Below are 60908 nucleotides of genomic sequence, written 5' to 3'. Positions count from 1 at the left end.
CCTTGGCTTCATTGTCTGTTGCCTTACGGGTATGCCAATCTACAATGCAGCGTTTATTGCTCGTTTTGAAAGCCCTCCGCCTAGTGCTTCCTCTGGTTGTGATACATAACTCGGTCTGTGAAATTGTTTGGCTTTGCTGCAACGCTTGCTCATGAGGCAGTGTGTTGTGAAACACTGTTAAAATAGGCATCCCCTTGCATCTTAGAAATCAGAAATCGGGAGTGAAACTGTTTCTCTAGCGGGCAATATACCAGGGCCCTTCGCAAAGCCTGCGTTTATGGGGTGTGGAAGATTTTTTTGACTAGGTGTCAAATATTTGTTCTTGCTCACGAAAACAGTCGTAGACTACGTGTGCGTACTTTGACTTTATTAACGCAGACCATCCAAACGGCCTAATTACCTATGCAAGGAACCCGACTCGTAGTTATCTTGAATGTTTTCCAGATAACTCGCATTCGACATTTCTCCCGAGTACCTGACCATCATGTGGCTTGCTTGTCAGTGGACAGTCCTCAGAACTCATTTGCAAGAACCATCATGTCCGACCAGACTTCTCATCCAAAGAGTTTCGTACCCCCTGCAAGATGGCCACATAGCTAATATGGTATATGCAGAAGACATAAAAACGCTTCTCAATTCCAGGGATCACAAAGACTAAGCTGTTATCAATGGTTCTGAAGCAGCATACGCTATCACTATTTCATGAAGTGTATGCAGACTACGTCCAAAGTTTTCAAAATTGTCTGTGGCAGATAGCACAATTATAATCCTTGATCTAAACTACTCGATGAGGTGGCCATTACTTCCACGAGAAAACGAAACGCCTAATTGAATAATTGACCTAATTACGCTAATTACCTTTTTAATTATTCATTTTACGACACATCTTTCAATCTACGAATTATAGCCGCTGTGACCGCAAGGTGCCACTTGGAACGTTTTCTCAGGACTGAACCAGTTTCGAGATATTCATTTTCAAAGTGTCCGACGAAATGCATGGGCGTTCCAGTTAACTTTCTGCTTCAAAACATAAAGCAGCGTTTCCGTCAAAAAGTACACCACCTGAATGAAATCAAGAATGAACCTGAACAAGGAAGGCTGTTTGCTCAAGCCGCCACAAAAACTGTAAACCCGGTTTGCGCAGCGCTCGACAGAGAATGTTAAAAGCAACAGCGACAACCAGATTTCGATCTGGGCTGCGATGAAAAAAGTGCGAACTTGAAAGAAAGCTGATGAAATTAGGCATCGTGGCTGCAGAAGTGGATGCCATGTTGTGTAGCCGTGCCTATGATAAAACAATGCAATAGACAGAACAGAGACCTAAGAGAAATACGGGCGCTAACTTCCAGCTAAATATGCGTTGCGAAACCCTAGCTAACATATTTTGTTACTATAACAAAAGGCACCACTATCGCACTACGTGACAAGCACTTACACTAGGCGTCTGCTCGCAGACGAAATTTGCGACGTGGCGCTCTGACACTTTCCTACAGTGCAACAAGATGGCTACCATCCATTCTTCTTTAATATAAATCTCTGGGAGCTGGAAAACAAACTGACCCATTAGAGCAGACCTCTTCCTTGCTGTTACCTTGCGTCACCTTGCGCCAGCCCGTAGCGCACCCAGGATCTCTGCCGGGGGGGGGTTGACAGTTTGCCAATACCTTCTAAACAGCAATAATTTCGATTTCTTCACGGGAAATTGTCAAAAAAAAACGCGCTTTTTGCGAGTGTGCAGACGATTGCGCGTCTTTCATCTTAGTTGCAGTACTCAAATGCGTAAGGAAAGAAAAGGGGTTAAACAAAAGGGGGGGTTAAGTCGGCCTCAGGGGGGGGGGGGGGGGATTACAACCCCCGAATCCCCCCGTCGGTGCGCCACCGGCGCCAGCAGTAGGGAAACAACAAAGGAGAATCTGGGGCCAATATAATGTTCACTTTTGAAGCCTGATGGGAATCGTGTACTTTCTTCAGCCACACTCCATTTTATGTAGCAAATTAGTTGATTTAGGTCACGAGTTATGAACAGCCGTATCATATGGGCGGCTTGCAAACAACGGCCTCCGCGTCTGCGCCGCTCTGCAAGCTATGCCGCACGCTTGCCTCATGGCTGACCACAGCAAACCGTCCCTGCAGCATGCCCACGTGAGTTGATACCCACCATGGAAGTTCGTGCGCAGGTTCTTAGAATTTGCGACACAAGTAAATAACAACTCGTAGACGAGAGTTATGGATGTTTTTTTATTTCCGTTTATGTTGATTAAGCATGCTTTTTTGCTTGGAACGTGCTTATTTGTATGTTCCAGGTGACTAATACGCGCCGTTAGCCTTAGGTTTGCACTGCGTTATCGATGGGAATTACTTATCCTTTTTTTTGCTTATATTTGGGTTCTATTCTGTTGTGTTCGTTCGAACATGTGGCTGCTGACAGACACTGGTAGTTCACTTTAAATCACACACAGGAAGACTGGGATCCGATGGGTTATTTTGTGCCTTTAATTCGCTCCTTCCCTTCGCTCTATACTATGTAGATTACGCAGCATTGTAATTTTTTATGGAAACCATTGGCATAAATATTGTACTGGTTGCTACCTATATGGTATTGTTCGCACTAGTGTTTTCAGCTTTCTGCATACCTGTTTTGCCAACAACCTTTGGGAAACCTCAAGCTGGTGTCACTGCTGTCAGGACCTTCTTAGGCGTCATTGTTTCTGAAATCACTTCTTGTAGTTTCCTCTTGCTGTACAGCTGGCACTGCAGCATCTTTTCCTTGGCTAGGAACATCGCTGCTGCCATCATGCGTGATCAGCTCAGGCTGCGCACCAGGGACTGATGGCTGCTCTTTGACCGAACCGTTCTTCTCCGTGTCTTCTGTCACTGAGCGGTGCATGACTGTTTGGCTAGACTGGTCTTGTCGCAATGGGCTGGAGGCATTTCGAACTGCCTTTAGCAGTTTGCTACGCACCGCGCTATCTGAGCTCTTGTCCATATCAGGCTTCTGGATGGGTATTCTAATCTGCTGCACCAAGGAATTGAAGATGGACAAGTCGCTGGCGTGCACAAATCCTCTTAAAACACTGATCGTTTGTGGCGAAAAAGTCGCACCTTCGGCGGCTTCCGTGCCCGACAAGTTTGCCCACTTCATCACTATTACGTCCCTCCAGACGATCTCGTGCTCTGTATTCTTGGCCAGTGTGAGCAGTTTCAGAAAGAACACCTCTTTTACGCACTTCTCCTTTTTAATAGTATTGTTAGTGTCTTTCAGCTTGTTGATGATCGCATCCACTTCCTTAGCCATTGCTTCGGTGTTGTTCGCGTTCTTGGAGCTGAGAAGCGGAAGGTCTTTGGTGCACTCGCTAGAGGTACCTTTGGCATCGTTGAGAGAAATGAGATTTAGAAGCATTGCATCCCAAAGCTCTTTGGAGTAGACGTCTCCTAAAACTTTGGCTGACACGTGGTTCTTGCTCAGAAAATCTTTTTGCATTGCGAGGGATTCAGGTGTTACGTCCACGTTTAGTTTCTTTGAGAGGAGGCCTTCTACATCTTTGTCGTACGAAGTATTCAGACTGAGAATGCTGAGTTTCATAATTATCAGTTCGCCCAGCTGCATCACGTACAAGTCGACCATTGCCTTGAGTGACCGCGCGCTGGCCAGCCGACTCTGCACTACTCGGCTCATGTTCCGCGCAGCCCCGATGGGCAACCTTCGCCGCTCCATTTCATTCCACTTGTTGTAATCACCCGAACCGTTGAAGGCGATCAGGTCGTAGATTATCATCGAGTTCATGGTGTCCTGGAACGTGCTCCCGGGCATAGGCTCTGGTAGCTTCCGCACGAAGTCCTTCATTTCTTCTTCGGTGATGTGACTACTGTTGCTGAATAGTTTAAAACCTATTGTGAGCAGCTTCCATCCGAACTCCGACTGCGTGGTGCCTAGGCGCACCGTTTCCGCGAAGAGAACAAGTCGATTTGAGTAGTTGCCGAATGCTTTTCGGTTTGCGATGAGCTCGTTCATTTCTGCCTGCTCCATCTCAGACTGCTCCATAGTGGGAGTCATGCTTCGGGTTGGCCGTGTTTTATGTGTCATGTTTGGCTGCTTGGCCGCCATGCCTCCGCCTCGATAGGGCCGATGCCACTTGCGCCGGTTTGGGAAAGACTTCCAACTGCTGGCACCCTGATAACGTCTTCGTCCTATAAGCCAGCATCGTCCATGTTCTTGCCACTATGAGCATAATCACCACTCATCTTATTCCACTCACCGTGCTGTTCCGTACCTCCAAATCCGTATTTGCGGCGGCGATGGTCGTAACGAGAACTCGATGCGCCCGCGGAGTTTTGATGACCAACCCTAACGCTACTGCCAGCTTCGCGATTTGATTGCTGCGCCGGTGTGTAAATGTCGCTTCCACTTTGGGGAATAGCAGATACGTATTCATCCTCAGCTGGCTCTCTATTGCTCCAAGCCATTGTTCCCGACAATTTATTGCTTTCTTTCGATTTGCTTTTAGTACCATACCCATTGTTTTCCCTAATCACAAATTGCGGTTGAGGGTCTTCGTACCACTCCGGTGGGATCAACCTGCCACCAAAAGGTATCGGCTTGGATTCTACCTCACTCGGGTGGGTGTGCTCATGTTTCGCCCTTGAGAGCTCATACGGAGGATCCAAGTCGGTTCCCCAACCTTCCTGCAAGACATGCCTGTCTCGCGCTAGTGGCTTCATGCCTGTCTGTACCCGTAGGAGCCCATACGGGGGATCCAAGTCGGTCCCCCAACCTTCCTCCAAAATATGCCTCTCTCGCGCTAGTGGCCTAATGCCTGTCTGTACCCGCAGGGCCCTATACGGGGGATCCAAGTCGGGCCCCCAACCATTTTCCTTTCGCCCTGGTTTGTTCGTGCCTGTCTGTGTGGTAACGAGCAACCGGCTTCCCTTCTCGAATTCTGCCCACTTTTTCGCAGAAGGCCACTCGGTGAGCTCTAGCATCTCGTGCAGGAGCAATATGTCTTTCACAGCTTGCACGCTAACGTCTTTCTCTGCTGGCTCTCGGAGCGTTGCGTTGAGTTTGGCAGAAGCGTTTGCGTGCTTGCCCAAATCCGTGGTGTTCATCACTTGTTCCCACCGAGTCCTTCGCCAAACAGTGAGGTTCTTGAACGTGAACACGTCCATAGTTTCCTCCATAAACGGAGGCTCATCGTTTCCGCCAAATTTTCCAGATTCTCGTTTCTTTGGCCAAAAGGTGTCTCTGACGGTATCCTGCACATATTAACAAAAGAATCAGTACATTAGTAAACATTAAGAAGAACATCTCTTTCGTGTTATTTTACTTTATGAGATATCCTCAGGAGACCGTCAGTGTTTACCAAGTTCGGCGTCTGTGCTAACAAAGTGCGTCAGTTCTCCGATACTGAAAATGAAGAACATTTTTTATGCGAACATGAGGCTCCACTTGCGAAGAGAAATAAAGCTTGATGTATCCAGAACCTCCGGACACGTTAACAATTTTATATAGTCTCTTCGTTAAATTGAGAAATATGATGTATTTAACTTTCTACGCATTTTTGTTGTTTGCAAGTAACTGCTACGAGTATGGTTGTGAACAGCTAAACATCCTAAACGTACAATTTCGCCTACCATCATTATTAATTTATTTAACATTTTATAGTTGTGGAGTGGCCCGGCAGATACCGTACTTGTCGCAAAGGTTTTAAATTGATGATAGCCAAGTGAGTAAATCCAGGATATTGAACACGCAATGTGAAGTCATCTTGGACTTCATGAATTGTGAGGTATTGACATGCTCCCGCAATGATAGCGTTTGCCCTTTAAACCTTTACACAACATCTTGAAAACTTTTAAGCGCAGAGAAAGACAGTGCACGAAGTAACAACAGGTGTACTGTGTTTTTTTTTGCGCTTAAAATATTTCGGAGACGCAAATCAACCAACTAGCTCGATTGACCAGTTTGTTTTACAGATTACTTTTTATAAAATTGCAAACTACGCTATCAAACATTGCAGTACAAGAAGATTAGTCATAACTATATTGCCAAATGCCAATTGAAGTGTAATGCATGGCGCAGGCCTCGAACAGAAAGTTTCCGTTAACCTAACCTTCATCATACCATTATGACAAAATCCTTATACGTTACCTAACCCATTTGATGTGAAAGAAACTGCTTAATTGATGGCTACTGAATTTTACAAAGTTATTTAATTCCTCTGCCAAAGTATATTTAGGCTTTTTGATAATGTTTAAGTGCGCACGCACTACGTTTCGATGTGGAAACACACCTGAAAATAAAGTTAAATATAATTACATTTTGCAAAAAATGTTGCTGTCACTACCTTTGTGGTTTAAGGCACAAAAGTAATGCTGGCAACCTACCAGGAAACATACAAGGAAATACCTTTTTATAATACTACTTTCTTTATGGAAAACACAGGGAAGGCGTTAGTTAGATGGAAATTCAAGACGATGAGCAAAATGAGAACAAGGTGAAAGCGAGATGTTTTTATTGGACTATATAAGAATCTGTTATTGTGAATGTTTAATGATTCTCTCGGATACTTTCCCAAAAAGAAAGACTAAAAAAATTTCATCGGACATGCCCCCCGTACAGATGGTAAACAGCGGAGCTGAAATTTCCGGCCCCGGTATCAGCCACACGTGATTTCTTTCGTTCCTTATTTCTTTCTTTCTTGTCCCTGGCTCATACCCGCATATCCCTGTTATAATTATGTGGCACACGTGATTTTATTATCATTAATCATGACGTAATTAACATGTATGTGAGGTTAGTCATGTCATGAACTATGATTCTTGTTAGTCATACATTCGTATCCTTCCCTGCTAATTTTGATATATACCAAGTAAACGAGACGCGAGTTTTCGATAGGTTTTCGATAGGTTTATTTCTGCCGGAGGGTCTGTGTGGTCGGTCCATGAGTGTTACAGCCTAGGCATATACAGCTTCGCTGTTAAAACTGGACCCAGATAGCTCAGTAAAACACGTTGCCAGGGAGGTTCCGTGCACCTCGCGGAGTTTCCTTCGGTAGATTCCGCTCTATAGATTGATAATTATAAAACATGCCGAATTGTGATTTACGCTCGCAGATTGCATGTTATGAGATTGTTGTTGCACGCTAATGTGGTGGTTACTCATGCAGCGCGAAGCAATTTGCAATATCGTCAAAACCTAGATCACCACTGTCATTTTCGCAAAAAGATATCAAAGTAAAGACAATGAAATGTGTGACTAACGCAGCAGCCATATCCGCCCAATCCAAGTCTATTCTTGATATATTTAAAACATTCCAGCCACTTCAGCTCAAAGGAAACGTGCGTAACAAGTAAGCATGGGTGACGCCGACAGTTGTACGACAATGAGCGAAAGCGCACAGCTCGACAAAGCATTCACTTTGACGCCCATGTAAGGAGGAGCTGTAGAAAAATACTAATAAACGTGCGCAGGCGGGCATTGCGAAAGAAGAGTTTGGAACGAAGATTAGGTCTCTGTCTCGTTTCTTCGCGTCTCGTTGGTTTTCTGCATTTTGGTGGCGAAAACCTCTGTGCGGACGTTTCCTTCATCACATGTCTCGAAGGACCATTTACTCCACCGCTTCGCGCTGCGGGCGGCGAGGACTGACTCGATAACGCATCGTTCGTGAATGGCGTGGATACCAGACCTATACCTCATAAGCTAATGGGATGGATCGCACAAGACCAAGCGGTTAGCTCGACAGAGCACAGAATACGGATATTCTGCAAGAAGCCCGGTTGCTACTTACAGATCCTACCGTGTACAAGCCCAAGCCTTCAGGTAATTTTGACCGTCTATCTGCTAGCAACACCGAGATATCGAAGCTTAATGATGCGCTCGAAGAGCACATTGCAAACGATAAGCTCAATACAGAATACGTAACTGCTCCAGTGAATAATGATAAAACTATCAGCGTGCTTGCCGAGATTCGCTGCAAGATGGCCGCCTAGGGACCCGTGAACAGTACAGCGGAGACTTCTCGTCAGAATCCAACCCCGACAGTTCCTGAGGCTATGCCCAGAATTGGCCCAAGGCTTCTGAATCTTGATATGCCAATATTTAAAGGCGAAATTCACCCATGGACAGCTGTCTGGGAGCAGTTTGAGCTGACTGCTTATGTCAACAAAGCTATATGAACAACTACGAAGTTTTTTTTTCTATTTACGGCATTATCTTGCTGGGAAAGCGGAAGCGGCAATTGCGGGTTGGATGACTTCCGAAGGCTGTTACGCAGACACCGTATAACTTCTCAAAGAACGTTTCGGCGATCGTGAACGGATCGAGCAGCACCACCTGTCCGTGCTTCGAAATCGACCTCATGTCAAATCGGGAAGCGACGTACCAGGCCTTAGACAACTTTAGGAGGCCGTGCAACTAAATATCCGCTGTCGGACCATACTAAACGTGCGCGCTCTGAGTTTCTCTGCAATGCTGATTGATATTCTACACAAGGCATTGCCATACGAGATCGTTCTAGCATATACGCGATGAAAGCCTAGCCACATTTTAAGACGACCTGGGTCCGATACGAATGTCTCGGAGACAGCACTGGCAGCTGCAACATTGGAAGCGGAGTTAAAAGAGCTGCTCGTGTTCACACGTATTGATTAGAAAGAAGAGAACAGTGCAGCCCATCGTCACTTCGATTTGTCGATGACCGAGCTGAAAGAACTCGAAGCAGCCGCATCGCTTCTTTACTGCCCAGTGCGTCATACAGCTGGAGTGAGTGTTTTAACTCTCGCTCAAAGACGCACGGCACACGCGCCTGCGACACCAACCTCTCTCTTGTTTCCAAAAAATAGAAGCTCGCTAAAGATAACCGCTCTTATGGATGTACATCAGGAGCTCACCAGGCACAATCTTGCCACGTCAAACTCACTTGCTCAGCTTGTCACGGAAGACATGCCTCGAATATGTGTGACCCTAACTACAGAAATAAAGACACTACAGTGGTAACTTCGTGACCAATGCAGGCTTCGGTAACACAGCAGGGTTAGTCTCGTAGAGATCAGTAATGCTATGCGACAGAGATTCCACAAACGTTTGCGCAAAAACGGCCACAGATATGTACCTGCAAACTTTTTGCGCTTTTGTCGTTAAAAAAAGCAGGTACAAATACATCAGAGGGATTCTGGATGGAGGCAGCCAGAGATCATTCATCACAGATCTCACTGTAAAACTGCATCTGCAGGTACTGGGAGAAACCAGAATTTCATTCGACATGTTTGGCAACGCATCCCAAAGATCTGCTGAAATACGAAAGTTTGGTGAAGCACCACTGCGTAGCCAACACTGTTGCAACATCCATTTCGCTCAAGCAGTTGTGGTTCCAATTCTCTGTAACGACATTGCAGCGCCGACAGCTGATAATTTCATCCAGAAGTTGCGAAGTTCCAGCTGCGGCCGCTTCTACCTGGATCAGACAGGCTGTTTTGTTAAGCTCAGCTTAACAGAGCATAAAAGGTCGTTAACCGGAGCAACGCCGTCTAATCGTTCTTTGCACTGTGGAGATTGTAAATGCACACCAAAATTTGATGAATGCGCTGTTTTACACATGCATAAGAACGAAGACACGCGTCTAATGTTCGAGGCCTCGCATATCAGTCGAATGCGTGAGCCAGCCTCCGGTTAACTTGCATAAAGAGGAAATTAAAGGCTTAAACAGTTGGCTCTAGCGTAGGCCCGCACGTGTGCCTGATTGACAGGCGACGCTACTATACTTGAGCATTTGCCGTTAAGTTCTGTGTCTACTTTCTTTTCCGCCACAGTGCGCGGTTCAGTTGACAGTCGGCGTTTGTGTTGTCTGGTTGTCTTCTCTTGGGTCCGTGTCTTCACGCCTCAGCTTCTTTCACTATGAATCCCTACTAACTATCTCAACTTACTGCAGTTCTAAAAAACATCGTAATCGTATATGCTCCTGCATTCCTTGTCGTTTGACAAAACCTGCGTTGATAGTCTTTGGCGAGCTGTCAGGACTTTTCAGTGAACAAATGGCATATACAATTGCTTCATCTGCACGCCTGTTCTATCATGTCAAAGCGCTTTGTTTCTTTCTTTTATCACGAATAAAAATATAATTTTTGGGAACGTCGCGCTGTGTTTTCAAACGTTTTCTTATTTTTTCATTATCTAGAAAATATTAATAGCAAAAGAAGCACGGAAACAACCCTTCAGGAGGGTTTCAATTTGTTTGCGAAAATATTTTTGTGAGCCACAAGAATGCTTAAAACGCTTAAAAATCTATATTTGCCCTCTATATGAAACGGCAGAGCCTTCGCATAAAAGAGTAACAAAAATAATTGCCCTCATATAGGCTAGGCAGGTGTTCGCGTTCCCAAACAATACGAAAGCAAGCGTCACCCTTAAGCGCTGATCTTAACGAAGCCTACTTAGTAATAAAAGAAAACGCCCACAATTAAATTTTTTGTGTTCATTTGGAGGGGGGAGGTTATACATGTCACAGGAGACAATAATATATGCGGTAACAAGATGAAAAATATTGTCTACGTTGGCTACTGTTTCGGATGCGGATTTTGTCTAATTCGCTGATGGTATGTCTATTGCTGAAAAAAAAAGCATGCCTAGCTTCTGGCTGGCACTGGCACAAATCATTTGCTTTGCATATGGCATCGGGCAGCATTGGAAGGACACCAGAGAACAAGGATGAAAGTCGCATCTGTGCGTGTAGCCCTGCTGCCGAGCTAGCAGTTTCGTTTTCTAGTACATTTGTCAAGATGGCGGATCGCACTTTGGTGCCTGTTGATAGATGGCGCTTGACATTTTGAATATCCACTGTGGCTTGACATTGCTACTTGTGACAGTGCTTTGTAAATGTAGTTATCAAAGTACACGTGTTACATCCGAAGGGAAACGATATTTAGCCAACCACCCATAGTAATTGGCCTGACTGCGCTCCTGCAGTTGTTTCTAATTGTGAAAAATATACGTCACCTCTTTAATTTTGGAACATAGTTGCGAGCGTTTGCATCAAACTCTGCGTATGTTATACCATACCCTGTACCAAATTTCAACCGAATGCATTTACATTTGTCCCGGTGGCGAGTGTTTGAGTTTGTTATACGCAGTTCAACGCGGTATGGTTTGATGCAATCGTTTGATGCAGTTTATCATTGCAATCGGCCACACGCACAGAAATAGGAGGAGCTTTATTGCGAGTCAAAAGCCAATGAACTTCATTTGGACAACTTTTAAATACCCTCATTCATTATTTATATCAAGTGATTCAATATCACAAAAATTAAAAAGGAAAAGGAAAGCAACAAGTCAAACTCGGTCATCAAAAACAAGTTTACACTTCGGCAAACTCCGCCTATTTGACATGTAAAGAAAACACAATTGGTCTAATTGAGGCTGCTCTCAGAAGGATAACTAATTTTAGAGTATGACTTTAAGCTCAAAACCCTCGCAACCATTGTAAAAATTTCACATTAGATGTCTAATCAGTTGTTATCAGTTGTTAATCAGTTGTTATGTCTAATCAGTTGCAAATGATACATCTTCCCGAACTGCGTTGCCGGCTTTTGATGCATAGTTCTAGATTTGTTGACATTGTGCATCACATTCCTATAAACATTTACGGGAATTCTTTTGAAACAACTTTGGTCCACAAATTAAGCTTATCTTTCCTAAAGTCCGCAGAATTTAGCTTTTTTTGAAAGCGGAGCTTTCTTAACCTCTTCCTTCGACTTTTCTACAGCTGCTCCTGCTGCTGCTGCTGTCGCTGTCTGGCCCGCCGCATCGAGAGATCATTCAGACAGTGTAGATAAATGGCGAGAGTACGGCAGAGAGGAAAGGGCATGCGAGAAACACGTTTAGACCTTTCGTTCGTGTCCCTACAATACCATCTTTAAAGCTGTGACTATCCGTGACCTACTGCAAAAGCATTGCAGAAACTGGAGTGATTACTTTTGAGCTACCGTGCGACGGTTACGATGGGAGGTAGATAAAATGCTATAGAGGAGGCAGGGAAAGGAGGCAGGGAATGGACAAAAAGTGAGTAATAATAGTCGATAGGGAAACAGCGCAAAAAAAAAAGCACGACAAGAAGACAAGAAGGGAGACACAGACCAGCACTGTAATAATAGCCTGAGCACTCTTGTCTCGCAGCTCGCATACAAGCTGAAGGGGCAGGAGTAGGAAAAGACGACGTAAGAAGGTAAGGAAAGGCCGCTCCTATAAAGACTTGGGGACATATAAGTTTGAGTTACGGTACGGTTTGTTTCCGCTATTTCTGAAAAAACAAACACCACGCAAATTTTCCAAGCCGACAACTCACGCAGGACATGCAGGCGGAAAGCCGCATTTAGGCACCATATCGCCTTGGCGACATTACGGAAGTGGCCGCACGTCAAATTAACATTTCTTTGCCCACCGCGGTAGCTTTGCGGCTATGGCCTTGCTCGAGGTAGCGGGTTTGATCCCTACAGTGGCAGCTGCATTTCGACAGGGGAGAAGGACACAAATGCTCGTTTACTTAGATTTAGGTGCCCGTTCAAGAACCCCAGGGGTTGAAAGTTAATCTGGAGTCCGCTCCTACGGAAACCTCATAATCCGATTGTGGTTTTGGCCGCGTACAGCCCAGTATTTCAAATAAAGTTTAACACTGCCGCCACGATGCAATGTGCCGTGTGAGGTAATGAGGATGCTAACCTTCTCGGAGGTTATGAATAATGGCTCGCAACAACGCGTCAAGCAGAACGACTCTCGCTGTGTGTTCTATACTACGCAGGGAAACAGCAGTAGTGCACGCACTGGAACGTTTAGCATCAACTTACCACTGTCGCATTAGCACTAAATGCTAAAGAAATTAAACTTTTGCCCTCAAAATCAGCGCTAATTATCGTCAATGAAAGAGAATCGCTAAGAAAGCTTCATCTATGTCGAAATTCACATAGTGCATGGGATCCGCATGATTTTTTTTCTAAATGCAACCAATTTCGTTCATATTGTTTAATCTGCTGCCTATTGAGACTATTTAAGCGTTTCACATATAGTTGAAATAGGAAGTAGAAGTTGGCCCCGATGTAAAGGTTCCATTTTACAACGCATGTTAAATTAAAGAGCTATGTCTAGCCGACCCCTCTGGCGATTTCTTGTGGCAAAGTTACATTTACTTGTCTGTTGTTCAAGATGACAGGTGCGTCTCACTATTGGTCTTTTGTTAGTTTGCTCTACCCTTTTCATCGATAGGTTTGCATTTTGAGAACACGCTCAGTAGTTTTCACACGTAAGCGCCGGCCGTAATATGGTCATCACATGATATATCCTTCCGCAATCGGCCGGCGTTCCTTTTACGCAGCTCTCGTGCTCCGTATGTTTTTTGTTTCGTATGCATGACACCACTTTCGAGTTTTTCTAAAGAAATCTAAAAAAAGGTGATTACTTTTGAATTGAAGGACAACCACCTACGCGATGCGAAAAACCTTACAATATAACCATCTAGAAATTCGCGTGTTATTCAACTTTGTTAGATTCTTTCGAATTGTTGAGCTAAATATTAAGCTTTGCAGCGCTGCTACTATCGGCATAGCTAAGAGCGGGCTAGCGTACGGATGAGTAACAATACGGCCTTGAGCTCTAAATACCGACCGCCCTATGGTCAAGGACAAATGGTACGCCGCGTACTGGTCCACCTCCATCTCTTCACTGATAAATGTGGCCGAGATCACCTGCAATGGTGACCTCCACAACAAATGTAATTATGTTGGCCGGATTCTTTTTACCTTTGAATCGTGACAAGTGTACAAAGAATATCTCGTATAGTATGTCGCAGCATGCCTGACTCTAAGGACAGCCATTATTAACTGTTTTTGTTGCATAAGTAGAAAATACACACAAACATCGTCAACCAAGGCACTAAAGCTTAACACGGTTCCACGTTTGCTTACCTAAGAAAAATGTGTTGATAGTCCCTGTGTTATCAGAAGAGAATTTTTAAATACCACCTCTTCCGCAATCACAAAGTAGGCGCTTCTTTCGCTGTTCATGATTTTATCTTTAAAACTAATTATTTGCTTGCGTTAACGCTGCAATAGTTATTCAGTGCGCTAGAAATTACTACATCTATGGATGCAGGCGGGTAGTTATGCATTATTGCTTGCATCATTATTTTTTCTCTAACAAGGGTAAATTTAGGCGATCAAATATGGGCGAACTAAGTGATTCCTAAGCGGGAAGGCAAAGTTTCCCCAAGAGGATTTATCTTCGCCGCGACTTCGCGGAGTGTCCTTGTCGAAATGCTTTTGGCTCCAGCTGGAAACTTTGCTTCTTTGACCACAGTCAAAAACATTGTGTCTCCGTGATCCACCGAACCCGTTCTCTTCTTTCAATATTACTCTACTCATAGTTACGTACCTTCCAAGATCGGAGGGCTCGGCGTCTTCTGTGTACTTTCTTCTTCGGCAGCGCTTTCCGCCTCCTTTTCCGTACTTCCTGGAGACTTCTGGCAACTGCCGTCACTTTTCCCGCCGTCAGGTCCGTGCGCACGCACATTTCCGTGCCACCCGCTTCGAAGCAGAAGACAAAATCTTGCACGCCTGGAGGTCTTCTGTTGAGAAGGCTCCCGGAGCCGGGAGAACCAGCCGGCATTGCTTGCAGAATGCGGGTGTTTGTCGGCATGGGAAAAAGGATCGCCTGTCGCGGTGGTTTTCTTGCGGCGTAAACGTGTGGCCTTTCTCGCACTTCTGATCTCAGTCGGGCTCCGTTGTTCCTGATTTTATTCAGCGATGCGAGAGGTGGTTTGAACTGTCCATTTGAGCGCACCGGAATGATGTAGGTGGCGTTGCGTGTAGATAGGAGGATGATGGGAGTTCCTGCGATCAGAAAGAAATAACGTGGCTGTAAGCGTTACACTGAATAGAAAAAAAGTGTGCAGTTCACGCAGCTCACAGTGACAAGGTTAAGCAATATATGAAAGATAAATTCAAAATTGTGGCCATTGGGCATGATGTCCAGTTCTGTCTTCTGCTGTAACATGGCAATTGTATATACAATCAAGGGTGTAGCAGAATTCTGCCGGGACAGGGTTTTTCTTGAAAGACTTGATTATTTCTATCAATTGCTAGGTGATAGTATTTTAACTTCTCGGCTATCGGTATTGATATTTAGCAATCCCATATGATGTTTGTGTTCCTGTGTATACTTGCGGTTTTATGGGAGACGCAAACCACACGCCGCTTAATTCTTGCCGCTTTGCCGTGTGCCATGTGATAAAAAAATTTCGCTCGCGGTCCTAGGCTGTACGAACGTCTGCATGTCCGACTAGTGCAATGCACTGCGAACTTTGCACAACGGACTGCTGTCTTAAGATAAATGTTGACCTAATTAGTATATTTCTTTATCCATTGTTATTTAAATATAACTTTAATTAGTGAGCTAATTAGTCAACTAATAAATTAGTTACTCCCATGGCCATCAGACTATACAGAGATTAGTGGGAAATTACATGTAATGGTGTGAACTGCACATTTTTGTGCCGGAGATACATACGTAAAGAGTACTAAGAATAGTTTGCGATTGCCGTGCCTATTGGATAGATTGCAGTATTTACTGTTCTCAGGGTGGAAAATATGGAATGCACGTAAACCATTTACGAATGTATCTTTCTACCAACATGGCGGCTCCCCAACGTAGACAGCCCAGCCCGCTTCCCACCCTCCGAATTTGGTACCGAAATTACTAATCCTATAGATCCCGCTCGGCCAACCTGCCCGAATATCTAAAACAAACAATCCTGACATAATCTCTTTACAGGAAACTAACACCAAGAAAATAAACTCCCCGGCTACAACACTATGGCACACACCGCCTGCACCACAAATCCACAGAGCCTATAACTGGCCAACCTCTACAGCCCGCCGCGGGAGCAGCTACTCCACTACGACCACTTCTTCCGGTAGCTTCGCAAGAGCGTTACCGGTAAGCGGCTAGTTGTAGTAGGGCACTTTAACGCCCGACACGCGGCCTGGGTCCAATACCACCGAGAAAGGGGCAGGGGTTCACGATGCCGCACAGCAGCATGGTCTGATGCTATAGAATGACCTGCTCCAAACCACCCGAGTGGGCAACAGCGTGTCGAGGGACACCAATCCTGATCTCACGTTCACTGGATATGTGCGAAAGGCCAAGTGGACCAGACTCCCGGACACGCTAGAGAGCGATTACGACATAATTCAAATCGAGGTTGAACAGTCTGACCGCGCACTGTAGACATGAAAGGAGAGACTCACTGACTGGAACGCGTATAGGAATGAGCTTGACAACGTTTCGGACATCGAAGACATTGAAGCTTGACTAAATGGTAGCATAGGTGCGGCTGATGGGCACACTGGGCACACCAGGACGATTCAACTAGACGAGGACAATGCGGTGGTCGATAATCACGTACTGCACTTACGGGAAGCTCGGCGATCGCTCCTCAGACAATTTCTCCGCAAACCATGACACCCCCCCTGTGGCCGAGGTAACACCCCCCACGCATCCAGCACCACCAGTCTAACGTGTACCTTCAGTGCTCTGTTCACACTTTCATTACAATTTAGGAGGTGGCTTGAGGTCGCATTTCCAGATTAACAAAAACACTCTATGATTATCTGGTATTTATCCATTCCCTCTTATATTCAAGGAGGGCCAACCGCGTGTTTGATGGCGTTGCGTTGAATTCCACTGAAGCAGCTCTAGGCAGGAAATCGATGCCATTTTCACCTTTAAGGGCGAAAATTGCCCCCCCCCCCCTCCTCCTGGCACAGATCCTGGGTGCGCTACTGTGGTCAGTGAACAAAGTGTGTAATACCTGTAGAGGTAATTCTCAAATTTGTGCAAAATTATTCCAAGAAATATCTGACCAAATCTGTGATAAAAGGAAGCCGTCGGGATGCCGTCTTCATGACTATTTCAGCCTGTAGTTTGACCAAAATGAGAGAATGGTCTTAGCAGTGACAGTACTTTGCTATATTGAATGCGCATCTTTTGCTGGCCATTGACCGCAAAAATGAGCGCATCACTGAATTATAACTACATATCAGTGAGTTGTAATTATTGACCAGATAATTTCTTTCAGTGTCCTCTGGAATCGAAGCAATCAGCTCATTGCACTCACTTGCCGCAATGTGGTCAGATTACGTTACTGAATTCAATTTCACGTGAATGCTAGTGGGTTGCGCTAGATGACTGAAGTGACGTACAGGATAGCCCCAGTGTCTCCTTCGACGCTAAGCTCATCACCTTCTATGTTGTCGTGAACTTTTCAAAGCTGAAACCGTACTATTATCCTCTTAATGATGACCTTTATAGCCCCCGGCGTGGTACTTTTGCCACCGAGGTAATCCTGCCGGACAGGTTGCAGGCGACGGCAGACACTTCTCTGCGTAGCGCAGAAGACGAAAAATTTAAGAGGCAGCGCGACACCATCCCACGCAGCACAGCGTATCTTGTGCACACATAGATTGTAAGCAGTTTCGCCATTGTGCTTGCTTCCCGTAACATGTTCAAGCATGTGTCCGTAAATGTATGAGACCTACTTTATAGTGCCTACTGAACAAAGAACGCTTATAAACAAGATTTCCCGAAAAAGAGAACACCGGTGCTCACTACAGATTCGAGACGGCCGATGCTCAATGAAGTAGCCTTTCATGCACTTATTTATAGTATAATACATTGATCGCATACTTACTGTTTACGTCACGAACTAAAATTAACAAAAACGCAACGTATTAAACAAAATTACATATTCCCCTATGTTTGTGTAAACGTTCGGACGATCAGCAATGTCAGCAGAAAATAGATTTAGGAAAAAGATCGTAACACAAACATCAAGAGCAGCACCTACATTTTGGACTCGCTACGTTCCTAGTGCAACTACGATCCAGAGAGGGGTCATGACTGAAAATGATCTGTCCTTGAATCTACTTTTTTGCTATGAAATATACCTTCTTCATGTATATATTCGTTTTGCACTCCTCTATATTTTGAGAATTATCTATACCCATTTTGCAGCACCTTCGTCTCTCTTAAGTTTCTCTTGCGGTCATCACATTAGATTTGACACTCATAGATCCTTTCAAAATTTGGAGACCAATCCGAGAACTCATTACATATTGTCATATAAAAATATTTGCTTTTTGTTGGAAATTAAAATTATTTGTTCGATATTATTCTTTCGTAAATAAGAGGAATGTTTCATAATGATTATGTTAAACAACGTTACAGTTGTCAAGATAATGTTTTATATTGAAGTTGTTAAACAATGTTATAGTTGTCAAGATAAGACAATCTCTTTCCGCGCTCCGGAGTCCTTAAAAGAGCACCTAATTCTTCTTTCGCGTACTTTCACCGTATATAAATTAGTGATTGGTAAAGATGGTCAGTATCGGAATCTGCGGCAAGTTATTTCTGAACAGCGAGATATTGATATTGGCGTCGGCGTTTATTGCGGATAAACATTATTGGTGGGTCTAGGAGCAACGAAGCTTTGCTCGAAAAATCGGCAGTTTGCAATCGCTATGCACTAGCCCATTTGCATTCAGGGAAGAACACAATATATGTAGGAAGCGCACAACAGAACAAGGCGTCTAACGCCTTTACTAGACGAACCCTATCTGCCTGCCGTGACGTGCTCGCGTGAACGCCATGTACTACCCATTCTTCTTGTCTTCTTTCTCTTATGCTTGCTAACTCTACCAGCCTCCTTAGCCTGTTGGAAAAGGGTACAAGCCATTTAATACGTTTTTGGTGAATTAGAGGCAAACACATTCTCAATGAAAAAATACTAAAGGTACTACAGACAAGTAACGCGGTCCTGAGCTCAATTTTGGGAAGCCTAAATGTTCACGAGAGTAGCTTACCAGGATGGGGCATTTTAGCACCTCCGCCACTTCCAAATGCCGACAGAAGCGAGAGCAAATACACCAAGACGACGTTTGTAATTTGTCCCATTTTTGGATCACAACACGAGAATTGTAAATGACCTGCAACAAATTAGAGAAAGCGTTCGTGACGACTTCGCAAATCGAAGAACCGAAGAATTTACGAAAGTCACAGTGCTTATGTTCTATAGTATACCTAAATGTGCCAACAGTAACGTTTGAAACACTTCTTGCAATGCTGTTGTTTCAAAGCGCGAATGGCGCAATATATGTAAGCCATTTGATACTGTTTTTGGTGAATTAGAGCCAAACTAAGCGGCGAACATTTAAATTACATTTAGGTCGCGCCAAATACTGTTTCCAAGCGAAGCATCTCTTCCATCTTCCTCCGGCTTCGCGGGGGCCGGCTGCTGTTCTTCTGAGTATATGAGCCTTTGGGTACGTCCTCGCTGTTGGCTAGCACCACTTTGACACAGTAGGTATAGAAACTCTAAATGTAATTCGACATGTGTGTGTAACTTTCTCTGCATGCACCCTACGTCAAGTCTGCATACGCCTTGCATTAACACAGTTTCCTAGAAAAGCGTTGTATATTGCCTTAATCGTCGTGAGACAGCCAACAAACAGCAAACGAGGTGGCGGTCGTGTCATCCGCTGCCGCCGCTACCTCGCTAACTGAAACAACCGTCGCCTCTTGTAGGACAATAACAATGCATTGTACGTGTGTCATGTATAGTATACAGAAGTTATTGACTATAGATTATATTTTGTTGGTTATTTCAGCAACTGTCACCTATGTTCATGACGTCTCTAGAGAAGCTGCAGAATGATGCGTCCTGATGATGCTGTGGCGCAGGCATTGCATTACGTGCTCCTAAAAAGGGGAAGAATGTACTGGCATAACTTCTCTCGACAGACAAGATAAATATACGCTTGGGAGACTGCAACAGTTACTTTGCGAACATTGTTTGATCTAAGCGGCGAACAACGAATAATAAGATTAGATGTCAGCGTAGTCGTGTCTTTTGTTCGTGAGCTTTGCTAGTTGAAAAACTGAAGTGTCTCTTTATACCTGATACTGTGACGGAACGCTTAGGATGTCAGAAATTCAGTTGCTTAAAATAAGTTCTATGGCTGCAATAGGCACAAATAGATTATGGTAACCGTGTCAGTCATGACTGGCGTAGTGTTTTCGTGTTACATGAATGTATAGCCACGCATGTAAATAAAATAATAGAAAACCTCGCAGCAAACGGTTATAAAATTTATACTCCTCATTAAATAAATTATGGTCCTCGCATTTCTTAGCATTCTCCTTTGACGTTCACTTATTGAATGTGTTTTTTTTCCGAGATAAGTACTGGTGGTACTGTGGCGGAATTTTCTGTAAGAAAAATACATGCGATATAATCTGACGTCACAACAGTACTGCGGGAATCTTCATGACTACCTCTTTTATATTGAAGGATAATGCGGGCACGTTCTCAAATTAGATCTTATGTCTCTTTCACTGTCTCTTGGAAAATTTTAGAACTTACGAAGGTATCCTGTTTCAGTCCGAGCACATAATGTCGTCCAGGTGTCTCTAGATTGAAGGAGTCATGTTTGTCACTCCGGGTTAGTTACGGCGATAGCGTGTTGTCCTTTTTCCGCGGAATGCTTTGTCCAGAATTAATAAACAATCGATGGACCTCGAAGTTCCCCTGGAATATGAATCAATCAGCTATACATAAACTATCACGCTCTCCTGTGATGCACAAATGGAATCGAAGCCACGTTTTCATTTGAAAATAAGCACAGTGCTATCATAGCAAACCCAAATTGTGGGCTTTCGCCGTGGCTAATTTTGAGAGAAAAGCCGTAAATAGAGAATTGTTCTTTTCAGGCGCTTCTTTGCTTGTTCTTTGGGCTATTGTGGGAAACGAAGAGTTTGAAGTGTGTTGTATTGTATTTCTGGCATGAAGGGAGTGATAGTACAGCTGCTTCTCTACAATCAGCAGATGTTCCGCTAGCTTGTTAGCGCATCTAAGTACGTAGTATGGCACGCAGATAAATTTCACTTGAAAGCGTCACACGATGACGGGCTCTTATTCGACACGTTAGCATTCATACCGCCTATTAGGCTAGTGATTAGGTGCTGCTCAGATAAAAATGAGAATTGCCTGGATAATCGAAGAATCGGCGAACAATATAAACATCAGACATGTTCCACATTGCAGTTTATCTTTCGTTGTCACTCTTATACTCATGCCAGAATACGAAATGCCTCCTTCGGTTCGCTTTTTAGTCACGAATACCAAAAATATGTTTGTTTTTGGTAGGATGGCGCTCCTGAGAGCCCCTAAGATCCACAGTAAGACCCGAACAATCAACACCATGAACAGCCAGCAGGCATACCTCTAGTAGATCCGATGCAAATGCGAGAACTGGCTTATACAGACTTGTTGTAGCGCGAAATTACGTAGACTCAGATGAGGCACACAGGACGAACGCTCACTCACAGCCCCCTTGATCACAACCAATGAACCTTACCAACTCTCAGAACTAGCTCTATGATTATACAGCTTCGATATCATTTACGTAATAAATTCTCAGATTAGCATGCGTCTACGAAGGTCCCGAAAGCGGAGTTACGACTTAAAATGTCAAAGCCCTTCCACCCTGTGAAGAGGGAAGACCCGCGAAGCTGCGGTCTGGCGAGATTTACTATGTTAGGGTTTAACTATACTGGGGATTTGTTATATTGAATTTGGCTACAAAATAGCAAACCGATCACTTCGCTACGTACTCGAGAAACAGACTTTGGTGTCGGCTCCAAATAGCACAATGGGGTATTTTTAAACACTTAGACGATGGCTACACAATGCCTGGCTTTGAAAAAACTGGCTCGGCGCCCACGGGTGGCGGCGTTCCTAGCGCGTTCTTCACAATTTTCTACGACGTTCTCAGACAAGTGTCGTTGACCAAATCTCCGTATATACAACCAACGCTAACGCGAACACCCCACTCCTCCGTTGACCTACTGTTTTCGTACACCGCCATTGGTTGGCGCGTCTAACGTTCTCCCCCTCCAACGCGATTATTGGACTGCGCGACTTACGTCAACCCCCCTCCCCGTACTCCTTTTCATCTGCACCCTCTCACAGCATTCTCACATGGTTGAGCTCTTCTTTTCCTCTCCTCTCCCGCTAGGTCACGTGGCTTTTCTACACTGCGGACACCATCTCCTGGAACCTAGCCCTTATCAGCTTCGCTGTAAAAATGTGTTAAAATGCACAGTGCCTGCGTCGGGGGGTAAGGGGTATTTTTAGAGTGATGGCGTGTGTTGGTGTGCGCGTGTATGCGGGTATGTTTTTGTGCTTTAATATGTTTTACCATAATGAGTAGTGTTACGTTCGCTACTTCGTGCAATGTGAAGTGAACCGGTGGGATGCCGGTTCTCCTTTAGTTATTTGTTACCTTGTGAGGCATTTCATATAATCTCTTAAAAAGTAGTAAACAGACGTTTCTAATTTAATCCATAATCAACGCACGCATATAGTAAATTTTTAGGGAATCACCCTTATTACGCCCCCTATTAGCTCGAAATATGAATTCGTAGAGAAAGCTAGTTTTCTCAGGACACCACAGAAGAGGGATGTAACGTTTTCGAACGTTTCCTTATGGGCGCACTAACAGCCTAATTGTAAAACGCAGTGCATGGACAACCTATTAGATTCGTCTTGTTAAATGCTTAAGCAGGATAGTGCGAGAAATGTTTCTTAGTCCCCTGGATGCACCCAGGCGTATCGGAGCGTTCTCGCTCGTTATGCCAAACCACCCTTAACGCATACCACTGCGACTAAATTGCTTATCAAGTCACCTACTCCGACAAAAAAATGTCGCTTGCTGTTCACTGTTAGCTACGCTTGCACACAAATAACTCCATATAGAGATGCAAACATAGCCAACCTCCAATAGCATTATCAGCTGGAAGCAGTGACCATTTCTTAACATTCATGGCACGCATACCACGCCGTTGAATGCCTGCGCGTTGAACCCTTCAGTTAATAAGCATGTGAACATATTCTATCTCAGATGCACGAATGCGTAACTTTACATTCACAGCTCAAAAGAATGGTGCGGTGAGCGAATTGGCGCCGTTGAATCTTTGTGTAGCATATGACTTCTGAGCTATAAGGAAAGATTCGGCAGCAGAGCCGCTATAGTTCAAGCGACAATCAGTCAGGAGAGCTTCTCCTGTGGAGCTATGAAACTGAAGTGGTTACACAGAATAAAGTTGGACGCACCATAAAGCTCTTCGAAACCGACTTTGCAGTGGTTAACAGCTTCCGCTGCCTTCCACGCCTGCTCCTCGCGCGCATCGGGCCAGAGCTCACACCGCGGACGTTAGTGCCACTGGACAACTCGGCTAATTGGCTGAATGAGGAAAATAAAGGCGCTCGAACCGCGAAAGCTCCGCGATAGCAAACCAGGGATCGGGGGGGGGGGGGGGGGGGGGGCGCTTAGAGATGATAGCGTTGAGCTGCTAAGCACCATGTCGGGTGCTTCATTCCCGGCCACGGATACCGCATTTCAATGCGAGCTGACTGCAAAATGGGTGGCTTCCATGGCATTGCGTGCACGGTAAAGAATCCCAGCGGGTTGAAACTCCGGCGTGCCTCATTATGAGATTGGGATATTAGCACGTAAGACTCCGGAATTTAACGATGAAATACAAATTAAGGAACCCGTTAGTAACCTTCGTTTTGCCTGAATTTAAACTCCATAGCGATATATATTTTTCTGTCTTCGAGGCAACGTCCTGGGCGTGCCACAAAATATCATTATCTCGCTGAAAAGGGAGAAAAACACAGCACACTGGAAACACGAGCTTTTCAATATATTTATTGTCATTGTCTCGCGATCCTGCGCCAAGATTTTTGTCATAAAATTGATCGATGAATTCGACATATCTCTGAGGGGAATACCGAAGGACGTAAGTATCCACGGATGAGAGAAGAGTTCAGCGGGCGTCGGCAAACCCAACTTGTCCGTAGCCCGAGCCGCTCGTCGGCCACTCGAGCACGGTGTACACGCGCCTCAAGAACACGTGACCAAGATGCCATGTGACGTCTCCCTTTTCGACGGCCTCGATGAAACCACTGTAGCAGCGCTTGCCGTTGGCGGTGTCGCGCTGCGGGAAACACAAGGATAACGAATCGCTGATACACATGAGTCATCTCAAAATATCCAGCTGCCTGTCAGAGTGCGCACACGCTGACCAGAGGAAGCGGATGATTCTGACATGTGGTTATTATTTCTCAAGGTTTTTTTTTTACCGAGTAGTGTAGTATAGTTATTTAGCCTTCTCGTGTTCAAGATTAAACTTTCACCGCCAATACAGAGGCGGCTTCGCAAAGCACGCTCAAGTAGCGGGCACTGTCGTTGCGAAACATGAACAATTGAACTTCTAGAGATGTGCTGGTTAACGTCGTTGTCTTCTACGGAATTATGTAGGGTATACAACAAACGCTACCTGTATATTCTCAATGCAACAATTACAGCCAGTCAAGTGCACCATTCATTTTGGAAAGCGATTACCTTTCTTGTAGCGTTAGGCTTTACGCTTACATTGACAGTCATCGTCAGTTGTTCCAGCAAGAAGTTCCTTGCTTTTTTTTTACTACGCGGCTAGATGCAAATGAGAATGAACCGAGCTTCTATTGAAATATTCCATGGGGTCTGAAGCCGGCTGTAAATGTGTTGCTTTGTTATAGCTATAATGCAAAACGCGTAATAACAAATAAAAAGAAAATAAAAATGGGACACCACAGTCACTTTGTATGGCACTGATGGCAGCAGCAGTTTCTGGGATGACCGTGGATAGTCAAAAGCATCTCCAACACATCAACGGGTCCCTCGCGAGGCTACAAAGCTTATTTTCTTATAAACTGAAAGTTGCGAAGCAGCATTTAGAGAACGTATTGCAGAGCGATGCTTTCAAGCTGGTTTAACATTAGAGCAGATAGCAGAAAACGAAATAGGGTTTCTTTATTTAGTCAGGAGTCAAGCTTCAGTGCCAATATTGACACTTTCCCTCTGCCTCGACTAGAGTTTGTGATAGTCGTTTGTGCTAGACGTTTTCTATAGGTTTGTGCTGTCCTGATTCATTCCCTTGCCTTCTCCCATACCGGAGTTGAGGGACCTCCTTACATTGACGCCAGGAGACCCGCCTATATTTTTTTTCTGTCTTTTTAACTGCACTAAACACTTTTGGTGGTCGTTTTGGGCGTTTTTTACTCACTAATAATACCTAAGTCACGTGGCCTAATGAATGGCTTTGGAACCAATCCGTCGCAGTCCAACAGAGAGGTAGGTGTCTATGCATGTGAAATCTATTACGCTATGGCGTTTTAAGTGCCGAAACCATAATCTGATTATCAGGCACGGCGTAGTAGGGGACTCCGCAATAATTTGGACCACCTGTGGTTCTTTAACGTGCACCTAAATGCGAAACACGGGTGTTTTCGCATTTGGCCCCCATCGAAATGCGGCCGCCGTGGCCGGGATTCGATCACGCGACCTCGTGCTCAGCAGCGCAACACCATAGCCACTGAGCAAGCGCAGCGGATCTGTGAAATATATTCTCACGCATTAAGCAGGGCTCCTTTACTGAGAAGTGTACAAGAGCTTTCAATTGGAATTTGACCGGTTTATGCGTCCTGCAGGGGTTTAGAACTTGGCAGATATGATAGTCATCATATCGTAACGATGATGATATGCGTCAAATGTGATCCACGCTTAACATTGTACGTTATAAATATTCAAATGTGGGGAGATACTTTTTAACATCAACTTAAACAGTTGCTTTAACTCGGCGGTTACTCACTGCACTTAGCTAAACGTCCTAACTTATGTAAAACCTCAAATGCACCCAGCTTATTAAAAAACATCTACGGCAATGAAATGCAAATTTGAGCTCCGGGTTTTTTTCTTTTCAGAAACAAAAAGTACCCTTAATTATGACCTAATTCGCAGTCATCTAACGTACCTCATATCATCTTGGGGTGATACAGACCTTTCTAATTTATCGACGATTCAGCACATGCAGAACTAAGCCTTTTGATTTGAAACCATCAGTGCTTGACGAACCAGCGCTTTTACATTGTTTCGGCAAGATCGGGTGGTAGAAATTGCTACCCCGTGTAAATCACAACTTGTATTTTTTTATACAGCTCTGTCGACCTCTAAATTAAATACGCTATCAGATTCGCCTGTATATGCATTTTTAATAAAACTCGAGCTCACAACGGTAAAGAAACTGCACCATTCTCGGCTCTCTACTTTCTGGAATTACATACCCTTTTTTATTTAGACTCTTTTCGTCTTTACGAGTATTGCAGAAAGTATTCATCTCGTTTTACTTGATACACGTTGACAACTATTCCCAAATATTCTGACTGTATTTTTATTACTATAGATTCGTAAAATACACTTGTGTAACGATTATTGTATATTACTGTATTTGTAACAGCTGGTTCAAGGGATCACTTATGAAATAGTTCTTTTTTTAAATAGTGTTGAAAGCTTTGCTTCTGTACGTGTATTGGGTACGTACTGTACGGATTGGGTGCCGTTCTTTGCAAGTTGTCCAAATTATTTAGAAAGAAAAATAAATCCTTACCTGAACCACATAGTGCTCCGGCTTCAGGACGAAGGTTCGTGTCCCAATGGTGAATTTGATGTCGTTCAACTGTCTGATGCTGTCGCAGTTGAGCATCCACTGCAGAGATGTGCAATATTTGAGTCATATGACAGAATGTAAACCTAACCTTCTTTCGTATTCTCTGACGCACAAGCATTAAACCCAGGATAATATCGTTAATTTAAAGCATCGCCATGAAGCATGTAATCTTGCATTCATTATTGTGTAATGAAGATGTTATGATCTGTTGGCTTGGTATTTAGACCGAATTATTAGAAATACATGTTTTAAGCAACCATAGACATAGCCTACCTAAGGGATATGATATTTCTTAGGTGACCAAATTGGATGGTGGTCCAAAATAGTGACGCCACGCATACCACGAAGACTGTCGACGGTGGTGCTCAATACGTGCTATGCGCAATATGCCTAGCGCTGCCAGTCGCGCGGCAACTTTGCGTGTATTCCCAGGCTTCTTTCACGCTCGCAAAAAAAAAAAAAAAACTTTCGTGTAGCACGTATTGAGCAACAGAAAGTTGCATCGGGAGTTTTTCATGCAGCTCTACAATTTTCTCATCGACACTTTTCTTCTAATTACAATATTTGAGAAGTTGAATAGCTAAGACTTATGTAATTAACCGGAATGCACAAAGCAATCTGAGTATGTCCAAGCGACGGAAAACAACATTACCTTGGTTGGGTCCAGCTACGTGGCTATTGCATATTTTAATGTCTTGGTTCATGATAGTTAGGAGGCAATGTATATTCTAATATATTGGGAACATCACGGCGGCCAGTGGTCCCAGTAGCACATATCGGCCCACATTTTAAAGATACGCTATTTCCGGGATCGGCCCGCGATAAGAGGCTAGAAACATACGGGATAAAGAAAAGTGCTGGTAAATAGCTAAGCAGGAGTGTGTCTTTGAAATATAAGATACACGTAGCCCTAGTCATCCAGTTAACTTATGAGACAGGTGTAATCGAGATCGCTGATTTCTGCGTTTCGGACTTTTTTACTCCTGCACCCTCAATTTCTGTATGAACCGGTTGCGAGTGACACATCTGCAAGTGGCTGTGGAGGTGTGTAAAGAAGTCATTGTGAATAATTCAACGTCAAAAGAGTGCCGATCCAGTACATAACCACGGGATTATGCGTCGTTTCATGGCAGAATGTTCTGGTGTTAATTTCGTTGGTATTTTGCCTAGACATTCGTTGCCCCCCCCCGTATTCCTCCCTTTTTTTTGCTTGAGAAGGTGACGCTGGTTGGAATCGCACAGCTCCTTATTCGGAGTTGCCACGTTCATGCCAGGTTTTCGCAGAATCTTCTTTAGGCAAGTCGTTTTTGAATCGACGAACTTTCGATGCGCAGTATTGTGCAACGAAAAAGGAGAGGCTTGGCTAAACCTTCAGGCTTTAGCACTACATGGCAGGCACCTGCGATTGGTATGTGCTGTGCAAAGGGGACTCATCCAAATCGCATGTGAATTTGTGGTTGGCTTAGGACTACCACCATCATCCGCACTCTCGCTTTCTTCCTTTTCTCTTGCTTCTTTTTTTTTCCTGCGTCCAGAGCAGTAAGCCAAACAAGCTCCCCCGGCCTACCTTTCTGTTTTTCTAAAATAAAAAAAATTAAAAAAAATGTTCGCTCATTCTTGTAGCGGGAATCCCTCGAAGGTGAACGGTGCAGTCAGCAGGGTTTGCAAAAGCCAGACGTGTTCGTTCCGATTGATCCTAGGGACGGCTTCTAGACACTGCTCCGATTTCTCTCCTCGCACTACTGTGTCTGGACACGAGCGAGAGACGACAGACTGTGATATGGCTCTTGGATGTTTTTATTGGCAATTTCTATGCAAGCGATATAACAATGGAAACTGAATAACTCTGCCGAGAGACGAAAATGCATATGTGACTGAAAAAAAATAGAGGCGTATTTGAGAATGGAAATGTAATGCTTTCACCCACAGCGTAAGGATATTCATTACTTTAACAGTTTTCTGAAAGATCGTGCCTAAAATTTCAAAAGTACATTTTCTTACTAGAATCATAGGCGACATGTGACTGAATAAATGATCATTGCAAATCTCGGAGATTTATTCTATATTTGATGCGCCTATTTCACCTCTTTCGTGCATAGCCTAAAAGATGAACATTTTCATAAACAAATTTTTAGAGCTATAAGAACATGAAGCATTTATAGGTAGTATATGAAGCTGCCTTACCTCTCCGCTGTCAACCTTTATGGCTCCGATGTCAGTGTTGATGCGCTGTATTTCGATCGGTGGGCCTCCTATGTAAGGGTCGGCTGGAGCTGGCCTGGCGATGCATCCCGTGAAGCAGTAGTGGCCGTATTGCCCCATTTCGATTCTTTACAGGGTGAGTACAAAGAACCACATGTAAAGATTTTGTAAGCATGGAACAATTGACATTGGCCGCCCTCATTCGGATTAGCGCGGAATGCAAACGCGATAATGTACTTAGGTTCCAGATAAAGCTGAAAATATGAGATATATTACCACAAATGTCATCTCACTGAAAAAACAAAAAACGGAAAGAACCGAGGCTGTTGCTTGCTTGTCTCGAAGTTTGATGTAGAATACTGGGTCTGCCATTATTGATTGCGTGTTAAATTCCTCCCAACCATTGCCGGCGTCGCTTGCAGAAAATAAAATACGGTGCTGTGATGAAGTTCTGAGAAATGACTTGGGCGAAATGAGGGTTACATGTGTCTCAAGCAAAAAGGGGCCGCATACAAATTTGGCCCAAATATTGCGCGGCACTGAATGGAATGTAAATTGAGCTTATTAGCAGGCGTCGAAATTCTGCATCTGCATCAGGTTGCTCGAATATAGATACAGAAAGGGAACTCGAAAGCAACACACTGACAACGGGCTCGTAGATACAAAGCAGTACATTAGCATGAAGAGAAAAGCGGCTAAGCCGACACAGAAAGTCTGCATCGTTGACAACCAAAACCTTTTTTGTGACTCCTCACAAAAAAAAGAAGTGTTTGGCTTATCTCAATATGGGCTAAATACTCTCGTCTAGGGGCTTTCGGCCGAGCACGTGCTTCAAGTTTACAAGGTTATTCTAATGCGAGCATGAAATGACATAGGTAACCTTAAGGGTTTATTCGCGTATGGCCAAACGTAAATCAGGCATACGATAACTTATGCTGTCCTTTATCCTTGCCCTTGCTCAGTAGCGTACAAGCGAGCGAGTGCAAGAACACTTCCACAGTTTTAAATGTGCGATTCTTTCCATAGAGGTATATGTTACAATTGAGGAAGGTAACCACTCACGCATCCAGCTGGAAATTCCAGTACGTGCCGAGGGCCGGGAAAAAGGTCAGTGGCTCCTCGTACCGCTCGCTGTTGGCACCCCCGAATAGCGCCTCCCCGTCAACCGCGTCGTCGCGACTAAAGTACAAGCCAAGCCACGGCTCCGCGAGGAGGTGCTCGCGCACCAGAGTGCCGAAGAAGGAGAGAGGACCCTGTTCAAGTCCTAGAACTGCGTTGGATGGCGTGCCCCAGAAGATGTCCTTCTGACCCGTGTAGTCACCGATACGGAGGAACGGCATCCGTGGCACGGTGACGCCGGCCACTTGCTGGCGGTCCCAGGACGCCGTGCCGTGCACTGTGCCGTTTCCCACCGGCGCGGAGGCGACGTCCATGCCGTCCACGTGGGTGAAAGAACCGCGTGGGTCGTACTTGTTGCGACCACCTGCGCGCATTGCGAGCATAGGTACGGTTCAGTATTCTTTTGGAGTACCTGTAGTCTACTAATTTTATTTCCAAAAAATGCAACAAGATCACTGAAACGAGGAAAAAAGAAGAAGGAACGGCCGTCTGGTTGGACAATGCAACAAATCGTGGCTACAATGTTGCTACACCATCACAGATTGTTGCTGCTGTGCGTGAGTGGCCACCCTCGATAACAGATTGACAGCCCGTGTGAGAGGCGCACGTATGATTATTAAGACTTTAGAACTTTAGAGATGCACTTGATAGCATAGTACCTAATGCATGGTTTTTCGCACTAATGAAATGTGTAGTTTCACTACCCTACTGGTTTTCTTTTCGGACAGCAAATTAACTACTTTATTTGATTAGTGCGTATTGCTTTTTTATCGCACGAAGCTTAAGAAGATAACTTGCTCCGGACCTACTTCAACACTATGTAATTTGTGTGTGTGGGGGTTAGATTTTTATTTGCACAGTGTTATGAGTTTATGTTCCACGACGCACGTGTGCGCATGGCATGCATTTCAGCTTCACTACGGAATATATATTCCCTCTTTCTGCGAAATGTGTGCCAGTGAATGAGACATTACGATGAGGACGAGAGCTTAGGGAATTTATTGTTGCCGCACCAGAACAGAAGTTCTCTCAGCCTGTGCGAAACAAATATCACAGTTTCGCTACGAAGGCAGAGCAGTGAATGTGATAGCAACATGTTAGAATATTTCATGAAGTCAAAGACTCGTACCTGTAGTGGTAATATTAATTGAAGGGAACGTATGCTGACTAAGTAAAACGAACTGTTGTGCTAGGGGTCCTCTGTTTGAATCCTGCAATCGGTAAATTTCATGTATGTTTATTAATTAAATCCAACGTGTTTCTTAGCGACTTTACCACCACCTTTCAGGGTCAGGTATGCTTCAAACCTCTTTCCTTCGCTGATGCCGAAGGTAGCGAACTGCCACGCCAATAAAACTACATCATTTGTAGGTTTAGGATATCTTATCGTTTCGCACTTTTAATATTGAAGTCTGAGAAGATTTAATATAAAAGGCATGTGCTATCGGTGTTTTGTTTTATAACCTTTGTGCGCTGCCATTCCCAAAATTATGAGGAATAAATGTGTCAAGAATGTAAGACCTGAGCTGAGCAACTCTGGAGATAGAATGGTGTGGCGATATAACCCGCGTATACCGCAATGTTATATACCGTACATATTTATTTATTTTAAATAATACTGCGAACACGCAGGATCCAAGCAGAATGAGCACAATGCGCCGAATAATTCACAGAATTGTTTCAGCGAATTCATAACATAATACATAACCTCTTCCTGCTTTTTAATGTTTGTTTTTGTATGAGGTTCGCACACTATGGAAGCGTAATCGAGTTTTGGCCTAATTAAGGATCAGTAAGAGAGCAGATTACCACTCGACTGAACAACTTTAAGCTTATGGTGTAGAAGGCATAGTTTCCGGAAAGTGGAAGAGCAGATGTTGTTTATGTGCATGTTCCAAGATAAGTTACTTGTTATTGTACGTAAATATTTATAGCTGGCTATTTCAGTGAGTGTGATGATTCCTGTTCGTATCTATATTCCAAGAAAACTTCCTTGTGCGTTGTTGTGAGATAGACAAACTTATTGCATTAAGAAGCATTCCCCATCGCTCACACCATTTTCAGACATTACCCAAGTTAGCATTAAGGTCACACTAGTCACTGTTGCATATCATTTCTCTAAATAAAACACCATGGTTGGCAAACAATCGAATGTGTACTTGGGGATCAACCACATTGACAATGTCGTTTATACAGGGTGATTATTTTTATTTCAGTTTTATGTAATATTTAAAAATAGCCTGTTCCAGATAACATAATTCCATCCCTTGAGCGGGATTATTCAGAGAGGTGGACATTACTTGCACGAGAAATCGAAACAGGTATTAAATTGATTACCGAAAATCCAATAATTATCTTTTGAAAAAAAAAACTTTAGGAAGCATGTTGAAATTTACAAATTGTAGCCGGTGAGTTGTCAAGGCGTATCCACTTGAAATTAATTTTCAGAATGACGCCAGTTTGGAGTTATGCGCCATCAAATTTGCCGTAAAAAAGCAAACATTTTTAACAAAACGCTCTTTTATGCATTGAAGTCCAAAAGTAACTCCAACGCTAATGTATTTCGTTCCCCACTGGAGAGCTAATATCTCGAAACTGGTCTCATGCTAGAAATTGATTTCCAGTTGATATGCCTTGCATGCTCACCGGATACAATTCGTAAATTGCAATATCTGCTGTAATGTAATAAATTAAGAAGTTAACTAGTGTGTTTGTTCAATTAGTTAAATATGCAGTTCCATTTCCTGTGCTAGTAATGCTCGTCTCTTCGAATAATCCAGCTCAAGAGAAAAAATTACGCTATCTGCCACAAGAAATTTTTAAAAAATCACATAAAACCTAAAAATGACCACTCTGTGTGAAAAAGAACAAGTCGTGGCCAGAGCACACTCGCTTGCGGAATACCATAGGCAACTGGAAGGCAACCAGAGCATTGTTCTCCGACTTGAACGTATCACTTGCGATTATTCAGATAAGCTGTTATTCAGGAAATTATTTCTATTATGCCTATTAGCCGAAGGGTTATAATAAATTTTTTTGAGGATAACTGTATCTAGGAATACTACATTAATTTCACTGTTAGCATCACGACAAGCTGCAAAGGTATGAACTATAGTAGCCAATTGAGTCGTAGCAGAAAATTATTTTCGAAAGCCACTTTGATGATTCGTTAAAATTGAGTGTTCTCACAAGAACTCTTTCAATTTATGAGCCAGTGTGTGACCGATAAGCTTATAACACGACGATGTTACGGAGATCGGGTGGTAATCTTGTAATATAGACGGTCAGCTTTCTTAAATATCGGCACAACTCGCGCTGGTCTCCAGTCATCTGGCACTTCCGCTGACACCAAAGAGACATGAAAAATAATACCCGAGTATTTTGCTACAGACGCTCTAAAGCAACGAGGAGGTATGTTGGGGATGTACCTAAATATTAACGCATGTATATATTACATATATTCATGCATTTACCAAAATATATACGGAACCTCACGGCGCCACCGATGGTGACGACGACGGCAAAAAATCGCTTGGAGTTTTCATATAATTGCTCGCGAAATAATAGAACAAAAGCAGAAACAGTCTCGCGGTATCAAAAGCAGCGCACGTTTTTTTTTTCTTTCGTACGTCGATTTGGCGAATGCGTTCGCATTTTGGCATTTTTCTGCAATTATTAATGAATAATACGAAATAGCCTTTTCGTGTCTCTGTGAGGTCATTGTTCTTCGGTAGGTAATACGGGGGAGGGGGCAGCGTTGGTGGCGCGTCAGAGGATAACTAGTTCTAATCTAAGTTTCCATTGGTATGGAGTTAATGCCAGTAGTAATAACTGTTCTTTGTACCATGTAGGATAAGGGCATAGCGTTCAACGAGATCTACTCACGGCACAATTCTAGATCCACTTTGCAGTTTGTAGATAGCACCCAGCTGGCGCCAGCCGTATCAAAGGCTGCTTTGAAGGATTGCCACGGAGAGCCAATGTTTAGGTCACAGAAGTACTGTAGCTGCATAGAGAAGTTTAAGAAAACGGTGGGCGAAAAAAAAAAAAAGCCTATGAATTTCGCTACCTCTACATGGTGCCAATGCATGCTGCAATTACATGCTGTGGTAAAAATAAATCAACTTCAACTTCAATTGACGTGCAGTTGACATAGTGATGCTGGACATGTATGTATTACTTTTTTCACAGCACTTTACTTCAAGAACACTTTTTTTCGGGCTTTAAAAGCAATTAAATACTTTCGTAGTGTTTTGCCGAATCATTAGCGATAACGATCTACAAAAAAAAAAAGGACACGGAGACACTAACGGCACAGGCGCTAACTTTCAACTAATGTTTAATGCCAGATGACCTGAATGTACGCACGAAAACAGGTGGAATTATGCAAGGAGGCCGACGCACTGGCTGCCATCAGTGGGCAGCCAGTGCGTCGGCCTCCTTGCTCCTCGATGTCGCAGGGCGCTGGTTGCCTGTTTCTGGGTGACGGAACCAGAATGTTCCTTCGAGGGTTGCGGCTTTGGGCTCGCCGCACCCTCCCAGTTTTGGATTGACGCGCTCTGTTGCCAAATTGTGTCGTGCCACAATTCCTGGGGTAAACATATTTTACTAGACCCAAAGCTAATATGGCTTGTACAGACCAGCTGGCTTCAATTTCCCGATTACGATGAGCCCGCTGAAAGTGAAAATTTTAAAATTGCCTAATGAATTTTTATTAGGCAGCGACTAATTACCATGTATCCCCGGTCGCCTCATAGTTGCCACCACTGATGACATGCATTTGATGGAACCAGCTTTTTATATCGAAACCCCTAATTTTAAATATAACTTACAGTCTTCAGAAGGAAACCCCCTGTATATAATTTCTCATCAGGCACAAGATAAAGTTTGGTGGATTAGTACTTGAACGTATGACTTACCTTTCATTTGTCAAAATAAAATAATTTCCTATCTTGCTCGTGTGGTAATTGCGGTGCTCGGCTGTGCTGTTTGCATTTTATATTCCCTCATCCGTGCAAGTAACCCCGATTGTCAGTTCGCGACTCGATATGCGTGCCTCTGCTGCAGCGTACTGGAGGGGTCTATGACCCGGGGCCTCCATATTCTGACTCTTAGAGCCCACAGCAGGACGAGGAGTGTCCTTGCCTTGTTGCACTTTACGAATTATTGTATCATGAATTTATTGCTCCACAAGACATTGAGCTTCGCTACTCATTCTAGGCTTTGTACAGAAAGTTATCTTTCAGGGGCTTACGTTGTTGTAGTTTGTAAGCGGCACCGCTAATATCCCAATGCCGGGAATCGCATTTCCGCCTCTTCCTTCGGTTTGACGCAAGCAGGGGCTGCACACAAATAAAACGATTTCGTAAGACTTATGATGAATATCACCATAATGCTGTGCACTGATATGGCTACAAATTCTGCTGCATGAATAGGCCGCCGTCTTAACCTGTTTATTTTATCTGGCTTCCAGGACCCAAGAGGGGCATCACTTGCAGCAGCGAATGCTCTACAAGAACGCTTGTGTACCTACAGCGTCGAGCAACGTTGGCAGAGATATTTAAAGTAATACAGAAGCTCAGAAATTTGCATGAAATGAAGTCCTAAACAAATACTAAGAATCGTGTAAAGAAAACTGCAGCAAAATTGAGCAAGAAAAAAAGCATTGGCTAAAGCGGACGTGAATGGTTCTTTTCACGAACATGGGTGAGAGGAAACTTTATTTGAAGTTTATAATGCAGACTATTCTCATGCAGAGATCTATAGATAACCTCTAGAACGTCTCACCGACAATGACGACCCCCCGCTTAGAACTCCCACATAACCTTTCCAGACAAGTCTGCACTGTTGAGATTCGATAAATGCTTTAGCAGTAATTTTTTTCAATCATATATGGCGCACAGGTGAAGAACATATTTCATATAAATTCATCTTTAGTAAAAAGAAATGTCTCGTATTTTCTTATTAGCGTTAGAGTATTATTCGTCGACCACATTTTCTTAAAAAAGACCACTGAAGAAGAAATGTGACATGCTTGTGTGAATACATGCAATTGAACGCTTCGTGGTATCCATCGGCATGTTTACAAAATCTGAGCTCCATCGAGCAAAGGTGAACTTCTACCACAACATTGTTCCCGTATTTACTTAGCATCTCTTTAATAACAAAACTTCCTCGCGTCGTCAGATGACATTCCATGTCATAAAACCCACTGAGATGCGTACACTGAAGCTATAGGACTAACCGCACCAAGAGTCACTCTTACAAAACATACTTTTGCCGGTGAGTTAATGTCACTATTTGCCCAAAGTACACACTTTACGATGTGTCGTCGCACTGTATTTATTAAAACTCCATACACTGCAGAAGAAGCTGGCATTCATAAAAATGAAAATAGCGTAAGAAATGATTTAGCCGCGTTATAGGCAAAAAAAAAAAGACGAGCTAACAGCAAAATAGGGACTTTTATGGATCAGAAGTTGGCGCACAGCAAAATGATATGCCTGGAGCCAACGTTTGGACAAATGGACACTCTTCCTCAGACTCAAGAAGCTTGAAGTCTTAAACGTTTATGCCGGTATTCGGTCGTTTCTAAAATTGAAGAATCTCCACAACACTAATGTGTCTACGACCTTACAATCGTTAGTTTTTTTATTGTAAATGCACCGCTGATATAGATAAAATGTTTTATTTGACTTCAAAAATGTACAAAAAATACGAACTGGCAAGCATACAACACAAAGCGAGGGGGCAATAATTTTTGTGGAAGGAGAACTGACATTTTATCCCTATTTGAAAAGCTGCGAAGGCTACATGGGTACCTAGCCCTTTGCCTTGAATTCCGTTTGCTTTTGCTGCTTCGTCCCATGCTTATGAGATTTTTCGCAGCATTACATATCCATAAAAGTTCAGAGTACATGCGGTATAAAAACTTTACACTTGGGGGTTTTTAACTAAATTTTCTTGCTATGATTCCCATTGTATCACCTAAAATAACGACTCTGTACTCTTTCTGTGCTGGTTTGAGGCAGCGTAACGTGATTTAAGGATGCAATCATTGACTGAAGTAACATAGGGCGATTACAATGAAACAAATCCTTTTGCTTGAATATATTCGTTTCTCGTCACCCGTTGCACAGTACAAGTGGATTCTTGTGATCGGGAGCAAGAGCAGTAACCAAAAATGAAACTAAATTGTTGCTGTATGCTGGCCTTGGTTTCTTAATGGGAAGCTGCCGTCCTGTGATTTAAGTTACATCTATCAAAACTAGGTATTTTTACGCTGGAAAATGTGAAAAGTATCTTATAGCGGCGCCTGCAAGTCAGAATTTAACTCAGCAGCTTCATAACAATATTTATACTTGGCAACAAGATATCATACCTTGTAAAGGATAAATAGTATAATGGCAAATTACGTCAAGAAATGCAAAGCGAGCCACATTTTTTTATACATATGAGGTATATGAGGATATGATATTGAAAAAAAAAATTGTGCTCCTTAAACAAGGAAGAGGACCGGAGACAAATAGTTGCGAACAGTGCAGCTTCGAGCATAAACCACCAAACTATACGACCTAACGAGCAGATGTCACTGTAATAGAAGCCACCGCTGCCCCAGGCAATGACCTTGAAAGCTAGCACTCAGGAATATCTGTTATTCTGAGATAGCAAACTATCATAAAAGTCAAAGGCGATGTACCTGCTCGCCTTAGAGATGCAGAAGCATAGGAGTCCTACGAACGTTGTTGACAAGAGGTGGTTCAGCATCGCAGCGGCTGTGTTCGTGTCCCGCGTCTAGAAGCCACGACTGCGCAACCTGTTTACCTCTGTTGCTTACTGTCTCTTTTCGCTCTTCGTGGTGTTGCTTGACCACGCAAGAAAAACCCTAAACAGCCGTCTCGCGTTATCCGCCCTCACAAAGCATGCTTACTTCGAACTAAACGTTTTTTCTTGAGTGCGCGCTAACTTCTTCAGCTAGAAAAAAAGCGCGTCAAGCATTCGGTTTTTTTTTTTTTGCAATTTTGAAAAACGATGCTCTTAGGGAAATAATTATTCACATGCAAGACGCAGCACATTTGTAAGAACTGATGTTCAGGTCACACAGGTTATATCGAACGCCAGTAAAATAGAGGTATTATTAGGTCACACAGGTTATATCAAACGCCAGTAAAATAGGGAATTATTTATTTGTGGCACTGCTTTCAAAGGAACCAGCAACCAACCAAACCCAATATATTTTGGCAACGGGGTGCAGAATTTTGAAGGAAGGCTGTTTTTCTGATCCCTATAAGAGAAAGCACTGCATTTCCCTTTCAGTACTATTTTTCATATACAATATTTTGCATACTTATGATGTTCTTCGACGAACCACCACCAACATGCGATAGAATTCTCCTTAGGCGAATAATTATAAAGCCAGTGCATACGCCTGTTCGAAATAATGCTGCCTTCGTCCCTTATAAAGAATACCAGAGTCGTCGTTAATACTTTCGGGACTTTGACATTGCCAATTTGACTGTTTGGAAATTCGCATGTTTTTTATTTTTCAAGGGAAGCTGGCGTTGGAGGTTCATCGGATATTCTCTGAGATGGTGTCGTCTTCAAAGGCAGCCACGCAATTTTATAGCAGGCATGCTGCATCGAGAAAGTTCTAGAGCAGATATGCTGCGTCGACTGCCATCCCTGAGGAAACATGCGCAAATCACCTTATCGTTGAGCTGAGCAACGACGTGCACTGTTTGATAAATCAGAGTATTATCTCCTTTTCTATGCCCTTAATATTCAATCGGCAGTCTATCAGCAGGCAAGGCCCCTCCTTCTAGGCGATTTATATATGTGTTTCTCTTCACAGTCTCATAACAGATGCAAAGACCAGTTGCTATCCCTTGTGAGACTCGAAATCAAAGAGTTCTCGCTGTCGACGACCTTGCAGAGGCTTTAATGGCTTAGCTTGCGCTTTTTACTACGCTAGCTCGGTTTTATCAGCAGCGGTCAGAAAGGATGGGCTGTCCCTCTTTGAAGCATCGCCGTCAGATAATCAGCTGCTGACAGCAGCGCTGATGCATCAGCCTCGCGAGAAAAACTCACTGCCATCGCAAGCGCAGGCGGCACTGCGATGTGGTATTTGCAGTTTCTTTAGATGTGTGTCCATTTCGCAAAGCGATTAATTGAGCACCGTCTCAAGGTGACTGCTGATTCAACATCTGCCTGAGAACGCCGAAATGTTATCCTCTATTGACCGCTTTCTTCGACGCTCTTCTTTTTCAGCCTGCGAACGAATTTAGTTCGAAGTCGGGCTCTAACTTTAGTTCGAAAGTAGGCTCTAATGTAGCGTTGCAACCCTCTAGCTGGCAAGGCACAAAAGACCGGGCCTAGAATTTTTTATTGCTTTGCATTTTCATTATATAGCAAAAATACACATCACATTAATATTTCATGCGTGCACTAACAACTCGTCGTTTCAGCAAGAACTAATCGAGATACTGAAGGTCAAAATAAATTGAGCTGCTGGCTCAACGTAAATGTATGGTTCAAGATTTGTTTTTGGTATTTGCTTTGACAAGGTCTCTGTGTGTTCTTGAGATGCACCTCTATAGAGATAAAAAATAGGAGCTTGCTTAAGCAAACGGAATAACTTTAGCAGTGGCGCAAATATGACCGCCACATGACCTACGGAAAGAACGACGGAGCCTGCGGGTTTTGTCACCAAAATGTGTGCTGCTACTCACGATAATAATTCTTTGTATACCACTGTTGAGCAGGTAGATAAATAAAGGTAAATATAAAGGCACAGAATTGGTATAGTGTTTACTGATGTTTTTCTTACGTCAAGAATATTGTTGAGCTGGCAGTGAAAGAGCAAAACGTCCCTCCCGGTGTTCTTGTGTTCATGGCTCCTGTTGCTGCTGCTGTGTGTCGGTTTCATCGCTATTGCAGTAGATGTACATATTTCAGCATATATATATGGCGAGAATGGGCATACTTACAAAAACAATATTTATTTGCTAGCGTGTGGCACTGCCTTCGTCAGAGTAAACCGAGATACAAAGGCGCAGCCACTTTTATGGCCTTCCGTACGAGGGCAATGTCAAGAACACACGAGGGTGCAAATGTGAGAGAAGGTAACACTAGAGTGCCACATTTAAATCTGTTTAACACAGAAACATCGCCACCACATACACGGCACGGAACCACTTACACGGCACGCTACGAACTGCTGCATTGACCCCAGATTTCACGATGCCTGGAAATGAAGTATCGGCACGGATATCGCAAATAGAATATAACAATAATTTGTGAGGATAAGTGCGATGGCAAGTTATAGTAAGACAGAATGCCATAAGCAACGCAGAATCAACTTTATAATACAGAAAGACACGACACTTTTTCTTTCTGCCTGATTTGCTGTTTGCTTGTCAGTATAGCTTGTGAGACTGTGTTGGCGACCGGTTCAAGTTGGCGACCAAAGTTGGCGGCATGTTCATTGATGAGCGGCACATACACACGACATCTATGGTGCAGCTCGCTAAAACATCAGCGTGAAAGGCGTTCATTTAAAGCGACACGTACCCGGCGCACTTGTGCTGCCACCTGTTAATATCGGGTAGCCTGCTTTCGGGTTGCTGTCATTTGGGAAACCTTGTGACGCGGGGTTTATTTCGATCAGCATCAGTGAAATTTAGCCAATCTTTTCCGTAATTGTAGATCGGCACATGTAACGTGGCACATGCTTGCTAACACGTACCGAATGATAAGAGTTGGCATCAAAAAGGTTGATTAGATACCATCAAAGACCCAGTGAAACATAACCAGTACTTCGAGTCCAAGAGTGTCTTCAAACAGTTGTACCTACCCAGTCCCGCATCAACAGTGACCCCCGTCGGCGTTAGATAGGTTCATCGAAGAGCGGCATATATGTACACATTGCCATATACTCAGTGACCCAAGGTGATCCGATGGTTCATTTCGGACGCCGTTCCCCCATCACAGCAGCCTGATGAGCTTCACATTCGGCCACGAACTGACAATTGACCAAGGCAGGTGCAAAAACGTTCAGATCGAAACACAGATTGACCCGTCGACGTCGTTGCGTTTCTGCGCCGCTTAGCGCAGCAGTTTTTCTTAGTTGGTGCCATCTAAAGCGAAGCAGTAGACGGCGTGTACGCACTGGCGATGCACGTTGTGCGCTACGTGGCCTCACAGGGTTATCGGATGCGGAGGACAAAACATGTGCAGAAACTGCGTCGCCACCTCAGCAGAAGGCCTTCATCAGGCTACACCACGTTGGAGCCTCCACTGCGCTGAGACTACCGAAGTGCTCACTGCCGGCGCTCGTTAGTGTCATGATGCAGTACTTCGCTTCACAGCTCCTGGATGGCGGCGCCATCTCTGTCCAGAGAGAACTTCGCGCCGACGTCTCTTCCGTTACAGAAAGTTGGTGGTGGACCCCGGCATAAAACACTTCCGTGTTAAAATATAACTCAGTAATAAAATAATTATTTTGTGGATAAATGCCGTGTGATTCGGACATGTTGTAGTCCCCCTGCATTGTCTCAAAGCTCGTGCTATTTGAGCCTCGACTGGCTTTCAAATAACGGCTGCATATTGTTATTTCATTGTTTTGTACCTTAAATATTTAAATTTCCAGCCCTTCTAATGGGCAGCCATCTTTTGCCGGGGACGGCTGGAACTGGCAGCAAGAACAAAAGAACAACTGTGACAAAGCTCAGCCTGTATTTACTAGGATGCTTGCCGCCAGTTAGTTTGTCGCCCGCTCTACCGTAATCAAGATGGCAGCCTTGTGCGAGCTGCAGAGACAGCTCGCGATGTGGATCGAGATTAAGCTTGTACGCTTGCTCTAAGTGCATGCACGAGGAGAACAGACTCTAGTCTAGATAAAAGAAACATCGCCTGCTGTACCCAATGTATAAAGAGATAGAGCGATACATTAGCAGCACCGGAAAGTCCAATCACGGCAGATTTCCAGGACGTGGTGTACATCTATTACGCGAGCAACAGATCGAACAAGGTCATTGCGCATAAGCTTTTCAGCCATTTATGACACGCCGAAAACGTTTATTTAAGTTCGTTTTTATTACAAGACAGCAGGTGATTATGTACTCTCGTCTTGACGACATGGTATATATACTCCGAGTAACGAGCTGAAAACTTAGTGCGCTAGGGCGAGGCCCAGTCGGCCGTGGCCTGAGGACACAAGAGGCGCCTCGAGCACGGTGTATACTCGTCGGAGGAACACCAGGCCGAACTGCCAACTTGCATTCGCCGTCTTTTCCGCTTCAACGAAGCCGCTGTAGCAAATCGTGCCCGAAGAAGTTTCAACCTGGGAACATGATGCAGTTTGCCGTTATTCCGACAGAAGGTTTTGAGTCGTTCATAGCCCAAACTACCGCATAAAACTTGCAGAGCAATTTGCTAGTTGCTTCGTTATGTGTTAATTACCTTTGTACTTTTTTAGTCTTAATGAGAGATGCGAAAGCGTCGCATTTATTGCTGTGTTCTAGGCCAAAAGAAGGGTTGACTGTAACTGGCATCTCGAGCGCCACAACATTACTAGACAAAAAGAAAACATACCGACTCGAGGGCCACCTTGGGACATGAACTTGACAAGCGCATTGGCTTTCACTTACGACCGTTACCTGTTTACGACTGTTACAATGTCACTTGTTTCAGTGACACTTCAATGATTTGAGTACTCGCACATACAACAATTTCATACTTATCGTATTTCCTTATATTGTTTTCGATATACTCTCCGATAAAAGAAAGCTTCCATTTCGTAGCGCCAAATATGCATTCGTATACGAAGCTTTCCACGGACGATATCATTCTATCTATAAAATCGGCCGATTGCTGTCAGAAGATTTCGCGTAGTGCTTTGCCAATTTCAGGATATTTGATTTTCTAAGGAGCCTTAAGTATTTTTAGCATCAGTACATTTCTTTCCGCACCGGAACTATCCGAAAGTATATCTTCACCAGCTCTTGTCTTCATAAATGATTTTAGCAAATGCTGATGTGAGAGGGGAAGCGCCTTGTATATTTCTCAATTTCGCGACGTTCTAAGGTGTGCTCAGTGCGATAAAAAACACTAATGCACGCACAATGCACCACACTGCAATGTATAGACGTATTCAGACACTGCATTGGAAAATATATGCCCTTTATGCTACATCAAAAGAGGAATGCCTCATTCAGCTGGGAAATATTGCATTTCTTGGCCCGCACACTCATATTGGTCCTTTTAAATTATACAATTCTTGTTGTTGCATGAACTGTCAGTTTGGTCTCAGGGGGCTTGGGCTTATGAGAACGAAGGGTATTTTTAATTAAGTGACCGTGGTGATGCCTTGCTATGCGCTAAATAATTTTGTAATATTTGTATACATTCAGCGAATATGGCCATACTGAACAACAAATCAGTGTAACTGTCCAAAAATGTGTAGAACAATAATATAGAATCAACAATCTGGCATTGAAATCTCCCGTTTTGTATTTTGTAATACAAAAAATCAATTTTAAGGAAGATTAGACCCACTTAGTTTATTTCTGGTGCGCCTTCTATACATTCTGCGAATCTGTCCAGAAAAACGGCATGACTGTACGTCATTACACAGTGACCCATTAAAAAAAACCTAACCTTAAATGAGACTGCAAGGTTCTTTTTTGAACCCTTGTAGAGTTTTATTTAACCGGAGAGCGTCACTGCTTTCCGTGGTGGCGAAATCGAGGTCGTACCTTCACGACGAAGTCTTCTGGTCGCAGAACAATGTCCATCCCACCAATCACGAAGGTGACTTCGGAGGGCGTGACGTTGCAGCGAAGCTCGTACTGCGTTCGGCAGGGATAAATGTTGAGCAAGGCACTTGTTTCGCACTTCAATTATGCATAAGGTATAGTTTTGTGTAGCACGTTATAAACATTGACGGGCATAATTGTCATTGTTCTCATGTTTCAATCTGATTAAAAGCGCTTGATATCAATGTCGAGTTCCTGTTTCCCAGAATAACTCCTGGAAAAAATATCGGCCACCACAGGCACCAGCACCAACATTAAGATGCAAGGGATTATGTTTTAGTTAGCAACCGGGAGTCAGTAAAAAAATATTTTTGCCAATCGCCTGGAGTCCTTCCGGTGAATGAATCGGTTGACAATAACATGTTTTGAATCATTCGTCCTATCATTCTGGCTACGGTGGGATGTTATAGCGATGATATATTAACTGTTAAACCAGAAAATGATTGAAACACGCTAGAGACATAAATATCAAACCATAAGACCTGTGGCCTTTAGCGCTCCTCTTTCCCCGTACCTTTTTATTATCATTTTGCACTGAGTGCCCGTATATTTTGCGGTCTGAAATGGTTTAGTATGAACATACTGGATCGGAAACACCTACTACTCAGACATAAATTTGCTAAACTATCATTATACATAAAGTCACGCTATGTTGCGGCAACAACTCTAAGGTTGTACCCCTAAAGGGAGTCCAGAATTCCAAACCAACTTCTTCTTTGATAGCGCATCCTCGTTGCGTTCGCGACAGCGTGCCCAGTTTCGGCAAAGAACGCAAGCCTCTAAGCAAAAATACCTCATGACAAAAATACTAACTCAATGCACGTTGGATGACCCTCATCTTGTTTCAGACGTAGGCGTGAAGGAAAAGTGAAAAAAAAAATTAAACAAAACATAAACAATACCAAGCCCACAATCGAACATACTGTAGCACTGATGAAGTGGAAAGGAGCATGGGGTCGTCAACCATCACGGTAATGATGTTCACTATTTATTATGTTCTTATCAGTCCATGCATCCTTTGACACCATCACAGCCCCTCTCTTTTGGTTATAGTGAGCTATCAAAGGCGGAGCATCGTGCAAATTTTGTGTAACATTTCATTTTTATCATTGCCTTCGTTTAACTTTTTGTCGAATTGGCTAGGTCATTTTCCATCAGGCAACACTCATTAGTGGAAAGGCCCCTACCTTAAGTGCCGTGCTTCAATACACAAATAAAAAAAAGTTCTCTGTGGCAATTACCTTAAAACGCGTTTAATATTGCAGGACTTTGCGAGCCTCATGTGGCAGCATGTCAAAATCAGCCGGTCGAAATCAGCGTCGAATTCAGCCGGTCGAAACCGCGAACCGGGAGCATATTCGCCTAGTTCATTCAGAGCGCCGTGATGTAGCTCATAGCGCTTGGAGGCGCTCCCACCTTCAACCTGGGAGCGCGACAGAGATTTGATATAAACTCGATCACGTAGATACGCGGATTCATCTTTTGATGACTTAGATCTTGAGAGGGCTCTGCATCGCTGCAAACTGAGTTGGAGTACGGCAAGAACCACTCGAATGTACCATTAGTTTGTCTCTACAACGTTAATGACGGCCTATTTACTTACTCTGCCATTTTCGACCTTACGTGCGGCGAGTAGGATGTTGATTTTGCTGATTTCACTGGCTGGGCCCCCAATGAATGGCTCGGTTGGAGCTGGCCGGCCCCACGATGCGGACTGTGGTAGCACTTGCTTCTGACCAGCTACTTCGTACCTGAATGTGTGATTAGAGTTAGAGTGGAAAGTTGGACTAAGAATAGAAGAACAGACATCTGAATACGACGACAATGCCCAGAGATACGGTCATATGGGTGCTTGAATTCGAATACACACTTCCAACTTCCGAGTGCGCACAGTGAACCAGCTACAAAACGTACCTTTAGGATAACATTTTTCTTCTCGATTCAATATTTACAGTTTAATTTGACCTCGGAAACTTCGGACACACAGTCCTTAGCACTACCATCGAAACTCGTGAATAATAAGCGAGCGTGTCGCATAACTTCGTAGACATTCTAGCCGACAAAGTTCACAGGAAGATGGAGGCTTGAAGTGATCAGCAATTGTAGAACACGGACTGTCACTGAAGCCAGCGTTTGGGCAAGAGGACTTGCCTAGACACGTCTTCTTGTCGAAACGTTGGCTGCAGGTGAAGTTTCTCGGTTGACCACTATAGATTGCCTTGTAGCAGCACTTACCCATCCAGATGGAACTGGAAAGCACTGTCGAGAGCATCCACAAAGGTCAGCGAACCCTCGTAGTGCTGCTTGTTTGCACCTCCAAACAGTGCTTCACCTTGAACATTTTCGTCGTTGCTGAAGTACAGTCCCACCCAGGGCTTGCCGATGACTCCTGAGTTGGCCATTTCAGTAAAGTGATGAGTTCGGACCGAGGACGGAGTCCGAAAACGCCATCGAATGGCTCGTTCACGAAGCTGGGTACGCCGTGGAAGCCTGTGCCACTGACGAAATAAAGATTCCCGACGTCCACGCCTCCTAGTTCGTGAGTATCCCGAAACGTGTATCCGGTGACGTTGCCCCTGAAGACAAGATGGAATGCTTACGCTCATGATGTTGCACGTCTACAGAGTATAACATTTATTACTTGAGTATCTTAAAATAACCACTTTTAAGATCTATAGCATGCAATCTGTCTTCATAAATCATTTCGGTTTGCGGCAGGATATATAGTACCATCCTAACAACCAGATGCACCATCCGACGGATAAGTCAGGATGTAACGCCCAAAGTAAATCTGTTGCGTAGTTTTAATATTGTAGTAAAGGATAAATGCAACTTAATATTTCGTATGGAATGGTTCAAGCGACTTAAATGTTAAAATTTAATGCTTGTGCGGCAAATAGCTCATTAAAGCTTTTTTTGCTTATAAGTTGGCTCGAGGCACCTTGGCTGAGAGCGTTGCAAAGGGAGCCTCGCCTTCACAACGAGAGATAAATTATCTGTGTCCCGTCATGTGGCACCTTGAAGATTATAAAAACCAGCGCTGCTCTGAATGTACTTATTTACCAATGTCGCTTTGTAAAAGAAATATGGTGTGAAAATAGGCCACGTTCATTTCATTGTCTCACCGAAGCTGAAAAAGCGGAAGCCTGACGGTCGGCTACAAAGAACGAAGCCAAAGGGCCCTAATAACGTGACCTCAAGAAATAAATTACTACTAATCTTCCATTTACAATAGCGATACAAAAATTGCTGAACGCTATTTTTGTTCGTAAAACCACCTGAAATGATATCTTGCTTTGGTCAAGATTCTCATAAACGAGTATAGCATATGCTTCCGAAGCAATGCTATCGAACTAGCAGGACTGGATAGCGTATAATTTGAGAGTAACGTTTCAATAGGGCTTTGGTAGGCAACGTGGTTAGCTAATGCGACACAAGGCCCAATACCAGGGCCTCCGATACTTTCACATGCCGCCTGATCTTTGAGGTTATTCCGAGGCACCTGGCTCTGTCTCAACGCTCCAGGTTCCGCGTCATTTACACCAAGGGGTAATGGTTGCGCCAAGGTGTCAGAGACGTCCATTTTTGATAGCGTTTCATGAAGCTTCAACCGGTATTTCTAACGTGCTATTTTCTACGAAGGCTACTCTGCGTCCACATTATCTGAAAAGCAATTTTGTGAGAACGATGTTGTAGTTGCTCAGGGCATTTAACAGCGGCAGTATACGCCGTTTGATAGAAACCTAAGCGGATTTATGCCACATTCATCTCTAAGGTTTATTTTCTTGTCATCAGATAAAAAAAAATTAAAAAATACGCCTCTATCTTACGATGCATTTTTCCTTCAGTGGATACAATACTTGACGTGGCGGTCATTTCGTCCACAACAAATCGCAAGGTTAACCGCGATAAAAAGAGAGTTTAATTGGGTTGTCATATATTTACCTTAGGTTCCACATTAAAATTATAGCAGTGTTGAGGCAGCAGTTATTCTTGTTCATTGTTTAATACCGTCAACGCAATACAGACATCATTTCTATAAATGTTGTATATTTCTGACATGAATTTCGAGTATAATATCTGAATATGCACCTCCTTCTGCAAATAATACCTTTATTTCTCTAGTTTTATACTAATAAAATGTAATTTTATTTGATCACGTCCGAATTATGTCAGAAATAATTGGCATTGCGTTTGATTTAGCTGTGGCAATATGTTTAACGGAAAAGTATCGAATGCCAATAGATTATACAGGGTGTCTCAGTTAAAGTGACAAAAACTTTAAAAACGGCAAAGTGTGCTGGACTAAAACAACTCAGTGATGGTGAGAATCGCGCGACCTAGTGTGTGGTAATATTTTTCACTCTGCAAAGTCAATTAATCAGTATGACTCCTGATCTAACTTTTTAGACATTGGATTCACCGAGAAAGTGTCAATACGAAAGTTGTAGATAGCATTTAAAAATGGTCGACTGAAGTGCTTGCAACTGAGTTACGTTGATGGAACTTCTTGTATTTGCCTTTAAAGAAAGCCCGCGAAATACAAAAACAAGTGCGCGATAGCGCCGTTATTTCAGCGCTCCCAGACGACCGCTCAAGAAACGAAATACCCTTGTCTCTGCAATGTTGTCCGGGACTGACGTGGAGTTTCCGGTGGCCGCAAGGTACGCACCTGCAACTCTCGCTAGTAAGATGTGATCGCGCATAAATAGAAGAACATGCCAATTGAATTTTCCTTCACGGTTCAACAGTTCTGCGGTAAACATGTACTCAAGCCCGCGCTTTTTTTATTTTTTGCCTTGTGTGTTCCGGTTGCATTCCACACGTGAAGTGAATGATATCTTTATGCCACATCACGTCGAAGCGCAACACACCTTCACCACCGCCGCTCGCGCTGTGCGCCCGATGGCGACGAGGCACGCGAGTGAACCTCGAAAAAAGGCAAGCAATTTCGGTTCCTGATCGGTCGTCTAGGGACGCTGAAATAGCGGCGGTACCACGCGGTTGTTTTGTATTTCGCGGGCTTTAATTTTTTAAGGACAAGTACAATACTCGTAAGCTCCATAAACGGTATTTAGTTGAAAACACTTCGGTCGGCTATTTTTAAATGGGACGTGCAACTTTCATATTAGCAGTTTCTTCCTGAAGCCATTATTTACCAAGTCAGGCAGTTAGTTTATACTGATTAGTTGACTTTGCAAAACGAAAAACAAAAAATACCGCTGAATATGTCGCGCAATTCGGAACACAAATTAGTTCGTGTCAGCCCGTTAGCAGACTCCATAGTATTTAAAACCTTGGTTACTTTTAGCTTAGACAATCTGCATAATTAAGCCGACTTCAGAGATGACTGTCTGGAATTTGGCGCTAATTCTCAGATTTGTCCTAAATTTGTATGGCTTTCTAAAGGGGGGCTTGAATTCAGCAATGAAAATATTTTTCATCACTTTATTATTAAGCTTATGATAAAACATTGATCTTCGAGAAATAGCTTTTCCTATATATTATGGAAATAAAAAGCGCCCTTTTGAAGATGTTGATGTCCACTGTTTAATGGCATAAAGGCGAAAGGACCACCCATTATAGGCATTTTATTTCAAGCGATTACTTGAAGCTCTTTTTAAAATAAAAAAGGGTAAAAACGTCATTTAGAAGCAGGCGCACACGCTTACCTGCCAAAATCGGTGACGCCGTCTTCCCAATCACTTGTTTGCGTTATCGACTCGCTCCAATCGTACATCTTGTGTCCAACTAGAGATCGAAAAAACTCAAGATATTACAAAGTTGGAGTGATGCACATGTCGTTCCAATCAAACTTTCCTAAGGTAATGAGACATGGACAAGAGATGATAACTAAAATTAGATTTGGAGGTTGATCTTGGGCGAATGTGTGCGAGCCATTTATACCAGGGTTGGGTCTTTGGCGCATGTGTAGGCAGGTATTAACGGAGGATACTGACCCCACTTTTGAATTTCTGCCCCGGCTATCCAAGTCACATTTTGGCACCATTTTACCAACATTTATTACTAATCTTTAGGATCTTATGAAATACTTAATAATATATTTGCAAGAGCATCTTTCCCTGGGTAATCTACCTCCCTTTCCTCCTTTTTATTCCTCACTCACTCGCTATGAAGTTATAAAATAGACACACTTGTTCACACATGAGTGGAACGGCGAAGCTCTGAAAATAGCTGGTCGCCATATAATGAACGTGTCAGGGAGAGTGCCAATATAGGCACGGCAAGCCTGCTGAGGTGAAATACTTCCGGGTATTATTGTTTCTCCTCTTTTGGTCAACTGTAACTATACTGGAAATTTCTGATGGTGGAAGGGAAACTAAGCTGATGTCGAACATTAGTGTTGAACATATATATATATTTAGCTTGAGTCGGTGCGTCATATGTTGAGCTCCGTGGAAGCAAAACTCCTTATAAAAATGTCCAGGGCGGTTCACGAGGGTTCTTCTAGCGAAGCACGGGCATTGTGAAAACACGTTCTTTGGGTGTTTGAATCACTGTAGTAGCGTTTCAGAAACCCGACTCCGTTGAGGGGTCCTGGCGCTTTCTTATCGCATGGTTTCTTTTTTTTTGCCTCTCTAAAGGCAGAATTAGTGGTCTCTCCTATTCGCCTTATCATGCCACGACGCGAGTCTTCCGCAAGCCAGTGTTTGATTTCTTGGCAGCGAGTTCCAGCGGCTGTTCCCATTTCACAGCTCTGAGCAGGCCGTCTGACCATGCTGTCTACGGCTTGCAGTTAACTCGCTGTAAAATCAGCCACTCTTTCGCATGCATCTGTGATGGATACTATTACCTCCATCGTTCTATCAACTCAACCCGCTCTTTCGATAGGCTTGTCTTTTTCTTACTTTTCTTTCTGCGCTTCGTAGGTCTTTCACCAGCAAGTTGACCGGGCCATTTGGCCAGCAACTGAGAGCGATGGTGTCGTTTTCCCATCCACTTTCTGGAGTAGTTATGTTTATCTACTAGAAGTAACCCTGGCAGTGTTAGCCAGCGCCACCAGTCACGGGCCTTGGTGGTGGATGTGGTGCATCGTTTCTGCCACAGGCGTCACGTCTACGTGAACGTTTTCGGGTGCAGGAAACTGGTCAATAAGCCCTCACATGCTACTTTAAGCCATAAAAGCTCTGTCGGATACAAGACTCTTGCTATGCAACTAACGAGAAAAAAGGAAACCGTGGGGCCCAATTTTCATTTGTCATATCATAAGAAACCAAGAAGCAATACGACAATTGTATATATATATATATATATATATATATATATTGTCGCAACGTCAAAAACAGAGGTCGCATAGCACTGATCAAGAGGAAAAGCAGCAGTCCACCTTTTTAATACTGCGCGCCACCGCGACTTCGTCGCCACGCCTTGATAGAAACGCTCATGTCTGCTCGCATAGTCCTCTGCTTCATCGGAGTGCAGGGGCGGCATTTGCGTCCTTCCGGAGGCAGCATCGTCCCGGTGCGCAACTTAACCATATGAGGGCGGTGTACAAAGGCACAGATCGAGTAACACACGCAAAAAAAATGGAACAGAATAAAAGAAACTTAGTTCGACAGATACGGCTTCATCCGCACCACATCCACCACTTCGGGTAAGTGCTTGCGGCGACTACAGCTACTCTCATTGTGAAGAACGACCTCGTAGGTCATGTTGCTCAGGCGTCGGATCACTCTGTACCGCCCAAAGTAGCGTCTTAGCAGTTTTTCGGAAAGTCCACGACGGTGTATGGGTATCCAAACCCATACTTCATCGCCGGGAGCGTAGAGAATGGACCTGTGTCGAAGATTGTACCGTTGTGCATCTTGATCTTGCTGATAGCAGATAGGTACGCGGGAAAGCTGTCTGGCTTCTTCGGCGCGCTGAGTACATTTGTCAACGTCGCTAGGTATGTCTTCATACTCGTGCAGCAGCATGGCTTCCAACGTAGTCGTGGCTTCGCGATCCTGGACCAAGCTGAGGGGTGTCATTCGAGTAGTTTCTGGTCGAGCGGTATTGTATGCGAAAGTTACGTAAGGCACGTCGTGCCACGTAGACGTACTTGCGTAGGATGTCAGCGAGGGTCTTATTAAGGCGCTCGGTTAGTCCGTTGGTCTGGGGATGATATGCGGTTGTTTTCCAGTGGCATATATATATATATATATATATATATATATATATATATATATGGGGTTGCTGTCACACACGCCTTCCAACAAGAACGTCGGTTTGTGAGCTTCTCGAAACACCTATACAGTTACCTCTACCTAGCTGGGAATTGCAGCTCTACTTACAATCCAGAGGACAGTGGGGCAACAGAAAGCTCTTGGTATTCAGGAACTGTGCTACTATGGATGCTATTGTCTAATAGTCTAGTCTATTGTCTATTGTCTAAAACTTTTGTCACAGTCCAAGTCGACGGTGTTACTTTTACTGCCCTGTCGGTGATGAGTGCAAATGTCGGTGATGAGTGCTAGTCTTCGTGAGGAACTGAGGAAAGTCCTGACACCTGCCGTGCACCGTACAGTAAGAGTCGCCGATGGAAGCAAATCTAGCGTTGTTGGAATGTGTACTGCCCGCTGCAATGTATCTGGCCATTGAACAAGCGCTCCATTTGTTGCGCTTGAGCAGTGCCCATACGAAGTGATCTTGGGCATTGAATTTTCGACAACACATAACGCCCTCGTGTGGCACCGGTGTCCTTCAACTTAAACTGCCTTCTGTTCCCGAGACTCTTGCTGCTACCCCTACGCGACTATGTTCTCTAGAGCTTGTGCGATTTTCACCCCAATCCACTACTTCTTTGACACCCTCTTTTGTCGCTCACGGGGATTACGTTGCATCCATTATTATTGAAGTTGTCCTGGCACCCAGTGTGACCATACCATACACGGTTGTTGAAATTGTCAACCACGAGGCTTATCTGCCTGTGCTCAACTTTGTATTATCCACCCATGCTCAACTTCCCGAATTTCGCTTGCAGCGTCGTCATCCATAAATGGCTGTCAGCTCTCCATGCTAACATCTGAAGCCCCCACCCCATGTTTTACATGCGCAGCGGGATCAGGGGACTTGCTGACAAGTGCACTTGACAAAATTAGCACCGCGGACCTCTCACGTGCGCAGGCTGATGGGCTTCGCCGTGAGTTAGCGTTGTATTGGGGTGGTGCTGATGTCGACAAACGCCTACATGGCCAGACAACGGTTGTCATGCACCGAAGCGACACTGGCGGCCCAGACTCTTTTTGATCGACGTCCGTATTGCTGTTTCCGCTGCAGAAGTGGCGAGAACATAATAAGAAGTCGACAAGATCGCAGAAAAATACATAGAATCTTCGTGTAGCCCATGAGCATCTCCAGTTGTGCTCGTCAAGAAAAAAAGATAGCACCTGGCGTTTCCATGCCGATTGCAGGCACCTGGACCAGATCACTATACAGGACATCGCACGTCCACTCACCGAACTTCTCAAGAAAGATACGTATTTTTTAGGGTTGCCATTCTGACCAAGTGTCGGAAAGTTAGAGCAGTTTATATGAAGACCACATGAGGCACGTTACTGGAGGCATGCAGTTTCTTTTTTTTTGTGGGAGCTTTTATGGGGGCCGTAGATAAGCTCATGCATCTTCTACGCTTATCCGCCTTCTCACGACTTCTCCTCTATTGCCGCACATCCAACCATCTGCTTCTACGGAAGTTCGGACGGATATCAGTGGATACGTATTCGGAGTCATCCTTGCCCAGCGCCAGGGTGGATGTTACTGCGTTATAGCATACACCAGCCGTCTCTTCTCTGCTTCAAAGCGCAACTAATCAATCAGAGAGCATGAATGCCTTGACCTTGCTCGGTCCATCCACAAATTTTGGCCCTATCTCTTTGGCTGTCCATTCACGGTAGTGACTGACCACCATGAGCTCTGCTGGCTTTCGTCGCTAAAATACCCTAAACACCGTCTTGAAAACTGGGCTGTGCGCTTACAAGACTACTCGTTTTCCGTCGTGCACATGTTTGGCCAATTACATCAGGGCAAGGATGGCGTGTCCCGATGTACCTTTGATCCATGCGACAGCCGCAACCCTGACGCCGACTCCTGCGCTTTTTTAATCTCTTCTTCATTTTCATTTCTTCATTGAGTTTGTTCATTTCGGGCGATGAAGAGTGGTGTGATCTGGCTTTGTACCATCATAAACCATCTCAGTTCGCCCGCCTCTGACAAGTCGCCCCGGTTGTTCACCTCACGTAGTGGAACTTTATACCGCCATAGTGTATTATACCTCGAAGGCCCTGAGCACTTGCTTATGGTGCCCTCTCATATGCGTTCTACTGTCGAACAGCTTCATGAGGAACCCACAGCAGGTCATGTAGGGGCAAAGCGCACTGATGATCGCGGGCGGCGTCAGTTCTTTTGGCCTGGGCTTTATCGCACCGTACAGAAGTATGCTGGCATGCCGCAGCTGCAGCTGCGAGTTGTGCTAGCGACGCAAGAGGCCACCGACGCTTCCCGCCGGCCGTCTTCGCCCTATCGATGTCGGCCTCGATCTGCTCGAACCCCTTCGTACATCTGCGTCAGGGAACAGTGGGTCGCTGTTGCGACAGTTACGCTATTACACGCACACTTCCAACCAGCTGTGCTGCCGGTATTGCCAATTTCCTTCTCTACGATGCGCTTCCGCATCATGGAGGTCCTCGTCAGCTGCTCACCGATCGTGGTTCTTACTTCTTGTCTCATGTCATCGATCACCTTCTCTGCTCATGTTCCATAAAACAGAGAGCCACCACCGCCTATCACCCTCGGAATTTACGAATGAATCGCACCATAAGTGACATACTCTCCACGTACGTTTCCGCCGACCACCGCAACTGGGATGTTACGTTACCCTTTCTTACATTCGCCTATGATTCATCGCACCAGACTACTGCAGGTTGTTCACAATTTTATCTTCTTTATTGCTGTACCCGACATTACGCATGGATACTTTACTACCAGCAACTCCACAACAACCATAGGAGTACGCGCAAGATGCTATCGCAAGGCCAAACGCTGCGCGTCATTTTGCGCGTGATTGCCTTACGATCTCGCCGGCGTCACAGAAGTTCCGTTACGATTGCCGTCATAAGGATGCCTATTACTTTCATGAATCCTTACTGCTCCTCTGGTCGCCGACTGGAAACGTTTGCCTGGCATCGAAGCTTTCAGCACGCTACAACGGTATTTATCGCGTTCTGCACCAAGTCCCTGAAGAAATGACATACAAAAGTGCACCAGCAAAGCCAATGGAGCCATCTGCGCCCGCCCCGACCGATGTAGTTCACGTTGGTCGACTAGAGTCGTATAACCCGTCCGCTGATGTGCACACTTTGACCTGCCCTGATGGTGCGAGTATTTTCGCCCGGGGTGAAAGACAGAAGTTGGAGTCTGACCTCACCATCTTGTCTGCTGTTCCGCCTGTGCTACTCGCCTTACTTGTAAATATATGTAAATATACGTTTTTTGAGCAACAATATTGTTTACCCACGGCCTCTCACTCAGATTTTAGAGAAACCTTCGTATATTTTATTTTGTAAGTATTTACGCATCGTAAAGAATATAACAATAGAAAAAATGTTAGGCCATATATTTTGTACCTTAGCAAAAAAAGGTTTAAGAGAAGTTCATAGACTAAACAAAGAGATGAAACGCTTGGAAAATAAGAAAGGAGATAGGAAGGTATGTACAAAGTAGAGAGAGAGGCAAATATAGCACTTAGAATCACAGTCGATCATGATGGCCGCACACTATGACTGCACTGAATCAAGTGCCACAGAATCAACACCAATATAGGGTGAAGCCATTTTTGCAGGTTTGTTGTCCTTAAAAATGCTACCAGTGCCAGCGTCTCCATCAGCGGCGATGCCTTATATGGTAGGCACTCTAAAAGGAAGCGCTCTAACAACTGATCCGAGATCAATGTGATTTGGCTCATTGAGAGAACGTGTTTAAGAGTCCCCTCAGTGCCAGTCATCAGTCGTAACATTGGGCATTGGGTGGACAAAAATTATGAACAGAAATAAACATGCGTGTGTGTGAGCACTAGAGCACTGAAAGAGTAAAGATACAGATGTGAGTAGCTTTGTGAGTGTTACTACGCGACAAACTTCGTATTTTTGTTTTGCATCCGATTATGTTTTTGATTTTGAAGCGCCTGTATGATCACCCTTAAGTCAACATTAGTTCTGCCCTGAAAGTATGGCAGATGGTTTTAGCACAATCATTTTGGCTAAGCTTTTGGAGAAAAATTTGGCCAAATATACGTACAGCATGGTTCTCCTTCAGTGCAATAGTAGGCGGGAACCCAGGTAATTCCCGCCGGATCAAGCATGACCTTGAATTCCTGTCGTGGCGTACCTATCTTCAGCACCACGGTGTATGTGAGCTGCGAGATATACCATTGGAATAGTTTCCTTAGTCTCTACTTTTTTGAAAAGCGGAATTGAGGCGTGGTTTGGAAACTGTACCTAACGGACCGCTTGGTATCAAGGAGGTACCATGGCCACCATTTTTCAAAGCAAATAGACTTCTTGCTCTCCTTGGTACAATACGAATACAAGTATATGTGAGTTTTCTATAGCAACGTCATTCTTTCGCATAATAATAAGTTCTGTGCGCTGTGTGCCACATTTTGAAGTTACTATTACTCGCAACAAAATACAGGAAGCAAACTAATAGAAGCTGTACTGAATGATGAAAATATTTGGTTGTATATAGGGTATAACTTTGCTCTAAGTTTCACTCCCGTATTCGATATCCAACCCACGTTATATTGACATTGTAGTATCTGTAGTAATCTACCTCATACTCTGCTATGATTTAATATCTACCTAAAATGTTAGCTAGTCGTACTTTCTTTCTTAGCTATAAGGCTGACTATGCAAGTAAAATAAAGCGTTGTAGACTGTCATCCTGGCGGCTTTTTACAACGTTATATTTTGTTCAAATAAACTTCTTATGAAAATCTAGCTTCTGCGGCCGTTGTTAATATATCTTCAAGAAATCTCTTTAATTTCTTACTTTAAATCAGATTACCAAATTTTGTGGCACTTGTGGTAGCGAAAATGCCAGACCGACACGGCTAGAAAATAGCAGGCAGGCCTCTCGCTTAGAGTAATCTTGGCAGGAACTCTACGACACGAGGGAGAAACTTGGTGCCAATAACTTTCCCGACAGATTTCATGATACAGCGCACCAAATAAACCATACTACAACCCAAACCATGGTTGCATCAGTTGCCAGATTTTAATGATATATGTCACTAAATTTGCAGCATCTCCGTTTCGTACTGAAGTTGATTACATTGTTCACTGCTCCACTGCACTGTCAGCTCTAGCTTTGTAAGAGTGATGTTATAGCTGCCATCTCAATGCCAATTGTGGTTTTTTGTGTAGTTTTTCTCAATATTAGTGGTGTAATGTTATTTAAAGCTCGTTTATGTATTGTCCTATTGCCGCCTAGTCACATTGTATGAGTAAATAAGATCGCATGCAAGTTGTGACATACATCAGAGAAGTGCTCACGTTTGCTTACATTTTTGTGGTTGATCAATGGAACGGATATTGTACGGTCAGCTTCCCCGGCCAGGACATTGCTTGGAAGAGAAAACAAAGTTATACTTGAAACGAATTATTCTTGCGGAATGGACTATCTTCTACTTCACTGCTTATCTTCACTAGAGCGTCCACCTAATGAAATTTCACGAACCACTTGGTCACTGCTTCTGCCAGAAAAGAAAAAAAAGTTCTACAAAGCGAAATGCTGCAGGTTGACCATATTTGAAAGAAAGAAAAAGATGAAGTTTCCTTGGAAGAAAATGAGAAACGAAATTCCTAAAAAAAAGACGGTGGTTGTTTGTATATTGCAAGTTAGTCCCTGGCTAGACTTCATGACCGAGTGAGGCAAGCAACTAATCTGCTAATACGAGGGGAGTTTGTTTTCACGGCAGCCTGGAACAAACCTTCCACTTACCAAGTTGCCAATTTTGGCGTTTCTCGCATAATGCACAAGACGGCAGCGTACTGATGGGCAATGACCGGCGGATGGTATCACAGAGTGTGAATATTTCAAGAAACCACGTTTTAAAACACGCAGGAAAGACCACCAGACACAATGTGCTATCGCAGGATGGGCCTATAGCCTGGATTTTTAGCCTGTCGCTCAATCAATGACGAAAAAAGACTGAGTAATTGTTGACGAGAATTGTAGACTATGTTTGCTAGGTATTCCACTCAGCTTGCCAACAAGCAAAACCAAAAAAAAAGAAACAAAAAGCAAAGCTTTGCCTTTAGCTAAGTTATTTTGTTTTAAATGCCTTTTATTTTATTAGGGTGCTACGTTTAATCCCAGGAAACGTGGACTCAACGCGTTCATTCATCAGTATAACCTCCCAGTTGAATGTGTAGTGCAAAGCAGGCATCGCCATTGTCAATATATTATTACACTTCCTAACACGAAGTCTATACCGGTTGTAGGAAAAAATTAAAACAGGGCCAGGATAGTGTAATGATACCACACCCGTTTTTTACATCCGTCTGAGTTGCATTGCGCCAACGTAATTACAACATTTGGCTGTTCGTGTGCGTCGGGTGGTAAATGATTAACATCTAGCACAAGTGATTTGTACGTTGGGCGGGTATAACCATAAAAATGCTTAGAAATGCTTTCCAACGCGTACATATTCGTTATTGTAAACAACAGTTTACGCAGATGCGTCATCAATGCGTATATAACACAGACGAAAATGAAGTACCACACCTTGAGCGCTGGGCTACGCAGCGGCCTGTGGATCCCAGTAAAACGAAGAGGGTGAGCGTGACGCCGTGCATCTTCAACCCAACGAATGAAATCGGCTAGTCACGAACGATGGTAGAAGTGCGTGTCTGCTGTTGCATGCGAGCGATGTCCAGTATATACGCTAGGCGGATGTGTTATGGAGTGTGCTTCACTGTGCCCAATAACATAGACTCTTCAAGGAGCTGTCGGCGGATGTTTTTGCATATGCGCGGCATCGCTGACGCAGCGCGTGCGATACTGCCGAGACGATAGCTCGTGTTTCCATGCGCGAGCCAACTGTTCTATTTTTTGCAACTCTCACCGGCAAGGCCCTCCGCGATAAAGTAATGTTTAGGCCTGAGTAGTTGAAGAGTACCTTTTGCCGCACACGTCCACATGACTTTTCTAAGCAGAAAAGCAACTTCTTCCAAATGTTTCAATCATATGCCCCATTTCGGTGCATTCTAGTTACATCGGTTGCCCTACACATGTGGCTTTGAGTTTATTTTTAATACCGTAGTCTATATAAGAGCAGTGATACGAAGAATGCTAGAAGCAGAAGAATAGACGTGTGCGGAAATGTAGTTGGAGAACTGAGCAACGAATTAGCTAGCTGTAGCGTTGGCTCAGGCCATTTTTGATCGCTATTGCCACTGCGCCCTAATTTTAGATAATTTAGAACTGTAGAACAGGAATCTAACACCGAACCGAGACCGTGGTTTCACCAGTGAGAAATGAAGCCTTGTGACGAATCTGTAGGAAAAAATCAACAGTGATTTCTTTTTCTCTTCTCTCAGATAGAGAGAGGGCGAAAAGCAGGTAGGTGAAGCAGACGAGCATCCGGGTTGCTACACTACACTGGAGTAAGGAATAGGGAGATTAGAAAGAGAAAAGGAAGGAGAGAGCGAGCACTGAGTGCAGGAGGAAGGATGCGCAGGAACACTACGGACGGTCACTCAGGCCGGTGCACTTGAAGCACTGGATTAGTGCCCTAGATGATTTTAGTGCCAGCGATTTATGTAGTTACAGTCCGAGTATTTTTCTCTCATAGAGCGCTCTCGAGTCCATTCGGTTCGAGGTTGTCTGGTGAGAGAGGCGTTGCACGTCATAGTGCAGGACAGGTACAGAACATATACTCGATGGTTTCCTCGCAACTACTGGAATCGCACGTCGGGCTATCGTTCATTCCAATTTTGTCGGAGAAAGCATCGGTAAACGCCACTCGCATCAACCAGTGGCACAGCAACGTTGCTTCGCAGCGGGAAAGCCTCGATGGCAGTCGTAGCGGTATCGAATAGTGGTGTTTACGAAATAGGCGACTGAAGACACGTGGAAAACTTCATAAAACTTGTGTCGTTTTGCGAGCAAACAGAAGTTCCCCGGCAGTGTTCATCCTCACCAAAGGTATTGGAATCGTCTGCGTGTCTTCGTTGGCAGACCGGCAACATTTGTCAGGAAAGTCGTTGATAAAGATTACAGGTGAGTCGGCAGCCACACCACAAATATGTTGTGCCCTGTTGACAGAGCATCAAGATGCATTTACTTAGTGTAGGAGTGCGGATGGTAGGTTCAAATAGGCTTCTATGGAAAGGGTTGTTTTTATACTACAAAACAAAGTTTACTAATAAACAAATGTCCTGCATTCTAAGAGGTGATACATTAAACCTAACAATAATCATTGTGTAGCAGAAGTCCACGCCACATAGCACAGGCCTAGAAAACTGGGCATAGCACGCGCCTAGAAAACGGAATAAACAACATTATCCGAAACTAATAAAATATTTAAGCAACGAAAGAGCTCCTCACAACCATTTAGAGTACACTACATTTGTCCGTGTGTCCCATACGCGCTGGAGAGTTACGTCATTGGCAGCACGCTTCTTACTCATTTCCACTAGTCGTTATTTGATTCGCTTGACTACTTTGCAAGCACAAAGAGCGCTTATTGATGCGAAATGAAGCAATATAATAAACGATGTGTGCTGGAACGCGCTGGCCTGGATGATGGCGGGCGTAATAATATTGAGCCGCTAGACGAGCGTTTCTGTTCATAGTCAAATAGGCGATCACCATTGAATTTTCGCTTGAACTGACAGCCTAGGGTTGACCAGTGGAGCCAAATTCTCAGTAACGCCGTTTGCAGTCGACGCTACGGAATTATATGATGCCGTTCCTGCAGTATCTAAAAGACCAAAACTCGGAGTTGGCGCTATAGCGCCAAGGTGGCGCCAAACAGAACTACGAAGTAACTTTGGTGGCCCGCCGGCATTGAAGCGCTAGGCCAACGCTGCAGACAGCAGCATGGAGGTAAGGCAAGCTGCACTCGG

General features: G+C 44.0%; 3 protein-coding genes across 4 annotated transcripts; all 3 read right to left on the bottom strand.

Annotated features, from left to right (window-relative positions):
* Nucleotides 1-2302: 2302 nt before the first annotated feature.
* On the bottom strand, nt 2303-20707 carry LOC125946511 (uncharacterized). 2 transcript variants are annotated; one of them, XM_049670022.1, is made up of 4 exons: nt 20457-20707; nt 18898-19020; nt 14411-14868; nt 2303-5250 (listed from the first exon to the last, which is right to left on the bottom strand). In XM_049670022.1, the coding sequence occupies exons 2-4, from the start codon at nt 18986-18988 to the stop codon at nt 4189-4191; spliced, it is 1611 nt and encodes a 536-aa protein (XP_049525979.1). In that variant the 5' UTR covers nt 18989-19020; nt 20457-20707; the 3' UTR covers nt 2303-4188. Both variants share the same exon structure in this region, with proteins under 2 accessions (XP_049525979.1, XP_049525980.1).
* A 3138-nt stretch (nt 20708-23845) lies between these two features.
* On the bottom strand, nt 23846-37850 carry LOC119458978 (aspartic protease 4-like). Its single transcript, XM_037720828.2, has 7 exons — nt 37665-37850; nt 35220-35307; nt 33851-33971; nt 29909-30329; nt 28829-28973; nt 26585-26683; nt 23846-24094 (listed from the first exon to the last, which is right to left on the bottom strand). The coding sequence occupies exons 1-7, from the start codon at nt 37730-37732 to the stop codon at nt 23924-23926; spliced, it is 1113 nt and encodes a 370-aa protein (XP_037576756.2). The 5' UTR covers nt 37733-37850; the 3' UTR covers nt 23846-23923.
* A 4193-nt stretch (nt 37851-42043) lies between these two features.
* LOC119458237 (lysosomal aspartic protease-like) lies at nt 42044-58786 on the bottom strand. Its single transcript, XM_037720066.2, is given in 10 exon segments — nt 42044-42305; nt 43720-43812; nt 45383-45530; nt 46015-46184; nt 46186-46209; nt 46211-46355; nt 49452-49530; nt 56074-56191; nt 57340-57400; nt 58564-58786. Coding segments are annotated over 10 exon segments (1080 nt in total). The 5' UTR covers nt 58635-58786; the 3' UTR covers nt 42044-42134.
* Between the last annotated feature and the right edge of the window lie 2122 nt (nt 58787-60908).

The sequence above is a fragment of the Dermacentor silvarum genome, chromosome 7, assembly GCF_013339745.2.
Source record: "Dermacentor silvarum isolate Dsil-2018 chromosome 7, BIME_Dsil_1.4, whole genome shotgun sequence".
In the NCBI taxonomy this organism is placed as follows: domain Eukaryota; kingdom Metazoa; phylum Arthropoda; class Arachnida; order Ixodida; family Ixodidae; genus Dermacentor; species Dermacentor silvarum.
The sequence above is the reverse complement of the archived record's forward strand: the minus strand, read 5'-3'. Positions and strand labels throughout refer to the sequence as shown.

What these genes read in the sequence shown, in the direction of transcription:
- LOC125946511 (XM_049670022.1), bottom strand. Translation starts at nt 18,988, where the DNA reads ATGGGACAAATTACAAACGTCGTCTTGGTGTATTTGCTCTCGCTTCTG. An exon ending in TGCTAAAATGCCCCATCCTG is followed by an intron (nt 14,869 to 18,897) that starts GTAAGCTACTCT and finishes TTCTGATCGCAG; the next exon opens with GAACTCCCATCATCCTCCTA. An exon ending in GAGCCCTCCGATCTTGGAAG is followed by an intron (nt 5,251 to 14,410) that starts GTACGTAACTAT and finishes TAATATGTGCAG; the next exon opens with GATACCGTCAGAGACACCTT.
- LOC119458978 (XM_037720828.2), bottom strand. Translation starts at nt 37,732, where the DNA reads ATGCTGAACCACCTCTTGTCAACAACGTTCGTAGGACTCCTATGCTTC. An exon ending in TGCATCTCTAAGGCGAGCAG is followed by an intron (nt 35,308 to 37,664) that starts GTACATCGCCTT and finishes ATTTGTGTGCAG; the next exon opens with CCCCTGCTTGCGTCAAACCG. An exon ending in CGGAGCACTATGTGGTTCAG is followed by an intron (nt 24,095 to 26,584) that starts GTAAGGATTTAT and finishes TGTTTCCCGCAG; the next exon opens with CGCGACACCGCCAACGGCAA.